Here is a 69,677-nt window from a genome sequence, read left to right as displayed (position 1 = left end):
TGGGTCAGTTTCAGTGTATTTTCAGTCATGTTGCGGTCCATGGGTCAGTTTCTGTGTTTTCGGTCAGGTTGTGTTCAGTGGGACATTACCAGTGCATTTCGTCAGGTTGTGGTCAGTGGGTCATTTCATGTGTGTTCGGTCAGTATGTGTTCAATAGGTCAGCTTCTGTGTGCTCAGTCAGGTTGTGGCCTGTGGGTCATTTTCTGTGTGCTCGGACAGGTTGTGTTCAGTGGGTAAGTTTCTGAGTGCTCGGTCTGGCTGTGGTACATGGGCCAGTTTCTGTGTGTTTGGTAATTTTGTTGTCAGTGGGTCAGTTTATGTGTGTTCGGTCAGGATTTGGTCAGTGTGTCAGTTTCTGTGAGTTCGTTCAGGTTGTGGTCAGTGTGTCAGTTTCTGTGTGATCGGTCAGTTGTGGTCAGTGGGTCAGTTTCTGTGTGTTTGGTCAGGATGTGGTCAGTGGGTCAGTTTCTTTTCTCTAGGTCAGGTAGTTGTCAGTGGGTCCCTTTTTGTGTGATTGCTCAAGTTGTGGTCATTGTGTCAGTGTCAGTGTGTTTTGTCAGGTTGTGGTCAGTGGGTCATTTACTGTGTGTTCAGTCAGGACTTGGTCACTGTGTCAGTTTTTGTGTTTTCAGTCAGGTTGTGGTCAGAGTGAAGGTTTCAGTGTGTTCAGTCAGGTTATGGTCAGTCGGTCAGTTTATGTTACAATATGTGGGAGCTGGTGGACACCATTGATGCTCACGATGATCACATTTGCAGTAAGTGTTGGCTGCTCTAGGTATTCCGGCTCCTTGTTGAAGAGCTGGAGTCCGAGCTTCAAACACTGAGACACATCAGAGAGGGGGAGAGTTACCTGAACTCTGTGTATCACGATTTATTGACACCAATTAGATTAATTAATTCAGAAGTAGTCCGTGGCCAGGGTCAGGATGGTGTGACTAGAAGTGAGGTAGTTACGGGGATCCAGGAGGTAGTGTTGGAGGAGCCGCAGCCCTTGCACTTGTCCAACAGGTTCCAGGCACTTACTCCCTGTGAGGATGGGATAAGGGACTGCGGGGAGAATGAGCAACCTGGCCACAGCACCGTGGAGCGGGGGGCCATTCAAGTGGGGGGAGTTAAAAGAAATGTTGTATCGGTAGGGGATAGTATCGTTAGGGGGATTGATAGACTTCTTTGCAGCCAAGAGCGAGAGTCCTGAAGGCTGTGTTGCCTGCCCGGTGCCAGGGTTAAGGACATCTCCTCTGGACTGGAGAGAAACTTGGAGTGGGAGGGGGAGGAACTAGTTGTCGTGGTCCATGTTGGTACCAACGACATAGATAGGACAAGGAAGGAGGTTCTGCTGAGGGAGTTTGAGCAGCTAGGGGTCAAATTAAAAAGCAGAACCATAAGGGTAAGGATTATTACCTGAGCCACGAGCGAATTTGGCTAGGACAAATAAATTTGAGATTTAAATGCGTGGCTCAAAGTCTGGTGTGGGAGAAATGGGTTATGCTTCCTGGGACACTGGCACCAGTGCTGGGGCAGGAGGGAGCTGGTCCGTTTGGACGGGCTTCACTTGGCCAGTGCTGGGACTAGAGTCCTGGCAGAACATATAACTAGGGCTGTAGAGAGGGCTTTAAACTAACTAGTGGGGGGGAGGTTCCTAGAGAGCAAATAAAAAAAATGACAACAGAGAAGGTTATAGACTTAGGTAGCAGTGGGGAAATTAAAAACCAGAGCGTGTCAGGAAGGGGCAGAAGGTATGGAGTAAAAGGTAAAGTAATAAAAAGGGCAACAGCAGGAACCAGGTGACACAAAACATATTTGAAAGTTCTCTATCTGAATGCACGTAGCATTCGTAACAAAATAGACGAGTTAATGGCACAAATAACTACATATGTGTATGATCTTGTGGCCATTACAGAAACATGGCTGCAGGGTGACAATACCTGGGAATTAAACATACCAGGTTATTTAACGATCAGGCATGATAGGCAGGAAGGAAGGGGAGGTGGGCTGGCTATGTTAATAAAGGAAGGAATCACTGTAATACAGAGAAATGATATTGGGTAAAAAGATCAGGATAGTGAAACAGTTTGGGTGAAGGTAAGGAATAATAAGGGGAAATAAACACTAGTGGGCGTATTCTATAGGCCTCCGAACAATGGCAACTCTGTTGGACGGAGTATCAATCAGGAAATAATTGAGGCTTGTAATAAGGGAACATCTATAATTATGAGGGATTTTAACTATCATATTAGTTGGGCAAATCAAATTGGGCAGGGCTGCCTTGAGGATGAGTTCATTGAGTGTATTAGGGATGGTTTTCTTGAGCAGTATGTAACTGAACCGACCAGGGGGCAAGCAACCTTAGATCTGGATCTTTGTAACGAGACAGGATGAATTAAAAATGTCGTAGTAAAGTATCCCCTTGGAATAAATTACCATAACATGGTTGAATTCCATATTCAATTAGAGGGTGAAAAGGTTGGATCTCAAACAAGCCTGCTAAGCTTGAATAAAGGAGACTATGAAGGTATGAGAGCGGAATTGAGTAGAGTGGATAGGGAAAATAGATTAAAGGGTAAGACGATACATGATCAGTGGTGTATTTTAAGGAGTTATTTTACAACTTCCAAAAAAAATATATTCCACTGAGAAGAAAAGGGTGTATAAGGAAAGACAGCTATCCGTGGCTAAGTAAAGAAATTAAGGAGAGCATTCGACTAAAATCAAGGGCATATGAGGTAGCCAAATCTAGTGGGAGGATAGAGGATTGGGAAAACTATAAAAGACAGCAAAAAATAACAAGAAGATTGATTAAGAAAGGGAAGATAGATTATGAAAGTAAATTAGCAAAAAATATAAAAACAGAGAGTAAGAGTTTTTATATTTATATAAAAAGAAAAGGGGTGGCTAACGTAAATGTTGGTCCCTTAGAGGATGAGACCGGGAAATTAATGGTGGGAAATATGGAGATGGTAAAAACACTGAATGAATATTTTATATCAGTCTTTACAGTAGAAGACACTTAGAATATCCCAACACTGGACAAACAGGGGGCTAAATCGGGGGAGGAGCTAAACACGATCAAAATCACTAAGGAATTGGTACTCAGTAAAATAGTGGGACTCAAGGCGGATAAATCACCTGGACCTGATGGCTTAAATCCTAGGGTCTTGAGGGAAGTGGCGGTAGGGATTGTGGATGCATTGGTAATAATTTTCTAAAACTCCCTGGACTCGGCAAAGGTCCCGGCAAACTGGATAACAGCTAATGTAGACAGGGCAGTAGACAGAAGGCTGGAAACTATAGACCGGTTAGCCTAACATCTGTGGTATGTAAAATTTTGGAGTCCATTATTAAGGAGACAGTAACAGGACATTTGGATAATCATAATTTAATAGGACAAAGTCAGCATTGTTTTATGAAGGGGAAGTCATGTTTGACAAATATGCTGGAGTTCTTTGAGGAAGTTACATATGGGGTGGATAAATGGGGAACCAGTGGATGTAGTGTATTTAGACTTACAAAAGGCCTTTGACAAGGTGCCACAAAAAAGGTTATTGCTTAAGATAAAAAATCACGGAATTGGGGGTAATATTTTGGCAAGGATAGAGGATTGGCTATCTAACAGACGGCAGAGAGTTGGGATAAATGTTTCATTCTCAGACTGGCAATCAGTAACTGGTGGTGTTCTGCAGGGGTCAGTGCTGGGTCCCCAACTCTTTACAATCTATATTAACGATTTGGAGGAGGGGACCGAGTGTAACATATCAAAGTATGCAGATGACACTAAGATGGGAGGGAAAGTAGTGAGTGAGGAGGACATAAAAAACCTGCAGGAGGACATAGACAGGCTAAGTAAGTGGGCAGAGATTTGGCAGATGGAATACAATACTGGAAAGTGTGAGGTTATGCACTTTGGCAGGAAAAATCGTAGAGAAAGTTATTATCTTAATGGCAAGAAACTGGAAATTACTGAAGTACAAAGGCATCTGGGGGTCCTGGTGCACGAAACTCAAAAGGTTAGTATACAGGTGCAGTAAGTGATTAAGAAGGCCAATGGAACGTTGGCTTTCATTGCTAGGGGGATAGAATATAAAAATAGGGAGGTATTGCTTCAGTTGTACAAGGTATTGGTGAGACCGCACCTGGAATACTGCGTACAGTTTTGGTGTCCATACTTAAGAAAGGACATACTTGCTCTCGAGTCAGTACAAAGAAGGTTCACTCGGTTAATCCCGGGGATGAGGGGATGGACATATGAGGAGAGGTTGAGTAGATTGCGACTCTACTCATTGGAGTTCTGAAGAATGAGAGGCGATCTTATTGAAACATATAAGATTGTGAAGAGGTTGGATCGGCTGGATGCGGGGAGGATGTTCCCGATGATGGGTGAAAATAGAACTAGGGGGCATAGTCTTAGAATAAGGGGCTGCTCTTTCAAAACTGAGATGAGGAGGAACTACTTCACTCAGAGGGTGGTAGGTCCATGGAATATGCTGCCCCAAAAAGCTGTAGAAGCTACATCATTATATAAATTTTTAACAGAAATAGACAGTTTCCTAGAAGTCAAGGGAATTAAGGGTTACGGGGAGCTGGCAGGAATTTGGACATGAGTCTAGGTTCCGATCGTTCATGGCCCTTTGGGTAGCAGAGCGAGCCCAGGGGCCGTGTAGCCTGATCCTGCTCCTATTTCGTGTGTCTAATTATGTTAGATTCAGGAGATGCTTCTGTGATAGTGGATTGGCGGTTGGGATCAGATCAGCCATGATCTTGTTTAATGGCGGAGCAGGCTGGAGGGGCCGATTGGCCTACTCATGCTCCTATTTCTTATGTTCTTATGTTCTTATGTGTGTTCGGTCAGGTCATGGTTAATGTGTCAGTTTCTGTGTGATTGGTCAGGTGGTGGTCAGTGGGTCAGTTTCACTGTGCTTCGTCTGTATTTGTTCAGTGTGTCAGTTTCTGTGTGCACGTTCTGGTTGTGGTCAGTGTGTCAAGTTCTGTGTCTTCTGTCAGGTTGTGGTCAGTGGGTCAGTTTCTGTGTGTTCAGCCAGGTTGTGGACAGGCGGTCAGGTTCTTTGCGTTTGGTCATGTTGTGGTCAGAGTGTAAGTTTATGTGTGTTTGGTCAGGATTTGGTCCGTGTGTCAATTTCTGTGTGACCAGTAATGTTTTGGTCATTGTGTGAGTTTCTGTGTGTTCGGTCATGTTATGGTCAGATGGTCAGTTTCTGCGTGTTTGGTTGGGTTTTTGTCAGTGGCACAGTTTCTGTTTGTTCTGTCAGGTTGTGGTCAGTGGATCCGTTTCTGTGTGTTTGGTCAGGTTGTGGTCATTTGGTGACTTTCTGTGTGTTCGGTCAGGTTCTGGTCAGTGTGTCAGTGTCTGTGTGCACCGTCAAGTTGTGGTCAGTCGTTCAGTTTTGGTGTGTTCGGTCAGGATGTGTTCATTTGTTCACTTTCAGTGTCTTCGGTCAGATTGTGGCCAATGGGAAAGTTTCTGTGTATTTGGACAAGTTGTGTTCAGTGGGTCATTTTCTGTGTGTTCAGTCAAGATTTGATCAGTTTGTCAGTTTCTCTGTGTTCAGTCAGTTTGTGGCCAGTGGATCACTTTCAGTGCGCTCCATCTGCATGTAGTCAGAAGATCAGTTTTTGCTAGTTCGGTCAAGTTGTTGTCAGAGGTTAAGTTTCTGTGTGTTCTGTCAAGATTTGTTCAGTTGGTCAGTTTCTGTGTGTTTGGCCAGGTTGTGGTCAATGTGTCAGTTTCTGTGTGTTCCCTCAGGTTGTGGTTAGAAGGTCAGCTTCTGTGTGCTCGGTCACAATATGGTCAGTGGGTCAGTTTCAATGTTTGTTCATTCAGGTTGTGGTCAATGGGTCCGTTTCTGTATGTTCAGTCAGGTTGTGGTCAGTGTGTCATTTTCTCTGTTTTCGGTCAGGATATGTCAGTGGATGATATTCTGTGTATTCGATCAGGTTGTGGTAAGTGGGTCAGTACCTCTGTACTCAGTCAGGTTATGGTGAGTGGGTCAGTTTCTGTTTGTTCATTCAGGATTTGGTCGATGGGGCATTTCCTGTGTTCTCGGTCAGGTTATGGTCAGTGGGTCCGTTGCTGCATGTTCAGTCAGGTTGTGGTCACTGGGTCAGTTTCACTGTGTTCGGTCAGTATTTGGTCAGTGTGTCAGTTTCTGTGTGCTCGTTCAGGTTGTAGTCAGTGGGTCAGTTTCTGTGTGATCAGTCAGGTTGTGGTCTGTGGGTCAGTTTATTTGTGTTTGGTCAGGCTGTGGTCAGTGGGTAACTTTACATGTGTTCGGTCAGGATTCGGTCAGTGTGTCAATTTCTATGTAACCAGTATGGTTGTGGTCAGTGGATCAGTTTCTGTTTGTTTGGGCAGGTGGTGGTCAGTTGGTCAGTTTCTGTGTGGTCGTTCTGTGTATATGCTCGGGTTGTGGTCCCTGGGTCAGTTTCTGTGTGTTCAGTCAGGTTATCGTCTGAAGGTCAGTTTCTGCATATTGGTCAGTTTGGGATCAGTGGTTCAGTTTGGTTGACTTTGTTCAGTATGTGGTCAGTGGACCAGTTTCTGTTTGTTCGATCAGGTGTGTCAGTTTCTGTGTGTTCTGTCAGGTTGTGGTCAGTAGGTCAGTTTCCATTTGTTCGGTCAGGTTGTGGTCAGTGGGTCAGTTTCTGATTGTTTGGGCAGATGGTGGTCAGTGGCTCAGTTTCTGTGTGATCGTACAGTTTGTCATCAGCGGGTCAGTTTCTGAGTGGTACGTCAGGTTGTGGTCAGTAGCTCAGTTTCTGTGTGTTCGGTCAGCTTGTGGTCAGTGGATCAGTTTATGTATGATCAGACAGGTTGTGGTCAGTGTTTGGGTTTCAGTGTTTGTTCCGTCAGGTTAATGTCAATGGGTTAGTTTCTGTGTGTTCTTTCAGATTGTGATCATTTGGTCACTTTCTTTGTGTTCGGTCAGCTTTTGGTCAATGGGTCAGTTTCTGTGTGTTTGGTCAGGTTGAGATAAGTGGGCCGGTTTCAGTATGCACCATCAGGTTGCGGTCAGTAGTTCAGTTTCTGTGTGCAAGGCCAAATTGTGGTCAGTGGGACAGTTTCTGTGTGATTGTTCAGGTTGTGTTCAGTGGGTCAGGTTCTGTGTGTTCGTTCTCGTTGTGATCAGTGTGTCAGTTTCTGTGTGCACCGTCAGCTTGTGGTCAGTGGGTCAGTTTTTGTGTCTTCAGTCAGGTTGTTGTCAGTGGGTCAGTTTCTGTGTGTTCAGTCAGTTGTGACCAGTGGGTAAGTTTCTGCGTGTTCTGTCAGGTTGTGGTCAGTGGGACAGTTTATGTGTGCACCATCAGGTTGTCGTCAGTGGGTCAGTTGCTGTGTGTTTGGTCAGGTTGTGGTCAGTGGGTCAGTTTCTGTGTGTTCGGTCAGGTTGTAGTCAGTGGGTCAGTTTATGTATGCACCATCAGGTTGTGGTCAGTGGGTCAGTTTCTGTGTGCTCTGTCAGGTTGTGGTCAGTGAGACAGTTTCTCTGTGTTCTGTCAAGTTGTGGTCAGTGGGTATGTTTCAATGTGTTCAGTCAGGATGTGGTCAGTGTGTCAGTTTCTTTGTGCACCGTCAGTTTGTGGTCTGTGGGTTACTTTATCTTTGTTCGAACATTATGTGGTCAGAGGTTCAGTTTCTGTGTGTTCAGTCAGGCGGTGGTCAGTGGGTCTGTTTCTGTCTGTTCGGTCAGTATATGGTCAGTGGATCAGTTTGGTTGCATTCGGTCAGGATGTGGTCAGTGTATCAATTCTGTGTGTTTGGTCTGGAAGTGGTCAGTGGGCCAGTTTCTCTTTCTTCGGTCAGTTGTAGCCAGTTGGTGAGTTTGGGTGCGATTGATCAGGTTGTGTTCAGTGGGGCAGTTTCTTTGTGTTCGGATAGGATTTGGTCAGTCTGTCAGATCCTGTGTGTTCGTTCAGGTTGTCGTCATTGTGTCAGTTTCTGTTTGTTAGTCAGGTTGTGGTCAGTGGGTCAGTTTCTGTTGCTTCGGTCAGGTTCTGCTCAATGTGTCAATTTCTGTGTGCTCGTTCAGACTGTTGTCAATGTGTCAGTTTCTGTGTGCTCGGACAGGTGGTGGTCAGTTTCTCAGTTTATGTGTGTGCTGTCAGGTTGTGGTCAGTGGGTCAGTTTCTGTGTGTTTGGTCAGTTTTTGTTCAGTGGATCAGTTTATGCGTATTTGTTCATGTTGCGGTACGGAGATCAGTTTCTATGTGTTCAGAAAGGTGCTGGTGTTTGGGTCAGTTTCTGTGTGTTCAGTCAGGTCTTGGTCACAAAGTCAGTTCCTGTGTGGTCGGTCAGGTTGTTGTGGGTGAGCCAGTTTATGTGTGTTCGGTCAGGTTGTGGTCATTGTGTCAGTTTCTGTCTGTTCAAGTTGTGGTCAGTGGGTCATTTTCTGTGTGCTAGGTGCTTTTGTCGTCAGTGGGTCACCTTCTGTGTGTTTGTTCAGGTTGTGTTCATTGTGTCAGTGTCTGTGTATTTTGTCAGCTTGTGGTCAGTGGGTCAGTTTCTGTGTGTTCAGTCGGGACTTATCACTGTGTCAGTTTCTTTGTTGTCGGTCAGGTTGTTGTGGGTGAGCCAGTTTATTTGTGTTCGGTCAGGTTGTGGTCAGTGTGTCAGTTTCTGTGTGTTTGGTCAGTTTGTGGTCAGTGGGTCAGTTTCCGTGTGCTCGGTCAGGTTTTGGTCAGTGTGTCAGATTCTGTGAGTTCGTTCAGGATGTGTTCAGTGGGTTAGTTTCTCTGTGTTCGGTCACTTTGCTCTCAGTGAGCCAGTTTATGTGTGTTCCACCTGGTTGTTGTCAGTGGGTCAGTTTCTTTGTGTTTGGTCAGTTTGTGGTCAGTGTGTCAGTTCGGTGTGCTCAGTAAGGTTGTGGTCAGTTTGTCAGATTCTGTGAGTTCGGTCATGATGTGTCCAGTGGGTCAGTTTCTGTGAGTTTGGTCAGGTTGAGCTCTTTTTGTCAGTCTTCGTGTGTTCGGTCAGGTTGTGGTCAGTGGGTTTATTTCTGTGTGTTCGGTCAGGTTGTGGTCAGTGGACCATTTTCTGTCAGTTCCATCAGTGCATGATCAGTGGTACAGTTTCTGTGTGTTTGGTCAAGTTGTTGTCAGTGGGTCAGTTTCTGTGTGTTCAGTAAGGATTTGTTCAGTTGGTCACTTTCTGTGTGTTTGTCCAGGTTGTGGTCAATGGGTCAGTCTCGGTGTCTTAGGTCTGTTTGTGGTCAGTGTGTGAGTCTCAGTGTTTGTTCCGTCAGGTTATGATCAATGGGTCAGTTCCTGTGTGTTCTGTCAGATTGTGATCATTTGGTCACTTTCGTTGTGTTCAGTCAGCTTGTGGCAATGGGTCAGTTTCTGTGTGTTTGGTCAGGTTGAGGTCAGTGGGTCGGTTTCAATGTGCACCATCAGGTTGTGGTCATTAGTTCAATTTCTGTGTGCAAGGCCAGGTTGTGGTCAGTGGGACAGTTTCTGTGTGCTAATTCAGGTTGTGTTCTGTGGGTTAGGTTCTGTGTGTTCGTCCTCGTTGTGATCAGTTGGTCAGTTTCTGTGTGCACCGTCAGTTTGTGGTCAGTGGGTCAATTATTTTGTCTTCAGTCATGTTACATAAGAACATAAGAAATAGGAGCAGGAGTAGGCCAATCGGCCCCTCGAGCCTGCTCCGCCATTCAATAAGGTCATGGCTGATCTGATCCTAACCGCCAATCCACTATCCCAGAACCATATCCTGAATCTAACAGAATTAGACACACGAAATAGGTCAGTGGGTCAGTTTCTGTGTGTTCAGTCAGTTGTGGCCAGTGGGTAAGTTTCTGTGTGTTCTGTCAGGTTGTGGTCAGTGGGACAGTTTATGTGTGCACCATCAGGTTGTCGTCAGTGGGTCAGTTAATGTGTGTTCTGTCAGGTTGTGGTCAGTGAGACAGTTTCTGTGTGTTCAGTCAAGTTGTGGTCAGTGGGTATGTTTCAGTGTGTTCAGTCAGGATGCGGTCAGTGTGTCAGTTTCTTTGTGCACCGTCAGTTTGTGGTCTGTGGGTCAGTTTATGTTTGTTCGAACATTATGTGGTCAGAGGTTCAGTATCTGTGTTTTCAGTCAGGTGGTGGTCAATGGGTCTGTTTCTGTCTGTTCGGTCAGTTTACGTCAGTGCATCAGTTTGGTTGAATTCGGTCAGGATGTGGTCAGTGCGTCAATTTCTGTGTGTTCGGCCTGGATGTGGTCAGTGGGCCAGTTTTTCTTTCTTCAGTCAGGTGTAGCCTGTAGGTCAGTTTGGGTGCGATTGGTCAGGTTGTGTTCAGTGGGACAGTTTCTTTGTGTTCGGACAGGATTTGGTCAGTCTTTTGGTTCCTGTGTGTTCGTTCAGGTTGTGGTCATTGTGTCAGTTTCTGTTTGTTAGTCAGGTTGTGGTCAGTGGGTCAGTTTCTGTTGATTCGGTAAGGATGTGTTCCGTGGGTCAGTTTCTGTGTGTTCGGTCAGGTTGTGGTCAGTGTGTCAATTTCTGTGTGATCGGTCAGACTGTTGTCAATGTGTGAGTTTCTGTGTGCTCGGACAGGTGGTGGTCAGTGTGTGAGTTTCTGTGTGCTCGGACAGGTGGTGGTCAGTTTCTCAGTTTATATGTGTGCTGTCAGGTTGTGGTCAGTGGGTCAGTTACTGAGTGTTTGGTCAGTTTGTGTTCCTTGTCTCAGTTTCTGTGTGTTCGGTTCATTTTTGTTCAGTGGTTCAGTTTATGCGTATTTGTTCATGTTGCAGTACGGAGATCAGGTTCTTTTTGTTCAGAAATGTGGTGGTGTTTGGGTCAGTTTCTGTGTGTTCAGTCAGGTCTTGGTCACTGTGTCAGTACCTGTGTGGTCGGTCAGGTGGTTGTGGGTGAGCCAGTTTATGTGTGTACGGTCAGGTTGTGGTCATTGTGTCAGTTTCTGTGTGTTTGTTCAGGTTGTGGTCAGTGGGTCACTTTCTGTGTGCTAGGTCCTGTTGTCGTCAGTGGGTCACTTTCTGTGTGTTTGTTCAGGTTCTGTTCATTGTGTCAGTGTCTGTGCATTTTGTCAGCTTGCGGTCAGTGGGTCAGTTTCTGTGTGTTCAGTCGGGACTTATCACTGTGTCAGTTTCTGTGTTGTCCGTCAGGTTGTTGTGTGTGAGCCAGTTTATTTGTGTTCTGTCAGGTTGTGGTCAGTGTGTCAGTTTCTGTGTGTTTGGTCAGTTTGTGGTCAGTGGGTCAGTTTCTGTGTGCTCGGTCAGGTTTTGGTCAGTGGGTCAGATTCTGTGAGTTCATTCAGGATGTGTTCTGTGGGTCAGTTTCTTTGTGTTCGGTCATGTTGTGGTCATTGTGTCAGTCTTTCTGTGCTCGGTCAGGTTGTTGTCAGTAGATCAGTTTCTGTCGTTTCCTTCAGTTTGTGGTCAGTGGGACAGTTTCTGTGTTTTCGGTGTGGATTTGTTCTGTTGGTCACTTTCTGTGTGTTTGGCCATTTTGTAATCAATGGGTCAGTTTCGGTGTGCTCAGTCAGACTGTGATCTGTTTGTCAGTTTCAGTGTTTTTTCGGTCAGGTTGTGGTCAATGGGTCAGTTTCCGTGTGCTTAGCCAGGTTATGTTCTATCAGTCAGTTTCTATGTGTTATGTCAGGATTTGGCCCGCGGGTTAGTTTCTGTGTGCTCAGTAAGGATGTGGACAGTGGGTTAATTTCTGTCTGTTCAGTCAGGTTGTGGTCAGTGGGTCAGTTGCTGTGTGTTTGGTCAAGTTGTGATTGGGTCAGTTTCAGTGTCTTCGGTCCCTGTTTGTTCAGTTGACCACTTTTGTGTTTTTGGCCAGCTTGTGGTCAATGGGTAAGTTTCTGTGTGTTCGTTTCGTATTTTTTCAGCTGGCCACTTTATGTGTTTTTGGCCAGGTTTTGGTCAATGGGTCATTTTTATTGTGTTCGGTCAGGTTGTGGTCAGTGGGTCAGTTTCTTTGTGTTTGGTAAGGTTATGATCAGTGGGTCAGTTTATGTGTGTTCAGTCTGGTTGAGGTCATTGAGTCATTTTTTTTGTGTTCGGTCAGGTTGTGATCAGTGGGTCAGTTTTTGTCTGTTCGGAAAGGATCTGGTCAGTGGGTCAGTTTCTGTTTGTTTCGTCATACTGTTGTCAGTGGGTCAGTTTCTGTGTGTTTGGTCAGGATTTGGTCAGTGGTTCAGTATCTGTGTGCTCGGTCAGGTTTTGGTCACTGGGTCAGTTTCTGTGTGCTCGGTCAGGTTGTGTTCGGTGGGCCAGTTTCCGTGTGTTCCATGAGGTTGTGGTCACTGGGTCAGTTCCTGTGTGTTTGGTCAGTTTGAGGTCAGCGGGTCAGTGTGTGTGTATTCGGTCAGGTGTGTTTTCATTGTGTCAGTTTCCGTGTGCTCAATTCAATTCAATTCAATTCAATTTTATTTGTCATATATGCAGCAGACTTGTGTACTGCACAATGAAATGTTGATTTTTACGAGTTCTCTCAACATTGGAATAAATATGGCATACAATGATAAAAATACTAATAGAAATACTAATAGAAAGACAGTAATAATAAATAAAACAACAGTAATAAATAATAATAAATTAATCGTTCATGTATCTTATGGCCTGTGGGTAGAAGCTGTTTCGAAACCTGTTGGTACGAGACCGTATGCTTCAGTATCTCTTACCAGACGGGAGCAGGACGAAGAGGTTGTGGCTGGGGTGACTCACGTTTTTAATGATTCTCAGGGCCTTCCCCCAGCACCTCTCGGGTAGATATCCTGCACAGCAGGTAGTTTAATTCCGAAAGTGTGTTGTGCAGCTTTCACTACCATCTGTAGAGCCTCGCGGTCTGTGGCGGTGCAGTTGCCATACCAGGCAGTGATGCAAACCGGACAGGACACTCTCGATGGTGCACCGGTAGAAGTTGGTGAGAATCTGGGGGGCCATTCCAAATTTCTTCCATCTCCTGAGGAAGAACAGGCGTTGGCATGCCTTCTTGGTTACAACGTCGATGTGATGGGACCACCTTAAGTCCTCCATAATGAATACACCCAGGAATTTGAAGCTGCCGACCCTCTCCACCTCAGCCCCTTCGATGTAGATTGGGGTGTGTCCCTCCCCCTGCCGCTTGTTATAATCCACGATAATCTCCTTTGTTTTGCTGATGTTGAGGGAGAGTTTGCTGTACATGCACCATTCCCCTAGGGCTCTTACCTCCTCCCTGTAGCCTGTCTCATCTCCATCTGTGATCAGGTCTACAATGGTGTGGAGATGCCGGAGTTGGACTGGGGTGGACAAATGTAAGAAGTCACACAACACCAGGTTATAGTCCAACAGCTTTATTTGAAATCACAAGCTTTCGGAGCGCTGCTCCTTCTTCAGGTGAAGTGGAGAAATGCATAAAGACACAGCTTATATAGTCAGAGAATTATGTCAGATGTTTACAGGTAACCTTTCCAACTGCCATTTATCGCACCTCGGCAGATAGATAATCACAGCAGTCAAAGGTGTGAATGGTGTCCAAACAGGTCAGTCAGGGAAACATTACATCAAAGAACAATGAGGTGGGGTCACAAGGGGTCAAATATTGCAGATGCTGGGGTCTGTATGAAAAACAAAAAAACAGACAAAAAACATTTTTTTTTTTTGGCTGCAAATCACAGCAGGTCCGGCCGAATCTGTGCAGAGAGAACAAGCCAATGTCGACTCGAGTCTGGATGACCCTGCATCAGGTGGGGTTACATGTAGCGTGACATGAACCCAAGATCTCGGTTGAGGCCGTCCTCATGAGTGCGGAATTTGGCTATCAGTTTCTGCTCGACGATTTTGCATTGTCGTGTGTCTCGAAGGCCACCTTGGAGAATGCTTACCCGAAGATCGGAGGCTGAATGTCCTTGACTGCTGAAGTGTTCCCCGACTGGGAGGGAACACTCCTGCCTGGTGATTGTTGCGCGGTGTCCGTTCATCCGTTGTCGCCGATGTACCATGCTCCGGGGCATCCTTTCCTGCAATGTATGAGGTAGACAACGTTGGCCGAGTCACATGAGTATGTACCATGTACCTGGTGGGTGGTGTCCTCACGTGTGATGATGGTATCTGTGTTGATGATCTGGCATGTCTTGCAGAGGTTGCTGTGGCAGGGTTGTGTGGTGTCGTGGTCGCTGTTCTCCTGAAAGCTGGGTAATTTGCTGCGAACGATGGTCTGTTTGAGGTTAGGCGGCTGTTTGAAAGCGAGTAGTGGAGGCGTGGGGATGGGCTTAGCGAGGTGTTCGTCGTCATCGATGACATGTTGAAGGCTGCGAAGAACATGGCGTAGTTTCTCCGCTCCGGGGAAGTACTGGACGATGAAGGGTACTCTGTTGGTTGTGTCCCGTGTTTGTCCTCTGAGGAGGTCTATGCGATTTTTCGCTGTGGCCCGTCGGAACTGTCGATCGACGAGTAGAGCGTCATATCCCGTTCTTACAAGGGCGTCTTTCAGTGTCTGTAGGTGTCCATCGCGTTCCTCCTCGTCTGAGCAGATCCTGTGTATTCGCAGGGCTTGTCCATAGGGGATGGCTTCTTTAACTTGGTTAGGGTGGAAGCTGGAGAAGTGAAGCATCGTGAGGTTGTCCGTGGGCTTGCGGTAGAGTGAAGTGCTGAGGTGTCCGTCTTTGATGGAGATTCGTGTGTCCAGGAATGAGACTAATTGTGAGGAGTAGTCCATAGTGAGTTTGATGGTGGGATGGAACTTGTTGATGTTATCGTGTAGTCTTTTCAGTGATTCTTCGCCGTGGGTCCATAGGAAGAAAATGTCGTCGATGTATCTGGTGTATAGCGTTGGTTGGAGATCCTGTGCAGCGAAGAAGTCTTGCTCGAACTTGTGCATGAAGATGTTTGCGTATTGGGGTGCGAATTTGGTCCCCATGGCTGTTCCGTGTGTTTGGGTAAAGAACTGGTTGTCGAAGGTGAAGACATTGTGGTCAAGGATGAAGCGGATGAGTTGTAGGATGGCGTCTGGAGATTGGCTGTTGTTGGTGTTGAGTACTGAGGCTGTCGCAGCGATGCCGTCATCGTGGGGGATACTGGTGTAGAGTGCCGAGACGTCCATCGTGGCGAGGAGTGTTCCTGGTTCAATTGGACATCGGCGAGACCATGCAAACAATGCGACAACGGATGAATGGACACCGCGCAACAATCACCAGGCAGGAGTGTTCCCTCCCAGTCGGGGAACACTTCAGCAGTCAAGGACATTCAGCCTCCGATCTTCGGGTAAGCATTCTCCAAGGTGGCCTTCGAATCACACGACAACGCAAAATCGTCGAGCAGAAACTGATAGCCAAGTTCCGCACTCATGAGGACGGCCTCAACCGAGATCTTGGGTTCATGTCACGCTACATGTAACCCCACCTGATGCAGGGTCATCCAGACTCGAGTCGACATTGGCTTGTTCTCTCTACACAGATGCGGCCGGACCTGCTGTGATTTCCAGCCAAAAAAAAAATGTTTTTTGTCTGTTTTTTTGTTTTTCATACAGACCCCAGCATCTACAATATTTGACCCCTTGTGACCCCACCTCACTGTTCTTTGATGTAATGTTTCCCTGACTGACCTGTTTGGACACCATTCACACCTTTGACTGCTGTGATTATCTCTCTGCCGAGGTGCGATAAATGGCAGTTGGAAAGGTTACCTGTAAACATCTGACATGATTCTCTGACTATATAAGCTGTGTCTTTATGCATTTCTCCACTTCACCTGAAGAAGGAGCAGCACTCTGAAAGCTTGTGATTTCAAATGAAGCTGTTGGACTACAACCTGGTGTTGTGTGACTTCTTACACAGGTCTACAACGGTAGTGGCATCAGCAAACTTGATGATGGAGTTGAAGTTGTGTGTGGCCACGCCATCGTGAGTAAACAGGGAGCACAGAAGGGGACTGAGCACACAACCCTGGGGAGTTCCGTGTTCAGGATCATTGTGGGGGAGTTGTTTCTGCCTATTTTCACCACCTGGTGCCTTCCTGTCAGGAAGTCCAGGGTCCAGTTGCATAGGGAGGTGTTAAGTTCTAGCTCACTGAGCTTATTGACAAGATTGGAGGCGATAATGGGATTGAATGCTGAACTATAATCAATGAACAACATTCACACATAGGTGTTCCTCTTATCCAGCGGTGATAAGGCAGTGGTGCAGTACAGTGGCGATGGCATCATCGCTAGATCTGTTTGGGCGGTAGGCAAATTGGAGTGGGTCCAGTGTGTCAGGTAGTAACGAGTTGATGTGGGTTTTGACCAGGCTCTCAAAGCAGTTCATGATGACAGAAGTGAGTGCTATGGGGCGGTAGTCGTTTAAACAGGTTACTTTTGATTATATGGGGACTGGAATAACCGATGTCATCTTGAAGTTGTGGGGACTACAGACTGGTACAGTGAATGGTTGAATACATCCTTAAACACGGCTGCCAGCTGGTCAGCGCCTGCTCTAAGGACACGCCCAGGGATTCCATCTGGACCGGGTGCTTTATGGGTGTTCACTCTCTCAAAGGTCTTGCTCACGTCAGCCACAGAGTTTGACAAGACCCGGTCGTCCTGAGCCGCGGGCGCCCTTGTAACAGGCCAGTTGTTGTTGGCCTGAAACCGGGCGTAAAAAGTGTTAAGCTCATCTGGGAGAGAGGCATTGCTGGGCATGACACAGTTGGGTTTCCCTTTGTAGTCTGTAATAGATTGTAGTCCACTCCACATCCTACGCGAATCTGTGCTGTGATAGTGTGACTCCACTTTGTCCGTGTATTGTCTTTTTGCATTTTTGATGGTTTTTCTGAGGTCGTACCTTGATTTCTTGTACTCGTCCATGTCCCCAGAGTTGAATGCGATGGACCGTGCTTTTAGCATAGCACGGATATTGCCATTTACCCATGGTTTCTGGTAGGGAAATGTTCGTACAACAATCCTCGGAACAACGTCGTCTATGCACTTGTTTATGAAAATAATGACCGAATCTGTATATGTGTTGATGTCATTGTCCAAGGCATTCCGGAACATATCCCAGTCAGTGGAATCAAAGCAGTCTTGTAACATAGCGTCTGATTGATACGACCAGCGTTGTAGAGATCTCATCACAGGCTTTTCCTGTTTCAGTTTCTGCCTATAGGTGGGTAGCAGCAGGATGGAGTTGTGATTTGATTTGCCGAAGGGAGGGCGGGGGAGGGCCTTGTATCTATCCCGGAATGGAGTGTAAATGTGATCTAGTGTGTTCTTGGCTCGAGTTGTGCAGGTGATATGCTGATGGTATTTAGGCAGTGCTTTCCTCAGCTTGGCTTTGTTGAAATCGCCAGCCACGATGAATGCAGCCTCTGGATGGGAACTTTCAAGCCTGCTAATGATCCCATACAGCTCGTTTAGTACCCTATTTGCGTTGGCCTAGTGGTGGAATATACACCACTGTAATTATCACGGATGAGAACTCTCTCGGGAGGTAGAATGGTCGGCATTTGATCATCAGGTGTTCAAGATCGGGTGAACAAGAAGATGTAAGTAGTTCCACGTTGGAACACCAAGAATTGTTGATCATAAAGCATACTCCACCCCCTCTATTCCTCCCCGAGTCTTTTGTTTGGTCTAGCCGGTGAATGTTGAATCCCTCTGGTTGAATGGCCAAAGCTGGTGTCGATGGATCAAGCCAAGTCTCAGTAAAAATCAAGACATTGCAGTTCTTAATGTCTCGCTGTAAGGTGAGCCTCCCTCCTTCGTCCAGCTTATTGTCCAGTGACTGCACATTCGCCAGGAGAATAATCGGAGGGGGGGGTGGTGTTCACGTCGCATCAGCTTCACTAATGCACCTGCTCGTCTGCCCCGCTTGCACCGTCGTCGCGTCCTGATCACAGGAATGAAGTCAGGTAAGCAGATGGGAGGGTTGATGGTAGTAGCAGCAGAATCACAGTTCGAAAAATCGGGGGTAAGTCCTATATCTCCGGACGATCTTATATCCAGAAGTGATTGACTGTCGTAGCAGATAAGTGAAGAAACAGTACTGACAGAATTGTTTAATAATAACAATAAAATAATTAATAAAGTGGAAAATTGTGGATGAGTTCGTAAAACAGCGGCTACCCTCATGAACCATACAGGTCGTTTAAACAGTAGAATATTTTTTTAAAAACAACTAAACTATTAATAATAAAACTAGAATGCTAAATACTAAACAGTAGAATACAAAAAACAGCCAGGTTGTGGTCAATGGGTCAGTTTCTGTGTGTTAGGACAGGTGTTGGTCTCTGTGTCAGTTTCTGTGTGTTCGGTCAGGTTTTCGCCAGAGGGTCAATTTTTGGTTGCTCTGTCAGGTGGTGATCAGTAAGTCAGATTCAGTGTTTTCAGTAAGTTTATGGTCAGTGTTCAAGTTTCTGTGGGTTCCATCAGTGTGTAGTCAGTGGGTCAGTTTTTGTTCGTTCGGTCAAGTTGCTTCAGTGGTTCAGTGTCTGTGTGTTCGGTCAGGATTTGTTCAGTTCGTCAGTTTATCTGTGTTTGGCCAGGTTGTGGTCAATGGGTCATTTTCGGTGTGTTGGGTCAGGTTTTGGTATGAAGTCCCTTTTCTGTGAGCTTGGACAGGTTCTGGTCAGTGAGTCAGTTTCAGTTTTTTTCATTCAGGTTGTGGTCAGTGGGTCAGTTTCAGTGTTTGTTCAGTCAGGTTGTGGTCCTTGGGTCAGTTTATTTGTGTTCGGTCAGATTGTGCTCAGTGGGAGATTATCAGTGCTTTCGGTCAGGTTATGTCAGTGGGTCAGCTTCTGTGTGATCGGTCAGCTTGTGTTCAGTGGGTCCGATTCTGTTTGCTCGGACTGGTTGTGGTCAGTGGTTAAGTTTATGTGTGTTCGGTAAGGATTTGGTCAGTGGGTCAATTTCTGAGTCTTAGGTCAGGTTGTGGTCAGTGGGTCAGTTTCTGTGTGTTCGTTCAGGTTGTGGTCAGTGTGCCAGTTTCTGTGTGATCGGTCAGTTGTGGTCAGTGGATCAGTTATTTTGTGGTTGGTCAGGATCTGTTCAGTGGGTCCGTTTCTGTGTGCTAGATCAGGTTGTGGTCAGTGGGTTTCTTTCTGTGTGTTTGTTCAGGTTGTGGTCATTGTGTCAGTGTCTGTGTGTTTTGTCAGGTTGTGGTCAGTCGTCATTTTCTATGTGTTCACTCAGGTCTAGGTCACTGAGTCAATTTTTGTGTGTTCAGTCAGGTTAAGATCAGTGTGACAGTTTCTGCATGTTCGGTCAGGTTGTTGGCAGTGTGTCATTTTCTGTGTGTTTCATCAGGTTGTGGTCAGTGGGTGAGCTTGTGTGTGTTTGGTCAGGTTGTGGTCAGTGGGTCAGTTACTGTGTGCTCGGTCAGGTTTTGGTCAGTGTGTCAGATTCTATGAGTTCGTTCAGGAGGTGTTCAGTGGGTCAGTTTCTGTGTGTTCAGTCAGGTTGTGGTCAGTGGATCAGTTTCTGTCGATTCCTTCCGTTTGTGGTCAGTGGGACAGATTCTGTGTGTTCAGTCATGTAATTGTCAGTGTTCCAGGTCATGTGTGTTCGGTCAGGATTTGTTCAGTTGATCACTTTCTGTGTGTTTGGCCAGGTTGTGGCCAATGGGTCAGTTTCAGTGTGCTCGGTGAGATACTGGTCAGTGTGTGAGATTCAGTGTTTGTTCAGTCAGGTTGTGGTCAACGGGTCAGTGTCTGTGTGCTTGGGCATTTTGAGTTATGTGGGTCAGTTTCTGTGTGTTTGGTCAGGATTTGGTCCGTGGGTCAATTTCTGGTTCTCATTAATATGTGGACCATGGGTCAGTTTATGTGTGCTCGGAAAGGTGGTGATCAGTGGGTCAGTTTCTGTGTTTTCGGGCAGTAGGTGAACAGTGGGTCAGTTTCTGTCCGTTCAGTCATGCTGTTGTCAGTGGATCAGTTTCTGTGGGTTCCGTCAGTGTGTGGTCAGTCGTACAGTTTCTGTATGCTCGTTCAAGTTATTGACATTGGGTCAGTTTCTGTGTGTTCGGTCCGTATTTGTTCAGCTGGCCACTTTCTGAGTGTTTGGCCAGGTTGTGGTCAATGGTTCAGTTTTGTTGTGTACAGTCAGGTTGTGTTCAGTGGGTCAGTTCCTGTGTGTGCATTCATGTTAATTTCAGTGGGTTAGTTTCTGCGTGTTCGTTCATGTTGTGGTCAATGGGGAAGTTTCTGTGTGTTCGGTCCGGTTGTCGCCAGTGGGTCAATTTTTGATTGCTCGGCCAGGTTGTGGTCAGTTAGTCAGTTTCAGTGTGTTCAGTCAGTTTATGGTCAGTGGATACGTTTCTGTGGGTTCCATCAGTGTGTGGTCAGTGGGTCAGTTTCTGTTTGTTTGGTAAAGTTGTTTCTGTGGTTCAGTTTCTGTGTGTTCGGTCAGGATGTGTTCAGTTGGTCAGTTTCTGTGTTTCGGCCAGGTTGTCGTCAATGGGTAAGTTTCGTTGTGTTGGGTCAGGTTTTGGTAGGAAGGACCTTTTCTGTGAGCTCGGTCAGGTTGTGGTCAGTGTGTTATTTACAGTTTTTGTTCATTCAGTTTGTGGTCAGTGGGTCATTTTCAGTGTTTGTTCAGTCACGTTGTGTTCCATGGGTCAGTTTCTGTGTGTTCGGTCAGTTTGTGCTCAGTGTGACATTATCAGTGCATTCGGTCAGGTTGTGGTCAGTGGGTCATTTCCTGCGTGATCGATCAGGTTGTGTTCAGTGGGTCAGCTTCTGTGTGTTCGGTCAGTTTGTGGTCTGTGGGTCCGGTTATGTATGCTCGGTCCGGTTGTGGTCAGTGGGTCAGCTTCTGTGTGTTCGGTCAGGATTTGTTCAGTGGGTCTGTTTCTGTGTGTTTGGCCAAGATGTAGTCAGTGGGTCAGTTTATGTGTGTTCAGTCAGGATTTGTTCACTGCGTCAGCTTCTGTGTGTTCGTTAAGGTAGTGGTCAGCGTGGCAGTTTCTGTGTGATCAGTCAGTTGTGGTCAGTGGGTCAGTTTCTATGTGTTAGGTCAGGATGTGTTCAGTGGGTCAGTTTTGGCGTGCTAGATAAGATTGTCGTCAGTGGGTCCCTTTCTGTGTGTTTGTTCAGGTTGTGGTCATTGTGTCAGTTTATGTGTCTTTTGTCAGGATGTGGTCAGTGGGTCATTTTCTGTATGTTCAGTCAGGACTTGGTCACTGTGTCAGTTTTTGCGTGTTCAGTCAGGGTGAGGTCAGGTTGACAGTTTCTGTGTTTTCGGTCAGGTTGTGGGCAGTGTGTCAGTTTCTGTGTGTTCGGTCAGGTTGTGGTCAGTGGGTCCGTTTCTGTGTGTATCTTCAGAATGTTGTCAGTGGGTCAGTTTCTGTGTGTTCGGCCAGGATTTGTTCAGTGGGTCAGATTCTAACTGTTCTGCCAGGTTCTGGTCAGTGGGACAGTTTCTGTGTGCTCAGTCTGGCTGTGGTATGTGGGCCAGTTTCTCTGTGTTCCATCAGGTTGGGGTTAGTGGATCAGTTTCTGTGTGTTCGGTCAGTTTGTGGTCATTGGTCAGTTTGTGTGTGTTCGGCCAGGTTGTGTTCATGAGTCAGTTTCTGTGTCTTCAGCCAGGTTTTTGTCAGTGGGTCAGTTTCTGTGTGTATTGACAGGTGCTGGTCTACGGGTCACTTTTTGCATGTTTGGTCAGGTTGTCGTCAGTGGGTCAATTCCTGTGTGTTCATTCAAGTTGTGGTCAGTGTGTCAGTTTCTGTGTGTTCGGTCAGTTTGTGGTCAGTTGCTCAGTTTCTGTGTGGTCGATCAGGTTGTTGTAATTGGGTCCGTTTCTGTGTGTTTGGTCAGGTTGTGGTCAGTGAGTCAGGATCTGTGTGTTCGGTAAGGTTGTGGTCAGTGGGTGAGTTTGTGTGTGTTTGGTCAGGTTGTGGTCACTGGGTCAGTTACTGTGTGCTCGGTCAGATTTTTGTCAGTGGGTCATATTCTGTGAGTTCGTTCAGAATGTGTTAAGTGGGTCAGTTTCTGTGTGTTCAGTCAGGTTGTGGTCAGTGGAACAATTTCTGTCGATTCCTTCAGTTTGTGGTCAGTGGGTCAGTTTCTGTGTGTTCAGTCAAGTTTTTGTTAGTGTTCCAGTTTATGTGTGTTCGGTCAGGATTTGCTCAGTGTGTCAGTTCCTATGTACTCGGTCAGGTTGTGTTCAATGGGTCAATTTCTGTCTGTTCGGAGAGGATCTGGTCAGTGGGTCAGTTTCTGCGTGTATCGTCAAAACGTTGTCAGTGGGTCAGTTTCTGTGTGTTCGGCCAGGATTTGTACAGTGGGTCAGATTCTATGTGTTCTGTCAGGTTCTGGTCAGTGGGACAGTTTCTGTGTGCTCAGTCTGGCTGTGGTATGTGGGCCAGTTTATCTGTGTTCCATCAGGTTGTGGTTAGTGGGTCAGTTTCTGTCTGTTCGGTCAGTTTGTGGTCATTGGTCAGTTTGTGTGTGTTCGGCCAGGTTGTGTTCATGAGTGAGTTTCTGTGTCTTCAGCCAGGTTGTTGTCAGTGGGTCAGTATCTGTGTGTTTTGACAGGTGCTGGTCTATGGGTCACTTTCTGCGTGTTTGGTCAGGTTGTCGCCAGTGGGTCAATTCCTGTGTGTTCATTCAAGTTGTGGTCAGTGTGTCAGTTTCTGTGTGCTCAGTCAGGAGTTGGTCATTGTATCAGTTTCTGTGTGTTCGGTCAGGTTGTGGTCAATGGGTCAGTTTCTGTTTGTTCACTCAGGTTGTGGTTATTTTGTCAGTTTCGGTGTGTTCAGTCAGGTTGTTGTCAGTGGGTTAGTTTCTCTGTGTTGGGACAGGCTGTGGTCAATGGGTCAGTTTCTGTATTGTGAGTCAGGATTTGGTCAGTGTTTCAGTTTCTGTCTGATCGGTCAGGATGTGTTCCATGCGTAAGTTTCTGTGTGTGTGGTCAAACTGTTATCAGTGGGTCACTTACTGTGTGCTTGGACAGGTGGTGGTCAGTGGGTCAGGTTCTGTGTGTTCGGAGAGGCGGTGATCAGTAAGTCAGTTTCTGTGTGTTCTGTCAGGTTGTGGTCAGTGAATCATTATCTGTGTGTTTGCTCAGGTTGTGGTCATGTGGTCACTTTCTGTGTGTTCGGTCAGGGTCTGGTCAGTGCGTCAGTTTCTCTGTGCACCGTCAGGTTGTTGTCAGTGGTTCAGTTTTGGTGTATTCGGTGAGGTTATGGTCACTTGGTCAATTTGAGTGTATTGGGTCAGATTGTGGTCAATGGGCCAGTGTTTGTCTGTTCGGACAAGTTGTTTTTAGTGTGTCAATTTCCATGTGTTTGGTCCGAATATGGTCAGTTGGTCAGTTTCTGTGTGTTCAGTCAATTTGTGGTCAGCGGATCAGTTTCTGTGGGTTCCGTCATTGTGTGGTCAGTAGGTCAGTTTCTGTCTGTTCCGTCAAGTTGTTGTCAGATGTTCAGTTTCTGTGTGTTCTGTCAGGATTTGTTCATTTGGTCAGTTGCTGTGTGTTTGGCCAGGTTGCGGTCAATGGGTCGGTTTTTGTGTTCGGTCAGGTTGTGCTAGGAAGGTCAGTTTTAGTGTGCTTGGTCATGTTATGGTCAGTGGTTCAGTTTCAGTGTTTTTTCGGTCAGGTTGTGGTCAATGTGTCAGTTTCTGTTTGTTCGGTCAGGTTGTCGTCAGTTTGTCACATTCTGTGTGTTTGGTCAGGTTGTGGTCAGTGGGTCTGTTTCTGTGTTCTCGGTCAGGTTGTGCCCAGTGGGTTTGTTTATGTGTGTTCGGTCAGGTTGTGGTCAGTGGATATATTTCTGTCAGTTTCGTCAGTGTGTGGTCCGTGGATCAGTTTCTGTGTGTTCAGTCAAGTTGTCAGGATTTTATCAGTTGGTCAGTTTCTGTGTGTTTTTAGAGGTTGTGGTCAATGGGTCGGTTACTCTGTGTTCGCTCAGGTTCTGGTTTGAAGGTCAGTTTTTGTGTGCTCTTTCGTGTTTTGATCAGTGGGTCAGTTTCAGTGTTTTTTCGGTCAGGTTGTGGTCAATGGGTCAGTTTCTGTGTGTTCGGTCATGTTCTGGTCAGTGAGTCAGTTTCTCTGTGCACCGTCAGGTTGTATCAGTGGTTCAGTTTTGGTGTACTCGGTCAGGTTGTGGTCATTTGGTCACTGTGAGTGTATTGGGTCAGATTGTGGTCAATGGGTCAGTGTTTCTCTGTTCGGACAAATTGTGGTCAGTGTGTCAATTTCTGTGTGTTTGGTCCAAATATGGTCAGTTAGTCAGATTCTGTGTGTTCAGTCAGTTTGTGGTCAGCGGATCAGTTTCTGCAGGTTCCGTCATTGTGTGGTCAGTGGGTCAGTTTCTGTCTGTTCCGTCAAGTTGTTGTCCAATGTTCATTTTCTGTGTGTTCTGTCAGGATTTGTTCATTTGGTCAGTTGCTGTGTGTTTGGCCAGGTTTCGGTGAATGGGTCGGTTTCTGTGTGTTCGGTCAGCTTGTGGTAGGTAGGTCAGTTTCTGTGTGCTTGGTCATGTTATGGTCAGTGGGTCAGTTTCAGTGTTTTTTCGGTCAGGTTGTGGTCAATGTGTCAGTTTCTGTTTGTTCGGTCAGGTTGTCATCAGCTTGTCCGATTCTGTGTGTTTGGTCAGGTTGTGGTCAGTGGGTCAGTTTCTGTGTGCTCGGTCAGTTTGTGCCCAGTGGGTTTGTTTATGGGTGTTCGGTCAGGTTGTGGTCAGTGGATAATTTTCTGTCAGTTCTGTCAGTGTGTGGTCCGTGGATCAATTTCTGTGTGTTCAGCCAAGTTGTCAGGATTTGTTCAGTTGGTCAGGTTGTGGTCAATGGGTCGGTTGCTTTGTGTTCACTCAGGTTGTGGTTGGAAGGTCAGTTTCTGTGTGCTCTCTCATGTTTTGGTCAGTGGGTCAGTTTCAGTGATTGTTCGGTCAGGTTGTGGTCAATGGGTCAGTTTCTGTCTGTTCGGTCAGGTTGTGGTCAGTGGATCATATCCTGTGTTTTCGGTCTGGATATGTCAGTGTGTGATACTCTGCATGTTTGGTCAGGTTGTGGTCAGTTACTCAGTCTGGTTGAGTTCGGTCAGTATGTGGTCAGTGGGCCAGTTTCTGTTTGTTCGATCAGGTTGTGGTCAGTGGGTCAGTTTGTGTGTGATTGGTCAGTTTGTGGCGAGTTGCTCAGTTACTGCGTGCTCTCTCAGGTTGTGCTCAGTGGGTCAGTTTCACTGTGTTCGTTCAGTATTTGTTCAGTGTGTCAGTTTCTGTGTGCTCGTTCAGGTTGTGGTCATTGTGTCAGGTTCCGTGTTTTCTGTCAGGTTGTGGTCAGTGGGTCAGTTTCTGTGTGTTCAGCCAGGTTGTTGACAGTGGGTCAGGTACTTTGTGTTTGGTCATGTTGTGGTCAGTCGGTCAGTCTCTGTGACTTCGCTCAGGTCATGGCCAGAAGGTCAGTTTCTGCATGTTTTGTCAGGTTGTGGTCAGTGGCTCAGTCTGGTTCAGTTCGGTCAGGTTGTGGTCAATGGGCCAGTTTCTATTTGTTCTGTCATGTGTTGTCAGTGGGTCAGTTTCTGTGTGTTCAGTCAGGTTCTGCTCAGTGGGTCAGTTTCTGTGTGTTCAGTCAGATTGTGGTCAGTGGGTCAGTTTCTATGTGATTGGTCAGGATGTGGTCAGTTGCTCAATTTCTGTGTGCTCGTTCAATTTGTGGTCAGTGTGTCAGTTTCAGTGTCTTTGGTCAGGTTGTGGTCAGTGGGACAGTTTTTGTGTGTTCAGTCAGGTTGTGGTCAGTGGGTCAGTTTCTTTGTGTTTGGTAAAGCTGTGGTCAGAGTGTCAGTTTCTGTGTTTTTGATCAGGTTCTGGTCCGTTGGTCAGTTTCTGTGTGTTCGGTCAGTTTGTGTTCAGTTGGCCAGTTTCTGCATGTCCGGCCAGGTTATCATCAGAAGGTCAGTTTCTGAGTTTTGGGCAGGCTGTGATCAGTGGTTCAGTTTGGTTGACTTCGGTCAGTATGTGGCCAGTGGATCAGTTTCTGTTTGTTTGGAAAGGTGGTGGTTAGTGGGTCAGTTTCTGTGTGATCGTACAGGTTGCCGTCAGTGTGTCAGTTGCTGTGTGGTCTGTCAGGTTGTGGTCAGTGGGTCAGTTTCTGTGTGTTCGGTCAATTTGTGGTCAGTGGGTCAGTTTATGTGTGATCGGACATGTTGTGGTCAGTGGTTTTGTTTCTGTGCGTTTGGTCATGTTGTGGTTAGTGGGCCAGTTTCTGTGTGTTTTGTCAGGTTGTGGTCAGTGGGTCAGTTTCTGTGTGTTCAGTCAGGACTTGGTCACTGTGTCAGTTTATGTTTGATCAGCCAGGTTGTGGTCAGTGGGTCAGTTTCTGTGCTTTCGGTCTGGTTGTGGTCAGTGGGTTCGTTTCTGTGTGTTCGGTCACTTTTTGGTCAGTATGTCAGTTTATGTGTGTTCAGTCACGTTGTGGTTCGTGTATCAGAATCAGTATGTTCGATCAGGTTGTGGTCAGTGTGTCAGTTACTTTGTGTTCTGTCAGGTTGTGGTAAGTGAGCCAATTTATGTGTGTTACGTCTGGTTGTCTTCAGTGGTTCAGTTTCTTTGTGTTTGTTCAAGTTTTGGTCAGTGGGTCAGTTCTGTGTGCTCAGTAAGGTTGTTGTCATTTTGTCAGATTCTGTGAGTTCGGTCATGTTGTGTCCGGTGGGTCAGTTTCTGTGAGTTTGTTCAGGTTGAGCTCATTGTGCCAGTCTTTGTGTGCTCGGTCAGTTTGTGGTCAGTGGGTTTGTTTCTTTGTTTTCGGTCAGTTTGTGGTCAGTGGATCATTTTCTGTCAGTTCCATCAGTGTTTGATCAGTGGTACAGTTTCTCCAAGTTCGGTTAAGTTGTTGTCAGTGGGTCAGTTTCTGTTTCTTCAGTCATGATTTGTTCAGTTGGTCACTTTCTGTGTGTTTGTCCAGGTTGTGGTCAATGGGTCACTTTCGGTGTCTTAGGTCAGTTTGCGGTCAGTGTGAGAGTTTCAGTGTTTGTTCCATCAGGTTTTAGTCAATGGGTCAGTTTCTGTGTGTTCTTTCAGATTGTGATCATTTGGTCACTTTCTTTGTGATCGGTCAGCTTGTGGTCAGTGGGTCAGAAGCAAATAGATTTCAGGTGGACGCCTACCCGCACTTGATGCTGTGGGTTCCTGAACATGTCCTTTGTGATCCCGCCTAAAAAATGTCATCTTGTACGAAAAGTTTGCCTGGCGTGGAAGTGACGTGAATTTCAAAGAAGCAAGGAGGAAAGACTGCATTGATCTGCTTGCTGGCAGGACGCTTTTCGCAGTTTCCCTGGTGATATAGTGGTTCGGATTCGGCGCTTTCACCACCGCGAGCCGAATTCGATTACCCGGTCAGGAAAATAGTGCGTTTTCTGGCAGTTTAAAATGCCAGCAATCAAAGCCCCCGCGCGAAACAATGCATCAACTTTTCAACTTTCCACACCGCTGCTGTTGCCTCAACAGTCAGCAGCGCATCATTCGGTACCGAGGTGCAACATTCACTTGCCTTGCCTTCTGTAAAATGCCTGCTGTTTCAAAGTCAGCAGGAAATGACATTGGGAACAAGACACTTGAAATGCCCACATTGATGTGTACCTCACAGAATCAGAACATTCACGGTTATTATCCGCCTTCCATGTATTATTTTGCCGAATTCATCTCCCTAACAAACTTAGCTGATCACGGCACGGCTATCAGTCAACTCATTGCCAGTGTGAAAAATGCTACATTAGCAACGTGTGCAAGACTCGAATGACAGAGTACCTGCGCCGTGATAACTTATCCTGATATTTATGAGGCCTTAACATTCACTGCATAGGACAATTCTACCTCTGGTTACCATCCCTTCTGCCATTGGAAAGCGTTTGTCTTTATTTCCTCTATCAAAACCCACTGTAATATTGCAAGCCTCTATTAAATTTCCTCTTAGCCTCCAGGGGAAAGCAATCCCAGCTTCTCCACAAAATCAACATAACTGAAGTCGCTTGTCCATCGGGCCACACTCTAAGCCGTCAAACGGGTTCTGTATGTCTGATAGACAGAAATTTCAGCTACAGGGGAGTCAAGGGTTATGGGGAGTGGGCGGCAAAGTTGCGTTGTGTCGAAGATCTCATCAGCCACGAACTTATTAAATGGCGGGGCTCGAGGGGCCGAATGGCACAATCCTGCTCCTATTTATTCTTTTGGGGAAGGTTAGTTTCTTAATTATGTAATTTTCAAAGCAAACACATCACTTGAGCATAAATAATATATTAGCTGTATCTGTGCAACTGGATCAAGGGTATGAATGTTCTGCTCTTGTTCCTGTGCAACAGCTTTCAGGGGCTGAATGGCATCCTGCTCCTGTGTAACAGGCTCGATTCTTACTCTGACAGACATTACATTGCTCACTTCCTCGTTAGTATAGTTGTGAGTATCCCCACCTGTCACGTGGGAGACCGGGGTGAAATTCCCCGACGGGGAGGAATTTTAACATCCCCAATTTTAAACCTTTGGGCAGCACCTTAACGTGCTCCTTGGAAAAGATCAACAGCGAAAAATTGAACCTAAAAAAATTTTAAACGGTGAGGAACTGTATAAAAGCCTCCTGCATCAATTCCTCGTTAGCATAGTGTTCTCCTTCTGGTTGTCTTTTGTGCGGGGCACTGCGGAACGAGAGAGGACAGGGAAATGCAGATAACAGCGGGAGAAAGCAAGTCTGATCTTTCAAGGGGACAGCACTGGCACGAATGGCCGAATGGCCTCACACTGTACTGCAAGCCTCCATGAATCATATGGATATCTGAGACATACCCACACAAAGTGAGCACACATCTGTGTTCGTGTATGTGTTTGAGTCTTTGTCTCAAGCAGTGCATTACTATTTCCTCTGTGTTGTCCTTGATATTTTGGTGCTGATTATTCAATATCCCGAAGGCTTTTCTCTGACTGTGTATCACTGAGAAAAGCACAGAAGCAAATAGATTTCAGGTGGACGCCTACCCGCAATTGATGCTGTGGTTTCTTGAACATGTCGTTTGTGATCTCGCCTAAAAAATGACATCTTGTACGAAAAGTTTGCCTGGCGCGAAAGTGACCTTAATTTCAAAGCAGCAAGGAGGAAAGACTGCATTGTTCTGCTTCCTGGCAGGATGATTTCCATAGCTTCCTTCATGGTCAAGTAGTTAGGATTCGCTGCTTTCAACGCGACGGCCCGGGTTCGATTCCCGGTCAGAGAAAAAATCAGTGCTTTTTCTGGCTGTTTGAAATGCCAGCAATCAAAGCACCCGCGCGAAACAGTGCTTGCACCTCATCAACCTTTCAACTTTCCACGCTGCTGTTGCCTCAACAGTCAGCAGCGCAACATTCGGTACCGAAGTGCAACATTCACTTCCTTGCCTTCTGTAAAATGCCTGCTGTTTCAAAGTCAGCAGGAAATGACATTGGGAACAAGACACCTTAAATGCCCACATTTATGTGTACCTCACAGTGTCAGAACAGTCACGGTTATTATCCGCCTTCCATGTATTATTTTGCCGACTGCATCTCCCTAACAAGGTTAGCTGATCACAGCACGGCTATCAGTCAACTCATTGCCAGTGTGAAGAATGCCACATTAGCTACGTGTGCAAGACTCGAATGACAGAGTACCTGGGCCGTGATAACTTATCCTGATATTCATGAGGCCTTAACATTCGCTGCATAAGACAATTCTACCTCTGGTTACCATCCCTCCTGCCATTGGAAAGCGATTGTCTTTATTTCCTCTATCAAAAGCCATTGTAATTTTGCAAGCCTTTATTAAATTTCCCCTTAACCTCCAGAGGAAAGCAATTCCAGCTTGTCCACACCATCAACATAACTGAAGTCGCTTGTCCCTCGGGCCACACTGTAAGACGTCAAACGAGTTCTGTATGTCGGGGAGTCAAGGGTTATGGGGAGCGGGCGGAAAAGTTGCGTTGTGTCGAAGATCTCATCAGCCACGAACTTATTAAATGGCGGGGCTCGAGGGGCCGAATGGCCCAATTCTGCTCCTATTTATTCTTTTGGGGAAGGTTAGTTTCTTAATTATGTAATTTTTGAGCAGCTAAACAACGTTGGAAGGAAACTCCCACGGCACCTAGAAAAGTGCAAAATCTTAGCTCTGCCGTGAGCTCATGCACCTGAGAGGTTAACCCTGTAATTCTCTGTCCACAGATCTTCCAGGACCTTCGAAGTGTTTCCAGCATTTAGTCAACAATTCCAGATGCAGTATCTGCTGCATTTAGCTTTTTATGTTAACGCAGTGTCCCCGCTTGTCTTTACAAAAGCCAAAAACAAATTGTAGCTACCAGAAAATGGAATTTGTTAACTCGGCGTGCATTGGTGGTTCAGGGGTAGAATTCTCGCCTCCCACGCGGGTGACCCGGGTTCGATTCCCGGCCAATGCAGGTTAACATTTTAAACAATTCATTTCATAGCAAACACATCACTTGAGCATAAATAATATATTAGGTGTATCTGTGCAACTGGATCAAGGGTATGAATGTTCTGCTCCTGTTTCTGTACAACAGCTTTCTAGGGGCTGAATGGCATCCTGTTCCTGTGTAACAGGCTCGATTCTTACTCTGACAGACATTACATTGCTCACTTCCTTGTGAGTATCCCCACCTGTCACGCGGGAGACCAGGGTGAAATTCCCCGACGGGGAGGAATTTTAACATCCCCAATTTTAAGCCTTTGGGCAGCACCTTAACGTGCTCCTTGGAAAAGATCAACAGCGAAAAATTGAACTTAAATAATTTTAAACGGTGAGGAACTGTATAAAAAGCTCCTGCATCAATTCCTCGTTAGCATAGTGTTCTCCTTCTGTTTGTCTTTTGTGCGGGGCACTGCGGAACGAGAGAGGACAGGGAAATGCAGATAACAGCGGGAGAAAGCACGTCTGATCTTTCAAGGGGACAGCACTGGCGCGATTGGCCGAATGGCCTCATACTGTACTGCAAGCTTCCATGAATCATATGGATATCTGAGACATACCCACAGAAAGTGAGCACACATCTGTGTTCGTGTATGTGTTTGAGTCTTTGTCTCAAGCAGTGCATTACTATTTCCTCTGTGTTGTCCTTGATATTTTGGTGCTGATTATTCAATATCCCGACGACTTTTCTCTGACTGTGTATCACTGAGAAAAGCACAGAAGCAAATAGATTTCAGGTGGACGCCTACCCGCAATTGATGCTGTGGTTTCTTGAACATGTCGTTTGTGATCTCGCCTAAAAAATGACATCTTGTACGAAAAGTTTGCCTGGCGCGATAGTGACCTGAATTTCAAAGCAGCAAGGAGGAAAGACTGCATTGTTCTGCTTGCTGGCAGGATGCTTTCCGCAGCTTCCCTGGTGGTCTAGTGGTTAGGATTCGGCGCTTTCACCGCCGTGGCCCGGGGTCGATTCCCGGTCAGGGAACCAGTGCTTTTTCTGGCTGTTTGAAATGCCAGCAATCAAAGCACCCGCGCGAAACAATGGTTGCACCTCATCAACCTTTCAACTTTCCACGCTGCTGTTGCCTCAACAGTCAGCAGCGCAACATTCGGTACCGAAGTGCAACATTCACTTCCTTGCCTTCTGTAAAATGCCTGCTGTTTCAAAGTCAGCAGGAAATGACATTGGGAACAAGACACCTTAAATGCCCACATTTATGTGTACCTCACAGTGTCAGAACAGTCACGGTTATTATCCGCCTTCCATGTATTATTTTGCCGACTGCATCTCCCTAACAAGGTTAGCTGATCACAGCACGGCTATCAGTCAACTCATTGCCAGTGTGAAGAATGCCACATTAGCTACGTGTGCAAGACTCGAATGACAGAGTACCTGGGCCGTGATAACTTATCCTGATATTCATGAGGCCTTAACATTCGCTGCATAAGACAATTCTACCTCTGGTTACCATCCCTCCTGCCATTGGAAAGCGATTGTCTTTATTTCCTCTATCAAAAGCCATTGTAATTTTGCAAGCCTTTATTAAATTTCCCCTTAACCTCCAGAGGAAAGCAATTCCAGCTTGTCCACACCATCAACATAACTGAAGTCGCTTGTCCCTCGGGCCACACTGTAAGACGTCAAACGAGTTCTGTATGTCGGGGAGTCAAGGGTTATGGGGAGCGGGCGGAAAAGTTGCGTTGTGTCGAAGATCTCATCAGCCACGAACTTATTAAATGGCGGGGCTCGAGGGGCCGAATGGCCCAATTCTGCTCCTATTTATTCTTTTGGGGAAGGTTAGTTTCTTAATTATGTAATTTTTGAGCAGCTAAACAACGTTGGAAGGAAACTCCCACGGCACCTAGAAAAGTGCAAAATCTTAGCTCTGCCGTGAGCTCATGCACCTGAGAGGTTAACCCTGTGATTCTCTGTCCACAGATCTTCCAGGACCTTCGAAGTGTTTCCAGCATTTAGTCAACAATTCCAGATGCAGTATCTGCTGCATTTAGCTTTTTATGTTAACGCAGTGTCCCCGCTTGTCTTTACAAAAGCCAAAAACAAATTGTAGCTACCAGAAAATGGAATTTGTTAACTCGGCGTGCATTGGTGGTTCAGGGGTAGAATTCTCGCCTCCCACGCGGGTGACCCGGGTTCGATTCCCGGCCAATGCAGGTTAACATTTTAAACAATTCATTTCATAGCAAACACATCACTTGAGCATAAATAATATATTAGGTGTATCTGTGCAACTGGATCAAGGGTATGAATGTTCTGCTCCTGTTTCTGTACAACAGCTTTCTAGGGGCTGAATGGCATCCTGTTCCTGTGTAACAGGCTCGATTCTTACTCTGACAGACATTACATTGCTCACTTCCTTGTGAGTATCCCCACCTGTCACGCGGGGGACCGGGGTGAAATTCCCCGACGGGGAGGAATTTTAACATCCCCAATTTTAAGCCTTTGGGCAGCACCTTAACGTGCTCCTTGGAAAAGATCAACAGCGAAAAATTGAACTTAAATAATTTTAAACGGTGAGGAACTGTATAAAAAGCTCCTGCATCAATTCCTCGTTAGCATAGTGTTCTCCTTCTGTTTGTCTTTTGTGCGGGGCACTGCGGAACGAGAGAGGACAGGGAAATGCAGATAACAGCGGGAGAAAGCACGTCTGATCTTTCAAGGGGACAGCACTGGCACGATTGGCCGAATGGCCTCATAGTGTACTGCAAGCTTCCATGAATCATATGGATATCTGAGACATACCCACACAAAGTGAGCACACATCCGAGTTCGTGTATGTGTTTGAGTCTTTGTCTCAAGCAGTGCATTACTATTTCCTCTGTGTTGTCCTTGATATTTTGGTGCTGATTATTCAATATCCCGACGACTTTTCTCTGACTGTGTATCACTGAGAAAAGCACAGAAGCAAATAGATTTCAGGTGGACGCCTACCCGCAATTGATGCTGTGGTTTCTTGAACATGTCGTTTGTGATCTCGCCTAAAAAATGACATCTTGTACGAAAAGTTTGCCTGGCGCGATAGTGACCTGAATTTCAAAGCAGCAAGGAGGAAAGACTGCATTGTTCTGCTTGCTGGCAAGATGCTTTCCGCAGCTTCCCTGGTGGTCTAGTGGTTAGGATTCGGCGCTTTCACTCACCGCGGCTCGGGTTCGATTCCCGGTCAGGGAACCAGTGCTTTTTCTGGCTCTTTGAAATGCCAGCAATCAAAGCACCCGCGCGAAACAATGGTTGCACCTCATCAACCTTTCAACTTTCCACGCTTCTGTTGCCTCAACAGTCAGCAGCGCAACATTCGGTACCGAAGTGCAACATTCACTTCCTTGCCTTCTGTAAAATGCCTGCTGTTTCAAAGTCAGCAGGAAATGACATTGGGAACAAGACACCTTAAATGCCCAAATTTATGTGTACCTCACAGTGTCAGAACAGTCACGGTTATTATCCGCCTTCCATGTATTATTTTGCCGACTGCATCTCCCTAACAAGGTTAGCTGATCACAGCACGGCTATCAGTCAACTCATTGCCAGTGTGAAGAATGCCACATTAGCTACGTGTGCAAGATTCGAATGACAGAGTACCTGGGCCGTGATAACTTATCCTGATATTCATGAGGCCTTAACATTCGCTGCATAAGACAATTCTACCTCTGGTTACCATCCCTCCTGCCATTGGAAAGCGATTGTCTTTATTTCCTCTATCAAAAGCCATTGTAATTTTGCAAGCCTTTATTAAATTTCCCCTTAACCTCCAGAGGAAAGCAATTCCAGCTTGTCCACACCATCAACATAACTGAAGTCGCTTGTCCCTCGGGCCACACTGTAAGACGTCAAACGAGTTCTGTATGTCGGGGAGTCAAGGGTTATGGGGAGCGGGCGGAAAAGTTGCGTTGTGTCGAAGATCTCATCAGCCACGAACTTATTAAATGGCGGGGCTCGAGGGGCCGAATGGCCCAATTCTGCTCCTATTTATTCTTTTGGGGAAGGTTAGTTTCTTAATTATGTAATTTTTGAGCAGCTAAACAACGTTGGAAGGAAACTCCCACGGCACCTAGAAAAGTGCAAAATCTTAGCTCTGCCGTGAGCTCATGCACCTGAGAGGTTAACCCTGTAATTCTCTGTCCACAGATCTTCCAGGACCTTCGAAGTGTTTCCAGCATTTAGTCAACAATTCCAGATGCAGTATCTGCTGCATTTAGCTTTTTATGTTAACGCAGTGTCCCCGCTTGTATTAACAAAAGCCAAAAATAAATTGTAGCTACCAGAAAATGGAATTTGTTAACTCGGCGTGTATTGGTGGTTCAGGGGTAGAATTCTCGCCTGCCACGCGGGGGACCCGGGTTCGATTCCCGGCCAATGCAGGTTAACATTTTAAACAATTCATTTCATAGCAAACACATCACTTGAGCATAAATAATATATTAGCTGTATCTGTGCAACTGGATCAAGGGTATGAATGTTCTGCTCCTGTTTCTGTGCAACAGCTTTCTAGGGGCTGAATGGCATCCTGTTCCTGTGTAACAGGCTCGATTCTTACTCTGACAGACATTACATTGATCACTTCCTTGTGAGTATCCCCACCTGTCACGCGGGAGACCGGGGTGAAATTCCCCGACGGGGAGGAATTTTAACATCCCCAATTTTAAGCCTTTGGGCAGCACCTTAACGTGCTCCTTGGAAAAGATCAACAGCGAAAAATTGAACCTAAAATAATTTTAAACGGTGAGGAACTGTATAAAAAGCTCCTGCATCAATTCCTCGTTAGCATAGTGTTCTCCTTCTGTTTGTCTTTTGTGCGGGGCACTGCGGAACGAGAGAGGACAGGGAAATGCAGATAACAGCGGGAGAAAGCACGTCTGATCTTTCAAGGGGACAGCACTGGCACGATTGGCCGAATGGCCTCATACTGTACTGCAAGCTTCCATGAATCATATGGATATCTGAGACATACCCACAGAAAGTGAGCACACATCTGTGTTCGTGTATGTGTTTGAGTCTTTGTCTCAAGCAGTGCATTACTATTTCCTCTGTGTTGTCCTTGATATTTTGGTGCTGATTATTCAATATCCCGACGACTTTTCTCTGACTGTGTATCACTGAGAAAAGCACAGAAGCAAATAGATTTCAGGTGGACGCCTACCCGCAATTGATGCTGTGGTTTCTTGAACATGTCGTTTGTGATCTCGCCTAAAAAATGACATCTTGTACGAAAAGTTTGCCTGGCGCGATAGTGACCTGAATTTCAAAGCAGCAAGGAGGAAAGACTGCATTGTTCTGCTTGCTGGCAGGATGCTTTCCGCAGCTTCCCTGGTGGTCTAGTGGTTAGGATTCGGCGCTTTCACCGCCGTGGCCCGGGGTCGATTCCCGGTCAGGGATCCAGTGCTTTTTCTGGCTGTTTGAAATGCCAGCAATCAAAGCACCCGCGCGAAACAATGGTTGCACCTCATCAACCTTTCAACTTTCCACGCTGCTGTTGCCTCAACAGTCAGCAGCGCAACATTCGGTACCGAAGTGCAACATTCACTTCCTTGCCTTCTGTAAAATGCCTGCTGTTTCAAAGTCAGCAGGAAATGACATTGGGAACAAGACACCTTAAATGCCCACATTTATGTGTACCTCACAGTGTCAGAACAGTCACGGTTATTATCCGCCTTCCATGTATTATTTTGCCGACTGCATCTCCCTAACAAGGTTAGCTGATCACAGCACGGCTATCAGTCAACTCATTGCCAGTGTGAAGAATGCCACATTAGCTACGTGTGCAAGACTCGAATGACAGAGTACCTGGGCCGTGATAACTTATCCTGATATTCATGAGGCCTTAACATTCGCTGCATAAGACAATTCTACCTCTGGTTACCATCCCTCCTGCCATTGGAAAGCGATTGTCTTTATTTCCTCTATCAAAAGCCATTGTAATTTTGCAAGCCTTTATTAAATTTCCCCTTAACCTCCAGAGGAAAGCAATTCCAGCTTGTCCACACCATCAACATAACTGAAGTCGCTTGTCCCTCGGGCCACACTGTAAGACGTCAAACGAGTTCTGTATGTCGGGGAGTCAAGGGTTATGGGGAGCGGGCGGAAAAGTTGCGTTGTGTCGAAGATCTCATCAGCCACGAACTTATTAAATGGCGGGGCTCGAGGGGCCGAATGGCCCAATTCTGCTCCTATTTATTCTTTTGGGGAAGGTTAGTTTCTTAATTATGTAATTTTTGAGCAGCTAAACAACGTTGGAAGGAAACTCCCACGGCACCTAGAAAAGTGCAAAATCTTAGCTCTGCCGTGAGCTCATGCACCTGAGAGGTTAACCCTGTAATTCCCTGTCCACAGATCTTCCAGGACCTTCGAAGTGTTTCCAGCATTTAGTCAACAATTCCAGATGCAGTATCTGCTGCATTTCGCTTTTTATGTTAACGCAGTGTCCCCGCTTGTCTTTACAAAAGCCAAAAACAAATTGTAGCTACCAGAAAATGGAATTTGTTAACTCGGCGTGCATTGGTGGTTCAGGGGTAGAATTCTCGCCTCCCACGCGGGTGACCCGGGTTCGATTCCCGGCCAATGCAGGTTAACATTTTAAACAATTCATTTCATAGCAAACACATCACTTGAGCATAAATAATATATTAGGTGTATCTGTGCAACTGGATCAAGGGTATGAATGTTCTGCTCCTGTTTCTGTACAACAGCTTTCTAGGGGCTGAATGGCATCCTGTTCCTGTGTAACAGGCTCGATTCTTACTCTGACAGACATTACATTGCTCACTTCCTTGTGAGTATCCCCACCTGTCACGCGGGAGACCGGGGTGAAATTCCCCGACGGGGAGGAATTTTAACATCCCCAATTTTAAGCCTTTGGGCAGCACCTTAACGTGCTCCTTGGAAAAGATCAACAGCGAAAAATTGAACCTAAAATAATTTTAAACGGTGAGGAACTGTATAAAAAGCTCCTGCATCAATTCCTCGTTAGCATAGTGTTCTCCTTCTGTTTGTCTTTTGTGCGGGGCACTGCGGAACGAGAGAGGACAGGGAAATGCAGATAACAGCGGGAGAAAGCACGTCTGATCTTTCAAGGGGACAGCACTGGCACGATTGGCCGAATGGCCTCATACTGTACTGCAAGCTTCCATGAATCATATGGATATCTGAGACATACCCACAGAAAGTGAGCACACATCTGTGTTCGTGTATGTGTTTGAGTCTTTGTCTCAAGCAGTGCATTACTATTTCCTCTGTGTTGTCCTTGATATTTTGGTGCTGATTATTCAATATCCCGACGACTTTTCTCTGACTGTGTATCACTGAGAAAAGCACAGAAGCAAATAGATTTCAGGTGGACGCCTACCCGCAATTGATGCTGTGGTTTCTTGAACATGTCGTTTGTGATCTCGCCTAAAAAATGACATCTTGTACGAAAAGTTTGCCTGGCGCGATAGTGACCTGAATTTCAAAGCAGCAAGGAGGAAAGACTGCATTGTTCTGCTTGCTGGCAGGATGCTTTCCGCAGCTTCCCTGGTGGTCTAGTGGTTATGGATTCGGCGCTTTCACCGCCGCGGCCCGGGTTCGATTCCCGTGTCAGGGAACCAGTGCTTTTTCTGGCTGTTTGAAATGCCAGCAATCAAAGCACCCGCGCGAAACAATGGTTGCACCTCATCAACCTTTCAACTTTCTACGCTTCTGTTGCCTCAACAGTCAGCAGCGCAACATTCACTTCCTTGCCTTCTGTAAAATGCCTGCTGTTTCAAAGTCAGCAGGAAATGACATTGGGAACAAGACACCTTAAATGCCCACATTTTTGTGTACCTCACAGTGTCAGAACAGTCACGGTTATTATCCGCCTTCCATGTATTATTTTGCCGACTGCATCTCCCTAACAAGGTTAGCTGATCACAGCACGGCTATCCGTCAACTCATTGCCAGTGTGAAGAATGCCACATTAGCTACGTGTGCAAGACTCGAATGACAGAGTACCTGGGCCGTGATAACTTATCCTGATATTCATGAGGCCTTAACATTCGCTGCATAAGACAATTCTACCTCTGGTTACCATCCCTCCTGCCATTGGAAAGCGATTGTCTTTATTTCCTCTATCAAAAGCCATTGTAATTTTGCAAGCCTTTATTAAATTTCCCCTTAACCTCCAGAGGAAAGCAATTCCAGCTTGTCCACACCATCAACATAACTGAAGTCGCTTGTCCCTCGGGCCACACTGTAAGACGTCAAACGAGTTCTGTATGTCGGGGAGTCAAGGGTTATGGGGAGCGGGCGGAAAAGTTGCGTTGTGTCGAAGATCTCATCAGCCACGAACTTATTAAATGGCGGGGCTCGAGGGGCCGAATGGCCCAATTCTGCTCCTATTTATTCTTTTGGGGAAGGTTAGTTTCTTAATTATGTAATTTTTGAGCAGCTAAACAACGTTGGAAGGAAACTCCCACGGCACCTAGAAAAGTGCAAAATCTTAGCTCTGCCGTGAGCTCATGCACCTGAGAGGTTAACCCTGTAATTCCCTGTCCACAGATCTTCCAGGACCTTCGAAGTGTTTCCAGCATTTAGTCAACAATTCCAGATGCAGTATCTGCTGCATTTAGCTTTTTATGTTAACGCAGTGTCCCCGCTTGTCTTTACAAAAGCCAAAAACAAATTGTAGCTACCAGAAAATGGAATTTGTTAACTCGGCGTGCATTGGTGGTTCAGGGGTAGAATTCTCGCCTCCCACGCGGGTGACCCGGGTTCGATTCCCGGCCAATGCAGGTTAACATTTTAAACAATTCATTTCATAGCAAACACATCACTTGAGCATAAATAATATATTAGGTGTATCTGTGCAACTGGATCAAGGGTATGAATGTTCTGCTCCTGTTTCTGTACAACAGCTTTCTAGGGACTGAATGGCATCCTGTTCCTGTGTAACAGGCTCGATTCTTACTCTGACAGACATTACATTGCTCACTTCCTTGTGAGTATCCCCACCTGTCACGCGGGAGACCGGGGTGAAATTCCCCGACGGGGAGGAATTTTAACATCCCCAATTTTAAGCCTTTGGGCAGCACCTTAACGTGCTCCTTGGAAAAGATCAACAGCGAAAAATTGAACCTAAAATAATTTTAAACGGTGAGGAACTGTATAAAAAGCTCCTGCATCAATTCCTCGTTAGCATAGTGTTCTCCTTCTGTTTGTCTTTTGTGCGGGGCACTGCGGAACGAGAGAGGACAGGGAAATGCAGATAACAGCGGGAGAAAGCACGTCTGATCTTTCAAGGGGACAGCACTGGCACGATTGGCCGAATGGCCTCATACTGTACTGCAAGCTTCCATGAATCATATGGATATCTGAGACATACCCACAGAAAGTGAGCACACATCTGTGTTCGTGTATGTGTTTGAGTCTTTGTCTCAAGCAGTGCATTACTATTTCCTCTGTGTTGTCCTTGATATTTTGGTGCTGATTATTCAATATCCCGACGACTTTTCTCTGACTGTGTATCACTGAGAAAAGCACAGAAGCAAATAGATTTCAGGTGGACGCCTACCCGCAATTGATGCTGTGGTTTCTTGAACATGTCGTTTGTGATCTCGCCTAAAAAATGACATCTTGTACGAAAAGTTTGCCTGGCGCGATAGTGACCTGAATTTCAAAGCAGCAAGGAGGAAAGACTGCATTGTTCTGCTTGCTGGCAGGATGCTTTCCGCAGCTTCCCTGGTGGTCTAGTGGTTATGGATTCGGCGCTTTCACCGCCGCGGCCCGGGTTCGATTCCCGTGTCAGGGAACCAGTGCTTTTTCTGGCTGTTTGAAATGCCAGCAATCAAAGCACCCGCGCGAAACAATGGTTGCACCTCATCAACCTTTCAACTTTCCACGCTGCTGTTGCCTCAACAGTCAGCAGCGCAACATTCGGTACCGAAGTGCAACATTCACTTCCTTGCCTTCTGTAAAATGCCTGCTGTTTCAAAGTCAGCAGGAAATGACATTGGGAACAAGACACCTTAAATGCCCACATTTATGTGTACCTCACAGTGTCAGAACAGTCACGGTTATTATCCGCCTTCCATGTATTATTTTGCCGACTGCATCTCCCTAACAAGGTTAGCTGATCACAGCACGGCTATCAGTCAACTCATTGCCAGTGTGAAGAATGCCACATTAGCTACGTGTGCAAGACTCGAATGACAGAGTACCTGGGCCGTGATAACTTATCCTGATATTCATGAGGCCTTAACATTCGCTGCATAAGACAATTCTACCTCTGGTTACCATCCCTCCTGCCATTGGAAAGCGATTGTCTTTATTTCCTCTATCAAAAGCCATTGTAATTTTGCAAGCCTTTATTAAATTTCCCCTTAACCTCCAGAGGAAAGCAATTCCAGCTTGTCCACACCATCAACATAACTGAAGTCGCTTGTCCATCGGGCCACACTGTAAGACGTCAAACGAGTTCTGTATGTCGGGGAGTCAAGGGTTATGGGGAGCGGGCGGAAAAGTTGCGTTGTGTCGAAGATCTCATCAGCCACGAACTTATTAAATGGCGGGGCTCGAGGGGCCGAATGGCAAATTCTGCTCCTATTTATTCTTTTGGGGAAGGTTAGTTTCTTAATTATGTAATTTTTGAGCAGCTAAACAACGTTGGAAGGAAACTCCCACGGCACCTAGAAAAGTGCAAAATCTTAGCTCTGCCGTGAGCTCATGCACCTGAGAGGTTAACCCTGTAATTCTCTGTCCACAGATCTTCCAGGACCTTCGAAGTGTTTCCAGCATTTAGTCAACAATTCCAGATGCAGTATCTGCTGCATTTAGCTTTTTATGTTAACCCAGTGTCCCCGCTTGTATTAACAAAAGCCAAAAATAAATTGTAGCTACCAGAAAATGGAATTTGTTAGCTCGGCGTGCATTGGTGGTTCAGGGGTAGAATTCTCGCCTCCCACGCGGCTGACCCGGGTTCGATTCCCGGCCAATGCAGGTTAACATTTTAAACAATTCATTTCATAGCAAACACATCACTTGAGCATAAATAATATATTAGCTGTATCTGTGCAACTGGATCAAGGGTATGAATGTTCTGCTCCTGTTTCTGTGCAACAGCTTTCTAGGGGCTGAATGGCATCCTGTTCCTGTGTAACAGGCTCGATTCTTACTCTGACAGACATTACATTGATCACTTCCTTGTGAGTATCCCCACCTGTCACGCGGGAGACCGGGGTGAAATTCCCCGACGGGGAGGAATTTTAACATCCCCAATTTTAAGCCTTTGGGCAGCACCTTAACGTGCTCCTTGGAAAAGATCAACAGCGAAAAATTGAACCTAAAATAATTTTAAACGGTGAGGAACTGTATAAAAAGCTCCTGCATCAATTCCTCGTTAGCATAGTGTTCTCCTTCTGTTTGTCTTTTGTGCGGGGCACTGCGGAACGAGAGAGGACAGGGAAATGCAGATAACAGCGGGAGGAAGCACGTCTGATCTTTCAAGGGGACAGCACTGGCACGATTGGCCGAATGGCCTCATACTGTACTGCAAGCTTCCATGAATCATATGGATATCTGAGACATACCCACAGAAAGTGAGCACACATCTGTGTTCGTGTATGTGTTTGAGTCTTTGTCTCAAGCAGTGCATTACTATTTCCTCTGTGTTGTCCTTGATATTTTGGTGCTGATTATTCAATATCCCGACGACTTTTCTCTGACTGTGTATCACTGAGAAAAGCACAGAAGCAAATAGATTTCAGGTGGACGCCTACCCGCAATTGATGCTGTGGTTTCTTGAACATGTCGTTTGTGATCTCGCCTAAAAAATGACATCTTGTACGAAAAGTTTGCCTGGCGCGATAGTGACCTGAATTTCAAAGCAGCAAGGAGGAAAGACTGCATTGTTCTGCTTGCTGGCAGGATGCTTTCCGCAGCTTCCCTGGTGGTCTAGTGGTTATGGATTCGGCGCTTTCACCGCCGCGGCCCGGGTTCGATTCCCGTGTCAGGGAACCAGTGCTTTTTCTGGCTGTTTGAAATGCCAGCAATCAAAGCACCCGCGCGAAACAATGGTTGCACCTCATCAACCTTTCAACTTTCCACGCTGCTGTTGCCTCAACAGTCAGCAGCGCAACATTCGGTACCGAAGTGCAACATTCACTTCCTTGCCTTCTGTAAAATGCCTGCTGTTTCAAAGTCAGCAGGAAATGACATTGGGAACAAGACACCTTAAATGCCCACATTTATGTGTACCTCACAGTGTCAGAACAGTCACGGTTATTATCCGCCTTCCATGTATTATTTTGCCGACTGCATCTCCCTAACAAGGTTAGCTGATCACAGCACGGCTATCAGTCAACTCATTGCCAGTGTGAAGAATGCCACATTAGCTACGTGTGCAAGACTCGAATGACAGAGTACCTGGGCCGTGATAACTTATCCTGATATTCATGAGGCCTTAACATTCGCTGCATAAGACAATTCTACCTCTGGTTACCATCCCTCCTGCCATTGGAAAGCGATTGTCTTTATTTCCTCTATCAAAAGCCATTGTAATTTTGCAAGCCTTTATTAAATTTCCCCTTAACCTCCAGAGGAAAGCAATTCCAGCTTGTCCACACCATCAACATAACTGAAGTCGCTTGTCCCTCGGGCCACACTGTAAGACGTCAAACGAGTTCTGTATGTCGGGGAGTCAAGGGTTATGGGGAGCGGGCGGAAAAGTTGCGTTGTGTCGAAGATCTCATCAGCCACGAACTTATTAAATGGCGGGGCTCGAGGGGCCGAATGGCAAATTCTGCTCCTATTTATTCTTTTGGGGAAGGTTAGTTTCTTAATTATGTAATTTTTGAGCAGCTAAACAACGTTGGAAGGAAACTCCCGCGGCACCTAGAAAAGTGCAAAATCTTAGCTCTGCCGTGAGCTCATGCACCTGAGAGGTTAACCCTGTAATTCTCTGTCCACAGATCTTCCAGGACCTTCGAAGTGTTACCAGCATTTAGTCAACAATTCCAGATGCAGTATCTGCTGCATTTAGCTTTTTATGTTAACCCAGTGTCCCCGCTTGTATTAACAAAAGCCAAAAATAAATTGTAGCTACCAGAAAATGGAATTTGCTAACTCGGCGTGTATTGGTGGTTCAGGGGTAGAATTCTCGCCTCCCACGCGGGTGACCCGGGTTCGATTCCCGGCCAATGCAGGTTAACATTTTAAACAATTCATTTCATAGCAAACACATCACTTGAGCATAAATAATATATTAGCTGTATCTGTGCAACTGGATCAAGGGTATGAATGTTCTGCTCCTGTTTCTGTGCAACAGCTTTCTCGGGGCTGAATGGCATCCTGTTCCTGTGTAACAGGCTCGATTCTTACTCTGACAGACATTACATTGCTCACTTCCTTGTGAGTATCCCCACCTGTCACGCGGGAGACCGGGGTGAAATTCCCCGACGGGGAGGAATTTTAACATCCCCAATTTTAAGCCTTTGGGCAGCACCTTAACGTGCTCCTTGGAAAAGATCAACAGCGAAAAATTGAACCTAAAATAATTTTAAACGGTGAGGAACTGTATAAAAAGCTCCTGCATCAATTCCTCGTTAGCATAGTGTTCTCCTTCTGTTTGTCTTTTGTGCGGGGCACTGCGGAACGAGAGAGGACAGGGAAATGCAGATAACAGCGGGAGAAAGCACGTCTGATCTTTCAAGGGGACAGCACTGGCACGATTGGCCGAATGGCCTCATACTGTACTGCAAGCTTCCATGAATCATATGGATATCTGAGACATACCCACAGAAAGTGAGCACACATCTGTGTTCGTGTATGTGTTTGAGTCTTTGTCTCAAGCAGTGCATTACTATTTCCTCTGTGTTGTCCTTGATATTTTGGTGCTGATTATTCAATATCCCGACGACTTTTCTCTGACTGTGTATCACTGAGAAAAGCACAGAAGCAAATAGATTTCAGGTGGACGCCTACCCGCAATTGATGCTGTGGTTTCTTGAACATGTCGTTTGTGATCTCGCCTAAAAAATGACATCTTGTACGAAAAGTTTGCCTGGCGCGATAGTGACCTGAATTTCAAAGCAGCAAGGAGGAAAGACTGCATTGTTCTGCTTGCTGGCAGGATGCTTTCCGCAGCTTCCCTGGTGGTCTAGTGGTTATGGATTCGGCGCTTTCACCGCCGCGGCCCGGGTTCGATTCCCGTGTCAGGGAACCAGTGCTTTTTCTGGCTGTTTGAAATGCCAGCAATCAAAGCACCCGCGCGAAACAATGGTTGCACCTCATCAACCTTTCAACTTTCTACGCTTCTGTTGCCTCAACAGTCAGCAGCGCAACATTCACTTCCTTGCCTTCTGTAAAATGCCTGCTGTTTCAAAGTCAGCAGGAAATGACATTGGGAACAAGACACCTTAAATGCCCACATTTTTGTGTACCTCACAGTGTCAGAACAGTCACGGTTATTATCCGCCTTCCATGTATTATTTTGCCGACTGCATCTCCCTAACAAGGTTAGCTGATCATAGCACGGCTATCAGTCAACTCATTGCCAGTGTGAAGAATGCCACATTAGCTACGTGTGCAAGACTCGAATGACAGAGTACCTGGGCCGTGATAACTTATCCTGATATTCATGAGGCCTTAACATTCGCTGCATAAGACAATTCTACCTTTGGTTACCATCCCTCCTGCCATTGGAAAGCGGTTGTCTTTATTTCCTCTATCAAAAGCCATTGTAATTTTGCAAGCCTTTATTAAATTAGCCTCCAGAGGAAAGCAATTCCAGCTTGTCCACACCATCAACATAACTGAAGTCGCTTGTCCCTCGGGCCACACTGTAAGACGTCAAATGAGTTCTGTATGTCGGGGAGTCAAGGGTTATGGGGAGCGGGCGGAAAAGTTGCGTTGTGTCGAAGATCTCATCAGCCACGAACTTATTAAATGGCGGGGCTCGAGGGGCCGAATGGCCCAATTCTGCTCCTATTTATTCTTTTGGGGAAGGTTAGTTTCTTAATTATGTAATTTTTGAGCAGCTAAACAACGTTGGAAGGAAACTCCCACGGCACCTAGAAAAGTGCAAAATCTTAGCTCTGCCGTGAGCTCATGCACCTGAGAGGTTAACCCTGTAATTCTCTGTCCACAGATCTTCCAGGACCTTCGAAGTGTTTCCAGCATTTAGTCAACAATTCCAGATGCAGTATCTGCTGCATTTAGCTTTTTATGTTAACGCAGTGTCCCCGCTTGTATTAACAAAAGCCAAAAATAAATTGTAGCTACCAGAAAATGAAATTTGTTAACTCGGCGTGTATTGGTGGTTCAGGGGTAGAATTCTCGCCTCCCACGCGGGTGACCCGGGTTCGATTCCCGGCCAATGCAGGTTAACATTTTAAACAATTCATTTCATAGCAAACACATCACTTGAGCATAAATAATATATTAGCTGTATCTGTGCAACTGGATCAAGGGTATGAATGTTCTGCTCCTGTTCCTGTGCAACAGCTTTCTAGGGGCTGAATGGCATCCTGTTCCTGTGTAACAGGCTCGATTCTTACTCTGACAGACATTACATTGCTCACTTCCCTGTGAGTATCCCCACCTGTCACGCGGGAGACCGGGGTGAAATTCCCCGACGGGGAGGAATTTTAACATCCCCAATTCTAAGCCTTTGGGCAGCACCTTAACGTGCTCCTTGGAAAAGATCAACAGCGAAAAATTGAACCTAAAATAATTTTAAACGGCGAGGAACTGTATAAAAAGCTCCTGCATCAATTCCTCGTTAGCATAGTGTTCTCCTTCTGTTTGTCTTTTGTGCGGGGCATTGCGGAACGAGAGAGGACAGGGAAATGCAGATAACAGCGGGAGAAAGCACGTCTGATCTTTCAAGGGGACACCACTGGCACGATTGGCCGAATGGCCTCATAATATACTGCAAGCTTCCATGAATCATATGGATATCTGAGACATACCCACACAAAGTGAGCACACATCTGTGTTCGTGTATGTGTTTGAGTCTTTGTCTCAAGCAGTGCATTACTATTTCCTCTGTGTTGTCCTTGATATTTTGGTGCTGATTATTCAATATCCCGACGACTTTTCTCTGACTGTGTATCACTGAGAAACGCACAGAAGCAAATAGATTTCAGGTGGACGCCTACCCGCAATTGATGCTGTGGTTTCTTGAACATGTCGTTTGTGATCTCGCCTAAAAAATTACATCTTGTACGAAAAGTTTGCCTGGCGCGACAGTGACCTGAATTTCAAAGCAGCAAGGAGGAAAGACTGCATTGTTCTGCTTGCTGGCAGGATGCTTTCCGCAGCTTCCCTGGTGGTCTAGTGGTTAGGATTCGGCGCTTTCACCGCCGCGGCCCGGGTTCGATTCCCGGTCAGGGAACCAGTGCTTTTTCTGGCTGTTTGAAATGCCAGCAATCAAAGCACCCGCGCGAAACAATGGGTTGCACCTCATCAACCTTTCAACTTTCCACGCTGCTGTTGCCTCAACAGTCAGCAGCGCAACATTCGGTACCGAAGTGCAACATTCACTTCCTTGCCTTCTGTAAAATGCCTGCTGTTTCAAAGTCAGCAGGAAATGACATTGGGAACAAGACACCTTAAATGCCCACATTTTTGTGTACCTCACAGTGTCAGAACAGTCACGGTTATTATCCGCCTTCCATGTATTATTTTGCCGACTGCATCTCCCTAACAAGGTTAGCTGATCACAGCACGGCTATCAGTCAACTCATTGCCAGTGTGAAGAATGCCACATTAGCTACGTGTGCAAGACTCGAATGACAGAGTACCTGGGCCGTGATAACTTATCCTGATATTCATGAGGCCTTAACATTCGCTGCATAAGACAATTCTACCTCTGGTTACCATCCCTCCTGCCATTGGAAAGCGGTTGTCTTTATTTCCTCTATCAAAAGCCATTGTAATTTTGCAAGCCTTTATTAAATTTCCCCTTAGCCTCCAGAGGAAAGCAATTCCAGCTTGTCCACACCATCAACATAACTGAAGTCGCTTGTCCCTCGGGCCACACTGCAAGACTTCAAACGAGTTCTGTATGTCGGGGAGTCAAGGGTTATGGGGAGCGGGCGGAAAAGTTGCGTTGTGTCGAAGATCTCATCAGCCACGAACTTATTAAATGGCGGGGCTCGAGGGGCCGAATGGCCCAATTCTGCTCCTACTTATTCTTTTGGGGAAGGTAAGTTTCTTAATTATGTAATTTTTGAGCAGCTAAACAACGTTGGAAGGAAACTCCCACGGCACCGAGAAAAGTGCAAAATCTTAGCTCTGCCGTGAGCTCATGCACCTGAGAGGTTAACCCTGTAATTCTCTGTCCACAGATCTTCCAGGACCTTCGAAGTGTTTCCAGCATTTAGTCAACAATTCCAGATGCAGTATCTGCTGCATTTGGCTTTTTATGTTAACGCAGTGTCCCCGCTTGTATTAACAAAAGCCAAAAATAAATTGTAGCTACCAGAAAATGGAATTTGTTAACTCGGCGTGTATTGGTGGTTCAGGGGTAGAATTCTCGCCTCACACGCGGGGGACCCGGGTTCGATTCCCGGCCAATGCAGGTTAACATTTTAAACAATTCATTTCACAGCAAACACATCACTTGAGCATAAATAATATATTAGCTGTATCTGTGCAATTGGATCAAGGGTATGAATGTTCTGCTCCTGTTCCTGTGCAACAGCTTTCTAGGGGCTGAATGGCATCCTGTTCCGGTGTAACAGGCTCGATTCTTACTCTGACAGACATTACATTGCTCACTTCCTTGTGAGTATCCCCACCTGTCAGGCGGGAGACCGGGGTGAAATTCCCCGACGGGGAGGAATTTTAACATCCCCAATTTTAAACCTTTGGGCAGCACCTTAACGTGCTCCTTGGAAAAGATCAACAGCGAAAAATTGAACCTAAAATAATTTTAAACGGTGAGGAACTGTATAAAAAGCTCCTGCATCAATTCCTCGTTAGCATAGTGTTCTCCTTCTGTTTGTCTTTTGTGCGGGGCACTGCGGAACGAGAGACGACAGGGAAATGCAGATAACAGCGGGAGAAAGCACGTCTGGTCTTTCAAGGGGACAGCACTGGCACGATTGGCCGAATGGCCTCATACTGTACTGCAAGCTTCCATGAATCATATGGATATCTGAGACATACCCACACAAAGTGAGCACACATCTGTGTTCGTGTATGTGTTTGAGTCTTTGTCTCAAGCAGTGCATTACTATTTCCTCTGTGTTGTCCTTGATATTTTGGTGCTGATTATTCAATATCCCGACGACTTTTCTCTGACTGTGTATCACTGAGAAAAGCACAGAAGCAAATAGATTTCAGGTGGACGCCTACCCGCAATTGATGCTGTGGTTTCTTGAACATGTCGTTTGTGATCTCGCCTAAAAAATGACATCTTGTACGAAAAGTTTGCCTGGCGCGATAGTGACCTGAATTTCAAAGCAGCAAGGAGGAAAGACTGCATTGTTCTGCTTGCTGGCAGGATGCTTTCCGCAGTTTCCCTGGTGGTCTAGTGGTTAGGATTCGGCGCTTTCACCGCCGTGGCCCGGGGTCGATTCCCGGTCAGGGAACCAGTGCTTTTTCTGGCTGTTTGAAATGCCAGCAATCAAAGCACCCGCGCGAAACAATGGTTGCACCTCATCAACCTTTCAACTTTCCACGCTGCTGTTGCCTCAACAGTCAGCAGCGCAACATTCGGTACCGAAGTGCAACATTCACTTCCTTGCCTTCTGTAAAATGCCTGCTGTTTCAAAGTCAGCAGGAAATGACATTGGGAACAAGACACCTTAAATGCCCACATTTTTGTGTACCTCACAGTGTCAGAACAGTCACGGTTATTATCCGCCTTCCATGTATTATTTTGCCGACTGCATCTCCCTAACAAGGTTAGCTGATCACAGCACGGCTATCCGTCAACTCATTGCCAGTGTGAAGAATGCCACATTAGCTACGTGTGCAAGACTCGAATGACAGAGTACCTGGGCCGTGATAACTTATCCTGATATTCATGAGGCCTTAACATTCGCTGCATAAGACAATTCTACCTCTGGTTACCATCCCTCCTGCCATTGGAAAGCGGTTGTCTTTATTTCCTCTATCAATAGCCATTGTAATTTTGCAAGCCTTTATTAAATTTCCCCTTAGCCTCCAGAGGAAAGCAATTCCAGCTTGTCCACACCATCAACATAACTGAAGTCGCTTGTCCCTCGGGCCACACTGCAAGACGTCAAACGAGTTCTGTATGTCGGGGAGTCAAGGGTTATGGGGAGCGGGCGGAAAAGTTGCGTTGTGTCGAAGATCTCATCAGCCACGAACTTATTAAATGGCGGGGCTCGAGGGGCCGAATGGCCCAATTCTGCTCCTATTTATTCTTTTGGGGAAGGTTAGTTTCTTAATTATGTAATTTTTGAGCAGCTAAACAACGTTGGAAGGAAACTCCCACGGCACCTAGAAAAGTGCAAAATCTTAGCTCTGCCGTGAGCTCATGCACCTGAGAGGTTAACCCTGTAATTCTCTGTCCACAGATCTTCCAGGACCTTCGAAGTGTTTCCAGCATTTAGTCAACAATTCCAGATGCAGTATCTGCTGCATTTAGCTTTTTATGTTAACGCAGTGTCCCCGCTTGTATTAACAAAAGCCAAAAATAAATTGTAGCTACCAGAAAATGGAATGTGTTAACTCGGCGTGCATTGGTGGCTCAGGGGTAGAATTCTCGCCTCACACGCGGTTGACCCGGGTTCGATTCCCGGCCAATGCAGGTTAACATTTTAAACAATTAATTTCACAGCAAACACATCACTTGAGCATAAATAATATATTAGCTGTATCTGTGCAACTGGATCAAGGGTATGAATGTTCTGCTCCTGTTCCTGTGCAACAGCTTTCTAGGGGCTGAATGGCATCCTGTTCCTGTGTAACAGGCTCGATTCTTACTCTGACAGACATTACATTGCTCACTTCCTTGTGAGTATCCCCACCTGTCAGGCGGGAGACCGGGGTGAAATTCCCCGACGGGGAGGAATTTTAACATCCCCAATTTTAAGCCTTTGGGCAGCACCTTAACGTGCTCCTTGGAAAAGATCAACAGCGAAAAATTGAACCTAAAATAATTTTAAACGGCGAGGAACTGTATAAAAAGCTCCTGCATCAATTCCTCGTTAGCATAGTGTTCTCCTTCTGTTTGTCTTTTGTGCGGGGCACTGCGGAACGAGAGAGGACAGGGAAATGCAGATAACAGCGGGAGAAAGCACGTCTGATCTTTCAAGGGGGCAGCACTGGCACGATTGGCCGAATGGCTTCATAATGTACTGCAAGCTTCCATGAGTCATATGGATATCTGAGACATACCCACACAAAGTGAGCACACATCTGTGTTTGAGTCTTTGTCTCAAGCAGTGCATTACTATTTCCTCTGTGTTGTCCTTGATATTTTGGTGCTGATTATTCAATATCCCGACGACTTTTCTCTGACTGTGTATCACTGAGAAAAGCACAGAAGCAAATATATTTCAGGTGGACGCCTACCCGCAATTGATGCTGTGGTTTCTTGAACATGTCGTTTGTGATCTCGCCTAAAAAATGACATCTTGTACGAAAAGTTTGCCTGGCGCGATAGTGACCTGAATTTCAAAGCAGCAAGGAGGAAAGACTGCATTGTTCTGCTTGCTGGCAGGATGCTTTCCGCAGCTTCCCTGGTGGTCTAGTGGTTAGGATTCGGCGCTTTCACCGCCACGGCCCGGGTTCGATTCCCAGTCAGGGAACCTGTGCTTTTTCTGGCTGTTTGAAATGCCAGCAATCAAAGCACCCGCGCGAAACAATGGTTGCACCTCATCAATCTTTCAACTTTCCACGCTGCTGTTGCCTCAACAGTCAGCAGCGCAACATTCACTTCCTTGCCTTCTGTAAAATGCCTGCTGTTTCAAAGTCAGCAGGAAATGACATTGGGAACAAGACACCTTAAATGCCCACATTTTTGTGCACCTCACAGTGTCAGAACAGTCACGGTTATTATCCGCCTTCCATGTATTATTTTGCCGACTGCATCTCCCTTAACAAGGTTAGCTGATCACAGCACGGCTATCAGTCAACTCATTGCCAGTGTGAAGAATGCCACATTAGCTACGTGTGCAAGACTCGAATGACAGAGTACCTGGGCCGTGATAACTTATCCTGATATCGCTGCATAAGACAATTCTACCTTTGGTTACCATCCCTCCTGCCATTGGAAAGCGGTTGTCTTTATTTCCTCTATCAAAAGCCATTGTAATTTTGCAAGCCTTTATTAAATTAGCCTCCAGAGGAAAGCAATTCCAGCTTGTCCACACCATCAACATAACTGAAGTCGCTTGTCCCTCGGGCCACACTGTAAGACGTCAAACCAGTTCTGTATGTCGGGGAGTCAAGGGTTATGGGGAGCGGGCGGAAAAGTTGCGTTGTGTCGAAGATCTCATTAGCCACGAACTTATTAAATGGCGGGGCTCGAGGGGCCGAATGGCCCAATTCTGCTCCTATTTATTCTTTTGGGAAAGGTTAGTTTCTTAATTATGTAATTTTTGAGCAGCTAAACAACGTTGGAAGGAAACTCCCACGGCACCTAGAAAAGTGCAAAATCTTAGCTCTGCCGTGAGCTCATGCACCTGAGAGGTTAACCCTGTAATTCTCTGTCCACAGATCTTCCAGGACCTTCGAAGTGTTTCCAGCATTTAGTCAACAATTCCAGATGCAGTATCTGCTGCATTTAGCTTTTTATGTTAACGCAGTGTCCCCGCTTGTATTAACAAAAGCCAAAAACAAATTGTAGCTTCCAGAAAATGGAATTTGTTAACTCGGCGTGCATTGGTGGTTCAGGGGTAGAATTCTCGCCTCCCAGGCGGATGACCCGGGTTCGATTCCAGGCCAATGCAGGTTAACATTTTAAACAATTCATTTCATAGCAAACACATCACTTGAGCATAAATAATATATTAGCTGTATCTGTGCAACTGGATCAAGGGTATGAATGTTCTGCTCCTGTTCCTGTGCAACAGCTTTCTCGGGTCTGAATGGCATCATGTTCCTGTGTAACAGGCTCGATTCTTACTCTGACAGACATTACATTGCTCACTTCCTTGTGAGTATCCCCACCTGTCACGCGGGAGACCGGGGTGAAATTCCCCGACGGGGAGGAATTTTAACATCCCCAATTTTAAGCCTTTGGGCAGCACCTTAACGTGCTCCTTGGAAAAGATCAACAGCGAAAAATTGAACCTAAAATAATTTTAAACGGTGAGAAACTGTATAAAAAGCTCCTGCATCAATTCCTCGTTAGCATAGTGTTCTCCTTCTGTTTGTCTTTTGTGCGGGGCACTGCGGAACGAGAGAGGACAGGGAAATGCAGATAACAGCGGGAGAAACACGTCTGATCTTTCAAGGGGACAGCACTGGCACGATTGGCCGAATGGCCTCATACTGTACTGCAAGCTTCCATGAATCATATGGATATCTGAGACATACCCACACAAAGTGAGCACACATCTGTGTTCGTGTATGTGTTTGAGTCTTTGTCTCAAGCAGTGCATTACTATTTCCTCTGTGTTGTCCTTGATATTTTGGTGCTGATTATTCAATTTCCCGACGACTTTTCTCTGACTGTGTATCACTGAGAAAAGCACAGAAGCAAATAGATTTCAGGTGGACGCCTACCCGCAATTGATGCTGTGGTTTCTTGAACTTGTCGTTTGTGATCTCGCCTAAAAAATGACATCTTGTACGAAAAGTTTGCCTGGCGCGATAGTGACCTGAATTTCAAAGCAGCAAGGAGGAAAGACTGCATTGTTCTGCTTGCTGGCAGGATGCTTTCCGCAGCTTCCCTGGTGGTCTAGTGGTTAGGATTCGGCGCTTTCACCGCCGCGGCCCGGGTTCGATTCCCGGTCAGGGAACCAGTGCTTTTTCTGGCTGTTTGAAATGCCAGCAATCAAAGCACCCGCGCGAAACAATGCTTCAACCTTTCAACTTTCCACGCTGCTGTTGCCTCAACAGTCAGCAGCGCAACATTCGGTACCGAGGTGCAACATTCACTTCCTTGCCTTCTGTAAAATGCCTGCTGTTTCAAAGTCAGCAGGAAATGACATTGGGAACAAGACACCTTAAATGCCCACATTTATGTGTACCTCACAGTGTCAGAACAGTCGCGGTTATTATCCGCCTTCCTTGTATTATTTTGCCGACTGCATCTCCCTAACAAGGTTAGCTGATCACAGCACGGCTATCAGTCAACTCATTGCCAGTGTGAAGAATGCCACATTAGCTACGTGTGCAAGACTCGAATGACAGAGTACCTGGGCCGTGATAACTTATCCTGATATTCATGAGGCCTTAACATTCGCTGCATAAGACATTTCTACCTTTGGTTACCATCCCTCCTGCCATTGGAAAGCGGTTGTCTTTATTTCCTCTATCAAAAGCCATTGTAATTTTGCAAGCCTTTATTAAATTTCCCCTTAGCCTCCAGAGGAAAGCAATTCCAGCTTGTCCACACCATCAACATAACTGAAGTCGCTCGGGCCACACTGTAAGACGTCAAACGAGTTCTGTATGTCGGGGAGTCAAGGGCTATGGGGAGCGGGCGGAAAAGTTGCGTTGTGTCGAAGATCTCATCAGCCACGAACTTATTAAATGGCGGGGCTCGAGGGGCCGAATGGCCCAATTCTGCTCCTATTTATTCTTTTGGGGAAGGTTAGTTTCTTAATTATGTAATTATTGAGCAGCTAAACAACGTTGGAAGGAAACTCCCACGGCACCGAGAAAAGTGCAAAATCTTAGCTCTGCCGTGAGCTCATGCACCTGAGAGGTTAACCCTGTAATTCTCTGTCCACAGATCTTCCAGGACCTTCGAAGTGTTTCCAGCATTTAGTCAACAATTCCAGATGCAGTATCTGCTGCATTTAGCTTTTTATGTTAACGCAGTGTCCCCACTTGTATTAACAAAAGCCAAAAATAAATTGTAGCTACCAGAAAATAGAATCAAATAAGTCGGCGTGCATTGGTGGTTCAGGGGTAGAATTCTCGCCTCCCACGCGGGAGACCCGGGTTCGATTCCCGGCCAATGCAGGCTAATTTTTTTAACAATTTATTTCATAGCAAACACATCACATGAGCATAAATAATGTATTAGCTGTACCTGTGCAACTGGATCAAGGGTATGAATGTTCTGCTCCTGTTCCTGTGTAACAGGCTCGATTCTTACTCTGACAGACATTGCATTGCTCACTTCCTCGTTAGTCTCGTTGTGAGTATCCCCGCCTGTCACGCGGGAGACCGGGGTGAAATTCCCCGACGGGAAGGAATTTTTACATCCCCAATTTTAAACGTTTTGGCAGCACCTTAAAGCGCTCCTTGGAAAAGATCAACAGCGAAAGATTGAACCTAAAATAATTTTAAACGGTGAGGAACTGTATAAAAACCTCCTGCATCAATTCCTCGTTAGCATAGTGCTCTCCTTCTGTTTGTCTTTTGTGCGGGGCACTGCGGAACGAGAGAGGACAGGGAAATGCAGATAACAGCGGGAGAAAGCACGTCTGATCTTTCAAGTGGACAGCACTGGCACGATTGGCCGAATGGCCTCACACTGTACTGCACGCCTCCATGAATCATATGGATATCTGAGACATACTCACACAAAGTGAGCACACATCTGTGTTCGTGCATGTGTTTGAGTCTTTGTCTCAAGCAGTGCATTACTGTTTCCTCTGTATTGTCCTTGATATTTTGGTGCTGATTATTCAATATCCCGACGGCTTTTCTCTGACTGTGTATCTCTGAGAAAAGCACAGAAGCAAATAGATTTCAGGTGGACGCCTACACGCACTTGATGCTGTGGTTTCCTGAACATGTCCTTTGTGATCTCGCCTAAAAAATGTCATCTTGTACGAAAAGTTTGCCTGGCGTGAAAGAGACCTGAATTTCAAAGCATCAAGGAGGAAAGACTGCCTTGTTCTGCTTGCTGGCAGAACGTTTCACGCAGTTTCCCTGGTGGTCAAGTGGATAGGATTCGGCGCTTTCACCGCCGCGGCCCGGGTTCGATTTCCGGTCAGAGAACCAATGCGTTTTCTGGCTGTTTGAAATGCCAGCAATCAAAGCACCTGAGCAAAACAATGCTTGCACCTCATCAACCTTTCAATTTTCCACACCGCTGCTGTTGCCTCAACAGTCAGCAGCACATCATTCGGTACCGAGGTGCAGCATTCGCTTCCTTGCCTTCTATAAAATGCCTGCTGTTTCAAAATCAGCAGGAAATGACATTGGGAATAAGACACTTTAAATGCCCACATTTTTGTGTACCTCACAGTGTCAGAACAGTCACGGTTATTATCCGTCTTCCATGTATTATTATGCCGACTGCATCTCCCTAACAAACTTAGCTGATCACAGGACGGCTATCAGTCAACTCATTGCCAGTGTGAAAAATGCCACATTAGCAACGTGTGCAAGACTCGAATGACAGAGTAACTGGGCCGTGATAACTTATCCTGATATTCATGAGGCCTTAACATTCGCTGCATAAGACAATTCTACCTCTGGTTACCACCCCTCCTGCCATTGGAAAGCGTTTGTCTTTATTTCCTCTATCAAAACCCATTGTAATTTTGCAAGCCTCTATTAAATTTCCTCTTAGCCTCCAGAGGAAAGCAATCCCAGCTTCTCCACACTACCAACATAACTGAAGTCGCTTCTCCCTCGGGCCACACTGTAAGACGTCAAACAGGTTCTGTATGTCTGATAGACATATATTTCAGCTAAAGGGGAGTCAAGGGTTATGGGGAGCGGGCGGCAAAGTTGCGTTGTGTCGAAGATCTCATCAGCCACGAACGTATTAAATGGCGGTGCTCGAGGGGCCGAATGGTCCAATCCTGCGCCTATTTATTCTTTTGGGGAAGGTTAGTTTCTTAATTATGTAATTTTTGAGCAGCTAAACAACGTTGGAAGGAAACTCCCACGGGACCTAGAAAAGTGCAAAATCTAATTTCTGCCGAGAGCTCATGCACCTGAGAGGTTAAACCTGTGTTTCTCTGTCCACAGATCTTCCAGGACATTCGAAGTGTTTCCAGCATTTAATCAACAATTCCAGATGCAGTATCTGCAGGATATTGCTTTTTATCTTAACGCAGTGTCCCCGCTTGTATTAACAAAAGTCAAAAATAAATTATCGCTGCCAGAAAATGGAATCTGTTAAGTCGGCGTGCATTGGCCTTTCTCGGGTAGAATTGTCGCCTGCCACGCCGGAGACCCGGGTTCGATTCCCGGCCAATGCAGGCCAAATTTTTTAACAATTAATTTCATAGCAAACACATCACATGAGCATAAATAATATATTAGCTGTACCTGTGCAACTGGATCAAGGCTATGAATGTTCTGCTCCTGTTCCTGTGCAACAGCTTTGAGGGGCTGCAATGGCATCCTGTTCCTGTGTAACAGGCTCGATTCTTACTCTGACAGACATTACATTGCTCACTTCTTCCAAAGTATAGTTGTGAGTATCCCCGCCTGTCACGCGGGAGACCGGTGTGAAATTCCCCGTCGGGGAGGATTTTTAACATCCCCAATTTACAACCTTTGGGCAGGACCTTAAAGCGCTCCTTGGAAAAGATCAACAGCGAAAAATTGAACCTAAAATAATTTTAAACGGTCAGGAACTGTATAAAAACCTCCTGCATCAATTCATCGTTAGCATAGTGGATTACTGTTTCCTCTGTACTGTCCTTGATATTTTGGTGCTGAGTATTCAATATCCCGACGGCTTTTCTCTGACTGTGTATCTCTGAGAAAAGCATAAAAGCAAATAGATTTCAGGTGGACGCCTACACGCACTTGATGCTGTGGTTTCCTGAACATGTCCTTTGTGATCTCGCCTAAAAAATGTCATCTTGTACGAAAAGTTTGCCTGGCGTGAAAGTGACCTGAATTTCAAAGCAGCAAGGAGGAAAGACTGCCTTGTTCTGCTTGCTGGCAGGATGCTTCTCGCAGCTTCCCTGGTGGTCTAGTGGTTAGGATTCGGCGCTTTCACCACCGCGGCCCGGGTTCGATTCCCGGTCAGGGAACCAGTGCTTTTTCTGGCTGTTTGAAATGCCAGCAATCAAAGCAGCCGCGCGAAACAATGCTTGCACCTCATCAACCTTTCAACTTTCCACGCTGCTGTTGCCTCAACAGTCAGCAGCGCATCATTCAGTACCAAGGTGCAGCATTCGCTTCCTTGCCTTCTGTAAAATGCCTGCTCTTTCAAAGTCAGCAGGAAATGACATTTGGAACAAGACACTTTAAATGCCCACATTTATGTGTGATGCGCTATCAATTACTCATAAAAGACGGAGAGTTGGGAGAGTAACTAAAGGCTTTTATTTGCAAAGAACAAAGCATGCCTCTCGTGGTTGACTGGGTTCCAAGAAGGCAGGGGCTGCAGGTCAATCACCTTTATACCTGGGCCTGTGGGTGGAGCCAGCCGAGACATGTTGAGGCATAAATCGGTACAACAGTGAATAACAATAACAGTGTTTTACCACATTCACCCCTTGTTTAAAATTGAGTCCGGCGGGGTGAAGTGCACTAAAGGTTCGTGTAAGTAAGTCTATCAGGTGGCCTTGTATGCCGTCCTGAACGTCGTGGTGGCGGCGGTGATGGTGCAGCATCCAACGTTGAATCTGGCGTCTCATTGAGTGGTTGGGTGGTCAATGACGGGTCCTAGGGCTGCGGCATGCCGTCTAGCGGGGTTGGGTTGTGGGTAGTGGTGGATGGCAATGGTAGTGTTTCAGGGGCACCCGAAGGTGCGAGGTCTCGTATGCAGACTGTGTCCTCCCGCCCGTCTGGGTACACCATGTAAGCATACTGAGGGTTGGCATGGAGGAGGCTCACCCTCTCGACCAGGGGGTCCGTCTTATGGGACCTCACGTGCTTCCACAGTAGGACGGGTCCTGGAGAAGTCAGCCATGTCGGTAACGAGATCGCCGATGTGGACTTCCTGGGGAAGGAGAACATTCTCTCGTGAGGGGTAGCATTGGTGGCTGTACAGAGCAGTGACCGAATGGATTGGAGCGCCGCAGGGAGGACTTCCTGCCAGCGAGAGATCGGAAGGCCCTTAGATTTCAAGTTTAAAAGGAAGGCCTTCCAGACCATCGCATTCTTCCTTTCCACCTGGCCATTCCCCCGGGGGTTGTAGCTGGTGGTCCTGCTTGTAGCGATACCTCTCGAGAGCAGGTACTGCCGGAGTTCGTCGCTCATAAAGGATGAGCCCCTGTCGCTATGAATACAGCTAGGGAAACCGAACAATCCGAAGAGGTCATTCAGACATTTAATGACCGTGGTACTGGTCAAGTCTGAGCAAGGGATGGCAAACGGGAAACGGGAGTACTCATCAATTATGTTGAGGAAGTACACATTGCGGTCGGAGGAGGGGAGGGGCCCTTTAAAATCGACGCTCAGCCTTTCAAAGGGGCGCGTGGCTTTGATCAGGCTTGCTCTGTCTGGCCTATAAAAATGCGGTTTGGACTCGGCACAGACTTGGCAGTTCCTGGCCATGGTCCTGACCTCCTCGATGGAGTAGGGCAGGTTACGGGATTTCATGAAGTGAAAAAACCTGGTGACCCCCGGGTGGCAGAGGTCATTGTGGAGGGTCTTCAGTCTATCGACCTGCGTGTTGGTGCATGTACCACGTGATAGGGCATATGGGGGCTCATTGAGTTTACCGGGCTGGTACAAGATATCGTAATTGTAGGTGGAGAGTTCGATTCTCCACCTCAAGATCTTGTCGTTCTTGATTTTGCCCCTCTGCTTATTATTAAACATAAAAGCTACTGAACGCTGGTCAGTGAGCAGGGTAAATCGTTTTCCGGCCAGGTAATGCCTCCAATGTCGCACAGATTCCACAATGGCCTGGGCCTCCTTTTCGACAGAGGAGTGTCGAATCTCGGGTCCCTGGAGGGTCCTTGAGAAAAAGGCCACGGGTCTCCCCGCCTGGTTAAGGGTTGCAGCTAGGGCAAAGTCGGATGCATCGCTCTCCACTTGGAAAGGGATGGACTCATCCACTGCGTGCATTGTGGCCTTCGCAATATCTCCTTTTATGAGAGTGAAGGCTGCACAGGCCTCTGCTGTCAGGGGGATGGAGGTGGACTTGATGAGGGGTCTGGCTTTGTCCTTATAGTTGGGCACCCACTGAGCATAGTACGAGAAAAACCCTAGGCATCTCTTCAGTGCTTTTTGGCAGTGGGGGAGGGGGAGCTCCATAAGGGGGCGCATCCTGTCGGGGTCGGGGCCGATGACTCCGTTCTCCACTACACAGCCAAGAATGGCAAGGCGCTTGGTATGAAACATACATTTGTCCTTGTTGTATGTTAGGTTCAGCCGCTGGGCCGTACGGAGGAATTTCTCTAGATTAACATCATGGTCCTGCTGGTCACGGCCGCAGATGGTGACGTTGTCTAGATAGGGGAAAGTGGCCTGGAGCGCGTTCTGGTCAACCATCCGTTCCATCTCCCGTTGGAAGACTGAAACCCCGTTGGTGACGCCGAAGGGAACTCTGAGGAAGTGGTAGAGACGACCGTCAGCTTCAAAAGCTGTGTACTGGTGGTCCTCAGCCCTGATGGGGAGCTGGTGGTATGCCGACTTCAGATCAATCGTCGAGAACACCCGGTATTGTGCTATCTGATTGACCATGTCAGATATGCGGGGGGGTGGGTATGCATGTAGCTGGGTGTAGTGATTGATCATCTGGCTGTAGTCAATAACTAGGCGCTGTTTTTCGCCAGTCTTCACTACCACCACTTGTGCTCGCCATGGGCTGGTGCTACTTTCAATAATCCCTTCCTTCAGGAGTCTTGCTGCCTCGGATTTAATGAAGCTCCTATCCCCGGCACTGTAACGCCTGCTTTTGGTTGCGATGGGCTTACAGTCGCGGGTGAGGCTGGCGAACAAGGAGGGGGGGGACTTTAAGGGTGGAGAGGCTGCAAATGGTGCGCGGCGGGCGATTTAAAAGCTGCTGGCTGCAGACTGTGAGTGGGGGGAGGGGTCCATCGTACGCTAATGTGACACTCTTAAGGTGGCAGTGAAAATCCAACCCCAGTAGAACGGCAGCGCAAAGATGGGGCAGGACCAGGAGTTTAAAATTTTTGTATTCTGTGCCCCTTACTGAAAGGGTCACTACACAGTAGCCACCGACGTCCGCTGACTGGGCTTTGGAAGCCAAAGAGATCCGATGTCGCGTCGGCAGGACTGGGAGAGAGTAACTGCGCACCGTGTCGGGGTGGATAAAGCTTTCCGTGCTCCCGCTGTCAAAAAGGCAGGTAGTGGCGCGGCCGTTTACCGTAATGTCCATCATGGACCTGGACAGTTGATGAGGGAGAGATTGGTCCAGCATCACGGAGGCCAGCGTATGGTCGAGCGAGTCGATGTGGTCGTCAGATGAGGCGGTGGTTGAGTCCGGGTCCCCCGTGGTTGAAGTTGGAGACGTCCGAGATGGCGGACAAAATGGCGGCGCCCATGGTCCCGATCCCCACGCGGCTGGGGGAGCCCAAGATGGTGGACAAGATGGCTGCCCCCACAGTTCGCACGCGGCGCTGCTGGCGCTAGCGGTTTTACCTTTGCAGGCGCTGACATAGTGTCCGTTCTTCCCGCAGCCGGAGCAGGTAGCATTCCTCGCCAGGCAGCGTGCTCTGGGGTGTTTTGCCTGGCCACAAAAATAACATTTCTGTGCCTTGGACATTGCAGCAGCAGTTGAATGTGGCGGTCCCATGACACACGGTTGTGTCGTCAACGTTGCGGAGCGGTTAGGGGAGAAGGCGTTCACATTCCTGTGGGCCGCGTCGAGTTCAGGGGTAGAATTCTCACCTGCCACGCGGGAAACCCGGGTTCTGTTCCCGGCCAAGGCAGGTTAATTTTTTTAACAATTCATTTCGCAGCAAACACATCACATGAGCATAAATAATATATTAGCTGTACCTGTGCAAGTGGATCAAGGGTATGAGTGTTCTGCTCCTGTTCATGTGCAACAGCTTTGAGGGGCTGAATGGCATCCTGTTCCTGTGTAACAGGCTCGATTCTTACTCTGACAGACATTACATTGCTCACTTCCTCGTTAGTATAGTTGTGAGTATCCCCGCCTGTCACGCGGGAGACCGGGGTGAAATTCCCCGATGGGGAGGTATTTTAACATCCCCAATTTTAAACCTTTGGGCAGCACCTTAATGCGCTCCTTGGAAAAGATCAACAGCGAAAAATTGAACCTAAAATAATTTTAAACGGTGAGGAACTGTATTAAAACCTCCTGCATCAATTCCTCGTTAGCATAGTGTTCTCCTTCTCTTTGTCCTTTGTGCGGGGCACTGCAGAACGAGAGAGGACAGGGAAATGCAGATAACAGCGGGAGAAAGCACGTCTGAACTTTCAAGGGGACAGCACCGGCACGATTGGCCGAATGGCCTCAAACTGTACTGCAAGCCTCCATGAAATATATGGATATCTGAGACATACCCACACAAAGTGAGCACACATCTGTGTTCGTGTATGTGTTTGAGTCTTTGTCTCAAGCAGTGCATTACTATTTCCTCTGTATTGTCCTTAATATTTGGTGCTGATTATTCAATATCCCGACGGCTTTTCTCTGACTGTGTATCTCTGAGAAAAGCGCAGAAGCAAATAGATTTCAGGTGGACGCCTACCCGCACTTGATGCTGTGGTTTCCTGAACATGTCCAATGTGATCTCGCATAAAAAATGTCATCTTGTACGAAAAGTTTGCCTGGCGTGAAAATGACATGGATTTCAAAGCAGCAAGGAGGAAAGACGGCATTGTTCTGCTTGCTGGCAGAATGTTTCCGATAGCTTTCCTGGTGGTGTAGTGGTTAGGATTCAGCGCTTTCACCACCGTGGTCTGTGTTCGATGCATGGTCAGGGAACCAGTGTGTTTTCTGGCTTTTTGAAATGCCAGCAATCAAAGCACTCGCGCGAAATAACGCTTACACCTCATCAACTTTCCACACTGCTGCTTGTGCCTCAACAGTGTGGGAAAAACGTATTAAACATTAAGACATGCTGGGATACTTGACCACTTTACTAATTGAACAAAGGACACTAAACTAGTTAAAACTAAAAGAACTGATGACTGCCATAATGAAGTCAAGCTGACCTTTTGGCTTAGGGCATCTGGTGATAAAATGTGAACATGTTAATCTGTTTCTTGAGAGCAAGGGAACCTATGAAACCTTATGTTGAAATGTAATGTAAGCTAATCACCTGAAGCTGTTTAACTTGCTGTATAACTATGAGCGCTGTACATTAGTAATTTAGAGTGCTGGTGGGCAGTAGGGACTGCTGCAGACTCTCCGTAATATCATGTAATAAATTCCTAAAGCGAACCTCGAAGTCTCCATCTGATAATTAATTTCCTCAACAGAATTTGGCGTAGTCAGGCAGGGTCCCTAACAACGGGATCCAAAAGAACTAAGAAGGTCTAAGTTGGGTATAGCGTCGACCTTGTATATCACTTGGCCCACTTAGGCTCCAATTAGACAAAGGAAATTTAAAAAGGGACTCTCCTAAAAATAAAAGGAAAGTGCCCGGTGCCTCCCAGCTGAAAGGAGGAGAGCACCTAGCGCGTCCCAGCTGAAAGGGGGAGGGCGCACGGTTGCCCAGTTATCCAGCCGGTGACTCATGCTGAGCCAAGAAGCCTGTCAGGCTGAGGCAAGACTGCTGAGAAGAGAGAAAAGACTATGGCACCGAATTAAGTAGCTACAAAGAAAATAAAGGGTTGACTTCGAGACTCGCGGAAAAAACCGGTGAGCGCTCATTGTATTTTGTGTATATAAAATAAGCCGCGGTTGTATAACCAGTAAGTTTAAAACTAAGTTACAGGAGTAAGGAGAAGATGGGAAATAACGGCAGTCGAGCGGATTCATCCAAGCCTGCCAAAAAGGAGCCCGAGGCAAGCTAGAACAGGAGGCTGCAAATGGTAAAATCAAGATATGTAAAAGAACGAATGACAGAATAAAAAAGCTCGTGCAACATCGAAAAAAGGTAGGAGATCCCATCGTTCCACCGGGTTCGCCAGCCGAAAATGTAAAAAAAGAAACAGGAGACGTTCGGTATGCGGTAACTTTTAGTAGTGATCTGTATGTATGGTCGGGTGGAGATTGGTCTTATGGGGGAAGTTTTAAAATACCTTTAATAAAAGAATGGGAAGAAATTACTAGAAATGAAGGAGGGGATCCTGAGTGGGACACCCCCTATATGTTATGGTGCTTTGCCAGGTGGATGGAAGTAGCAAAAAGACACCAACCCCCAAAGAAGAAGGGGAAACAGGAAGAGGCAGAGGGTAGTCAGAAAAAGGAAGAGGTGCTGCCTAAGGCTCCTGTTGTGGGAATGTATCCCCGAACTCCAGCAGGAGATCCGGTTGAGATGGGGGAAGAGTTAAATCATTTACTAATGATAGCGGCTGCTCTAAGACAGCAACCGGCACAATTTCCGGCGCCGCCTCCATACAATCCACCCCCACCCGCAGATGAACCCGTAATTGAAACTCCTCCTCCAGCAGAGGCACTCGGAGCAGGAGCTGCTGCATTGCCTCGTAGTAATGTACAGGACCTAACCTCACGTAACGGACCTACAACTAGGTCACAAACACAACCTGACACTACTACCCATCAACTTCCTCGAGTCATGATAGGAGAGGTGCCAGTGTTAAATCCATGGTCCCCAGCGGAAGCTAGAGCTATGATAGCCGAGGCACCAGTCCCCTTAAAGAAGCCCACTGCCTTTCATAATTGGCTAGAACAAATATGTATCATTTACAGCCCTCTTCCTGGGGATGTGCTAATGCTGCTAAAATGTGCGTATGGGTCCTCATGGTCGACCCTAAGGGACGGATTTTCTGTTCCCCCGGGAGTAAATGGAGATTGGCGACAAGATGATGTACAACTGGACTAGGGAAATGAATCTGTTGCTCACTGGTTAGAACATAGAGGTAAAGAGGCTATAATGAGAGGAGCCAAGAAGCCTAGTGACATAGGAGAAGTTACTCGATGTCTGCAAAGAAAGGAGGAGACAATTCCTGATTTTGTAGCTCGATTTAAAAGCAAGTGGGAGGAACATGCGGGAGTTCCGTTAGCAGACAATGGACCTTTGGCAGTACAAACACTGCTAAACTGCATGTTACCCTTTCAAGCTCAAGCCTTTAAAATGATTAATCTAAATTGGCAGACTTAGCGCTGGGTGGACGTAGTTACTGCTCTGGTAAATATGGATAGGGAAGGACTCTTTTCTCAGTCGAAAGAGCAAAAGCCAAAAACAGCGGGACAATATTTCCAGCAGAATAGAAGAGGATTTGCACGAAGAGGAGGTTATGGTAGAGGCAGAGGGAGGGGAAGAGGACAATGGCAAATGAGAGATAGATCACAGGATGAATGTCGGAACTGTGGGAAAAGAGGACATTGGGCTAGAGATTGCCGATGCCCCACAAGGCCACAGCAGGAATACCCCCAACAAGGAGGGTATCCAGCTCCAGGGGCAGAAGGAACTTCCTTTTCTTTCAGTAACCCTAATCCATCCGCAAAGGGGTGCCACTGAGAAGCGGTGGTACAGGCGGCTGTGATCAGATTGTCCAAATCCATGAGAGAACAGCCTATGGCTACAGTTAAAATAGGAAATAGCCATTTGGACCTTCTGGTCGATACCGGTGCAACAATGTCCTCTGTAACCCCCTCCGTGGGTATACCCGCCAGTCAATTTAACGTTGTAAGCATGGGAGTAGCCGGTATCCCTATGTTAGAAGCCCTCTCCAAACCTACCGAAATTCAAGTGCACGGGCAATCCGTCACAGACACCCTCATAATTTCTCAGACCGCCCCTCTCCCTATGTTGGGAAGACAGGCTTTATGTAAATTGGGAGCAGTTATATACTGCACTCGAGACGGCATGTTCATGGAACTGCCTCAAATACAAACTCATCAGCTAATTAATTTCATGATAGAGGAAAAGCAAGTAGAAGGAGCCCCCATTTTGTAGTGTTGGCAGCTGAATAGCAATCCTTATGGCCAATTGGTAAAAAATGTATTCCAATCCTTGCAGGAATTGGAAGATCCTCAGGGGCAGTATTTACAATATCTAATTGAAACCAGTAGAGAAAAGAAACGGACCCATTGTACGGCATGGTACACGCATAAAGAAACACCCAATTATCAAGAATTGGTTTGCTCATACCTAAACCAGCCACAATTGCTGCAGATTTCACCTTATTTATTCTTTGGAGATAAAGGCCTGGGAATGTTGGTTCACCTTACACACGAACAAAAAGAAAGATTTAGGATGCATCACACATCCGAACCCCACCTGAATATAGCAGTCAGAGCCCCAGCTAAGGCGAAGGAAGTGGGGGAGATGATAAAAAGAATACAACACCACAAGCCAGTCTATTCCATCACGTTGCCAATCCAAGCTGGAAAGGTGGAGATAGAATTATTTAATTAAACAGAGGGAAAAATTCGCTGGTTAAGAAAAGAATGGGATACTATTTTTGAAAGACAGCAGCCCCCTAAGGAAAATCCACAATTGTTACCATGGTCATTGACTAAAGTACCTTCTGAATTATGGGCAAAGCACAAGAATCATGTGGGAAAAGTCCATTCGGCACCTGAACATAGGGTCCAGCTACAGAAGGATGCTGTTTTGCGCTGTCTAAAGCAGTACCGGTTGGCCCCAGAGGCCGAGGAAGGAATAGCAGCGGTTATACATTCTTTACTGCAGCAAGGGGTTTTAGTCAAAACACAGAGCCCCTGCAATACTCCTATTTTGCCCATCCCGAAAGTAGGAAGACCAAATGACTGGCGTTTTGTGCAAGATCTCCGGGCGATCAATAAAATAGTCATTCCCATTGCTCCCTTGGTGCCAGATACCAACAGCATCCTCTCCTCTATACCAGCTGATGCAACTACCTTTTCGGTTATCGATTTGTGTTCTGCTTTCTTCTCCATACCACTGCATAAGGGCAGTCAATATCTGTTTGCCTTTACTTATAAAAATCAGCAATATACCTGGACCACGTTGCCACAGAGGTATACTGAAAGTCCTGTGGTGTATGCGGCAGCGGTTAAAAATGACTTGGAGGAATGTCAGTTATTGGATCTGTCCACCTTAATCCAGTACGCAGATGACCTTTTGGTTGCCTCCCGAACGGGGCCAGACTGCCAAGAAGATACTGTAAAATTGCTCCAGCATCTGGCTCGCAGGAGACACAGGGTGTCCTCTGAGAAGTTGCAGTTTTGCCAAACATCTGTCCAGTATTTGGGTTTTCAGTTGGAGTTTGGACAGCGAAGATTGGGACTGGAAAGGATAAGAGCAGTGGAAAAAGTGCTGATCCCGCGAACAAAGAAGGACATTTTGTCGTTTCTGGGAATGGTGGGTTTTTGTCGACAATGGATATATGACTACAGAGAAATGGATGCGGTCTTACGATCAGCTACGCTGCAGACAGAGCCCCCCATAGTTGAATGGACGCCAGAACGAGATAAGGCATTCAGTGATCTTAAAAAAGCTATGGTCAGTGCTCCCGCGTTAGGACTGCCTAAGTATAATAAGTCTTGTCAGTTATACGTCAATGAAAGAGAAGGCTTTGCAACAGGAGTATTGGCACCAGAACATGGTGGAGGAAAAAGGCCTGTAGCATATTACTCTGTAGCCTTACCAGCCGTAGTGAGAGGCATGCCAGCCTGCTTACGAGCCGTTGCTGCAACCGCCACAATAGTGGAAAAATCCATCCCTATTGTGCTTGATCACCCTTGTGTGGTAATTGTTCCCCACGCAGTGCTGCTATTATTAAATTCGGCAGCTACTCAGCACTTTACGGCGGCAAGAAGGACTGGGTATGAGATAATCCTCTTGTCACACTCTAATTATATCTACCAGAGATCACCAGCTGTCAACCCGGAGACCTTTGTGCCAATAACAACAGAACATCCAGGTGAACCAGAACACGACTGCTTGTTAACTGTTGAAGCCACCACTACACCCAGGCCAGATTTGCTAAGTGATCCTATTGATAATCCTGACTTGATCCTCTTCACGGATGGTTCTTCGCATCGACCTAGTGATGATCAACTATTAGCAGGTTATGCGGTGGTGACTCCTCATGAATTATTGGAAGCTTAAGCGTTGCCACCTGGCACATCTGCACAAGCAGCTGAACTATATGCATTAACCAGAGTCTGTATTTTGGCTAAAGATCAAAGCGTCAATATCTATACTGAATCCCGTTATGCATTTGGGGTAGTGCATGATTTTGGACAATTATGGAAAAACAGAGGTTTTATTACATCCTCAGGAAAATCTATTAAGCATGCACAAATGGTGTTAAATTTGTTGGAGGCTATTCAGTTGCCAAGTAAAATTGCAGTACTAAAATTTGAGGCCCACACCATGGCAGATGATGAAGTCGTGTGTGGAAATAGGTTTGCTGATAGTGCGGCTAAAGAGTTTGCACTGAGGCAGGCCCCACAGCTTCAAGCCGTCAAAAATACCGTTAGTTACTTTCCAGCAGAACTTCATAGTAGCATTGATGCTGATCTACTACGACAGGCCCAAAGTCAGGCAACAGTCAAAGAAAAACGTACTTAGAGTAAGGCTGGTTGCTATCAAGATCATGATATATAGATGCATCCTGATGGCCGAGTGGTTTGCCCACGAAGCTTGTTTTTGCCTCTGTCTCGCCTGGCACATGGACAGGCTCACATGGGCAAAGGAAGGATGGCACATGCATTTTCCCAACAATGGTATGCACCAGGAATAACGGTAACAATTGAAAAAGTTGCCTTAACGTGTTTAGTATGTCAGCAGAACAATAGAGGGAAATCGCCCACAAATTTTGATCACCTACCCCAACCAGAGCTGCCCTTTGAGAATCTACAGATAGATTTTGTACATATGCCCGCAGTAAAAGAATTTAAGTATATACTGGTAATAGTAGATATGTTCTCCAGATGGGTAGAGGCATACCCCACTAGGAGGGATGATGCCAGAACAGCAGTACGCAATCTGCTAAAAGAAGTAATACCTAGATTTGGAATACCTATGGGAATAAACAGTGACAGAGGAACTCATTTCACCAGCAAACAGATAAAAAACTTAAATGAAGCCCTTGGATTTCAATGGAAATTGCACATACCTTACCAGCCACAATCCTCAGGAATAGTGGAAAGACTGAATGGGGAAATCAAGGCCGCCCTAACCAAAGTATGCCAGCAAAATGGGTTGCAATGGTCGGATGCTGTGCCAGTAGTAATGTATGCCCTGAGAAATCAGAAAAATAGAAACACAGGTCTGACACCACATGAGATCTTGATGGGCCAGCCTATGACAACAGGCACACACCCACCCATGACTCCAGAGAAGGTGGCATTAATTTGGAATGTTGAAAAATCGATAAATTATGCTCAGGCCATGTTTGAAACAGCAGGAAGAATACATGAGAAAGTGAGACAGGCCCAGACGCGCCCCACAGAAGGAAACATGCACCCCTTTAAACCCGGAGATCAAGTTTATGTGAAAGCGCTAAATAAAGAATCTTTTTCTCCTAGGTGGAAAGGACCATATTTGGTGCTGCTTACAACTCGAACAGCTCTCAAATTGAAAGAAAAACCTGATTGGGTACACGCTACAAGGTGCAAGTTGCATCATCCGGAGGAAACACCGGAGGTGGAGTATAAACATACTGCACCAGACACCACTTCAGAAACGGGAAAAGATCCGTGCCCACCATAATTTGGCACTCCATTGGAGGACTGATTACTTTCGGATTGCTATATATATTTATATTTAATGCTGTATAACAATAATTAGGATAATTTAAAGATTTCTAGGATAAATCAGGAAATATGTTAAACCAGATAATAATAATCGGCCTAAGTGTAATAAGGACAGCCGCCTGGACAATCCTGCCTGCTGAAAAAACAGAATGGGCAGGCCAGTTAGGATGGAAGGCGAGAGACAGTAACCAATCGCAGGGAACTTACACTTGTAACAATGGCACCATTTGTGTAATTGCTAATTGGACGATTAATTGCGAAGCCTGTGGGATCTTCGAAATGAAATCTGGGATGGATAAAATAGTATTTAACCAAGGGTCTAATATAACTCTAAGTATAAAATGGGAAAAAGGAGTGAACATAAGTTGTAGGATAGAGAATGACACTGACATATTAAACTATTATACTAAATGATGGAAATGGTATAAAAATGACACAAGAACCGGAGACATGGAACAACCGATATATTTGAAAGACGGTCAGGCATACGGATGCATAAATGCAACTCTTATAGAAGGAAGACCTCACTGGTATGGGGAAACATTCTTCGCAAA

At 46.3% G+C, this 69,677-nt stretch overlaps 12 non-coding genes across 12 annotated transcripts; all 12 read left to right on the top strand.

Annotated features, from left to right (window-relative positions):
- Positions 1-30,222: 30,222 nt before the first annotated feature.
- trnag-ccc (transfer RNA glycine (anticodon CCC)) lies at positions 30,223-30,293 on the top strand. Its single transcript has one exon. It is a non-coding gene; the product is annotated as a tRNA-Gly (tRNA).
- Positions 30,294-32,423: 2,130 nt separating this feature from the next.
- Positions 32,424-32,494, top strand: trnag-ccc (transfer RNA glycine (anticodon CCC)). Its single transcript has one exon. It is a non-coding gene; the product is annotated as a tRNA-Gly (tRNA).
- A 4,333-nt stretch (positions 32,495-36,827) lies between these two features.
- Positions 36,828-36,898, top strand: trnag-ccc (transfer RNA glycine (anticodon CCC)). Its single transcript has one exon. It is a non-coding gene; the product is annotated as a tRNA-Gly (tRNA).
- A 2,113-nt stretch (positions 36,899-39,011) lies between these two features.
- On the top strand, positions 39,012-39,082 carry trnag-ccc (transfer RNA glycine (anticodon CCC)). The gene has a single exon. It is a non-coding gene; the product is annotated as a tRNA-Gly (tRNA).
- Positions 39,083-41,214: 2,132 nt separating this feature from the next.
- Positions 41,215-41,285, top strand: trnag-ccc (transfer RNA glycine (anticodon CCC)). The gene has a single exon. It is a non-coding gene; the product is annotated as a tRNA-Gly (tRNA).
- Positions 41,286-43,417: 2,132 nt separating this feature from the next.
- Positions 43,418-43,488, top strand: trnag-ccc (transfer RNA glycine (anticodon CCC)). The gene has a single exon. It is a non-coding gene; the product is annotated as a tRNA-Gly (tRNA).
- A 2,106-nt stretch (positions 43,489-45,594) lies between these two features.
- trnag-ccc (transfer RNA glycine (anticodon CCC)) lies at positions 45,595-45,665 on the top strand. Its single transcript has one exon. It is a non-coding gene; the product is annotated as a tRNA-Gly (tRNA).
- A 943-nt stretch (positions 45,666-46,608) lies between these two features.
- On the top strand, positions 46,609-46,680 carry trnae-uuc (transfer RNA glutamic acid (anticodon UUC)). The gene has a single exon. It is a non-coding gene; the product is annotated as a tRNA-Glu (tRNA).
- A 1,117-nt stretch (positions 46,681-47,797) lies between these two features.
- On the top strand, positions 47,798-47,868 carry trnav-cac (transfer RNA valine (anticodon CAC)). Its single transcript has one exon. It is a non-coding gene; the product is annotated as a tRNA-Val (tRNA).
- Positions 47,869-49,999: 2,131 nt separating this feature from the next.
- Positions 50,000-50,070, top strand: trnav-cac (transfer RNA valine (anticodon CAC)). The gene has a single exon. It is a non-coding gene; the product is annotated as a tRNA-Val (tRNA).
- A 3,088-nt stretch (positions 50,071-53,158) lies between these two features.
- Positions 53,159-53,230, top strand: trnae-uuc (transfer RNA glutamic acid (anticodon UUC)). The gene has a single exon. It is a non-coding gene; the product is annotated as a tRNA-Glu (tRNA).
- A 1,100-nt stretch (positions 53,231-54,330) lies between these two features.
- trnag-ccc (transfer RNA glycine (anticodon CCC)) lies at positions 54,331-54,401 on the top strand. The gene has a single exon. It is a non-coding gene; the product is annotated as a tRNA-Gly (tRNA).
- Positions 54,402-69,677: the final 15,276 nt, after the last annotated feature.

This window comes from Somniosus microcephalus, unplaced genomic scaffold, assembly GCF_052327205.1.
Source record: "Somniosus microcephalus isolate GS21.2 unplaced genomic scaffold, FLI_Smic_1.0 unresolved_chr8, whole genome shotgun sequence".
Taxonomy (NCBI): domain Eukaryota; kingdom Metazoa; phylum Chordata; class Chondrichthyes; order Squaliformes; family Somniosidae; genus Somniosus; species Somniosus microcephalus.
This window is presented reverse-complemented; position numbering and strand designations above follow the sequence as displayed.